Source organism: Rhinoderma darwinii, chromosome 1, assembly GCF_050947455.1.
Source record: "Rhinoderma darwinii isolate aRhiDar2 chromosome 1, aRhiDar2.hap1, whole genome shotgun sequence".
Lineage (NCBI taxonomy): Eukaryota > Metazoa > Chordata > Amphibia > Anura > Rhinodermatidae > Rhinoderma > Rhinoderma darwinii.
Window position 1 is genome coordinate 301,750,639 of NC_134687.1, and position 72,089 is coordinate 301,822,727.

Consider the following 72,089-nt stretch of genomic DNA (forward strand, 5'->3'; position numbering starts at 1 on the left):
CCCTAAAGGGACTTTTGGGAGGTTTCCACTGTTTTAGCACCTCAGGGGCTTTGCAAATGCAACATGACACCCGAAAACCATTCCAGCTAAATTTGAGCTCCAAAAGCCAAATATTGTTCCTTCCCTTCTGAGTCTTGCTGTGGGTCCAAACAGCAGTTTATTACCACATATGGCGTATTGCTGTAATCAGGACAAATTGCTTTACAAATTTTGGGGTGATTTTTCTCCTTTATTCATTGTAAAAATTAAACATTTCTATGTTTTTTCAGAAAAAAGTAGATTTTCATTTTCACGGCCTAATTCAACTAAATTCAGCAAAAAAACTGTGGGGTAAAAATGCTAACTATACCCCTAGAAAAATTCCTTGAGGGGTGTAGTCTACAAAATGGGGTCACTTTTGGGGGGTTTCCACCGTTTTGCTCCCTCCAGGGCGTTGCAAACGCGACATGGCACTGAAAACCAATCCAGCAAAATCTGCGCTTCAAAATCCAAATGGCGCTCCTTCCCTTCTGAGCTCTGCTGTGGGTCCAAACAGCAGTTTAGTACCACATATGGGGTATTGCTGTAATCGGGAGAAGTAGCTTTACAAGTTTTGGGGTGCTTTTTATTCTTTATTCCTAGCAAATATCTTTTTTTTAAATATTTTTTCAGAAATAAAGTAGATTTTCACTTTCACTGGCAAACTCCAATAAATATAGCAGAAGACCTGTGGGGTGAAGATGCTAACTATACCTCTAGATAAATTCCTTGAGGGGTCCAGTTTCCAAAACCGTGTCACTTTTGGGGGATTTCCACTGTTTTGGCACTACAAGACCTCTTCAAACCCGACATAGTGCCTAAAATATGTTCTAAAAAAAGGAGGCCACAAAATCCACTAGGTGCTCCTTTACTTCTGAGGCCGGTATTTCAGTCCATTATCACACTAGGGCCACATGTGGGATATTTCTAAAAACTGCAGAATCTGGGCAATAAATATTGTGTTGCGTTTCTCTTGTAAAACCTTCTGTGTTACAGAAAAAAATGTATTACAAATGAATTGCAGCAAAAAAAAAAAAATGTGTCAATTTCCCCTCTACATTGCTTTAATTCCTCTGAAACGCCTAAAGGGTTAAGAAACTTTCTGAATGCTGTTTTGAATACTTTGAGGGGTGCAGTTTTTAATATGGGGTGATTTATGGGGTCTATCTAGTAAATAAGGCCCTCAAAGCCGCTTTAGAACTGAACTGGTCCCTGTAAAAATCGCCTTTTGAAATTTTCTTGAAAATGTGAGAAATTGCTGGTAAAGTACTAAGCCTTGTAACGTCCTAGAAGAATAAAATAATGTTCAAAAAACGATGCAGAGGACTTCCGGTTCCGGCGCTGGTATGTGAAGACGTGTGTGACATCGCTCCCGCTCCTCCAGACCTTACTAAGTTATCTCCGCTTGCAAATATCTCCCCGGTCTACCCTGGGGTGGAGAGGACCTGACTCCTAAACGACTGGTGCTACCTATATGGAGCATTACTTGCTGAGGAGCAGCAAAAAACCGTACTTTGAAGATATAGGAGAGGGCGCTATGGAGGAACAGCCACCCAAGGTGTCGCCGTTGGAAGATCGACGGGACAGTGCTGACACGCCGTCTCTGCCTCTTCCCGAACCACATCTTACCCTGCAGGACACTTTGGATTATAAATTGCTGGCCAAAGCCGTGGCTGACCTTATTGTTCCAGATCTGTCCAGTACTCTGGTGACGACAGTACAATCCACCCTGAATCGCTTACAAGAGAGTATTACCCAACATGAGGGCCGCTTAAATGAAGCCGAGCAGAGGATCTCTAATACTGAGGTTGAGTTGGTTGCGGTGGTATCCCAGACAAGTGATCTGCATCAGACGGTTCGACAGCTATATGAGCGCATTGAGGATCTTGAGAATAGGTCCCGCCGGAATAATTTGAGGTTGGTCGGTTTGCCGGAGTCCATACCGGTGAAAGCCCTCAAAAAGCTGTGCAAATGTGATCTGCTTCAGGCCTTGGGCTTATCAGGGCTCAAATGGGTGGAGCGTGCCCACAGGGTGGGCCCACCTAAACCGCCTGCATCTGACGCCCGCGCTGGCAATAATAACCGACCCCGACAAGTAATAATGAGATACTTGGATTTTGTGGACAAAGAAGACATCCTTCATGCTTATCGTACTCGGAAGGAGCCACTTACTTTTCAAGGTGCACGTATATTCCTCTTTGGGGACTACTCCGCAGATGTTACCAGACAACGTCGAGCTTTTAGTGCCACGTGTTCATTGCTGTTTCGGAAGAACATCCGCTTTCAGCTCCTGTATCCCGCCATTCTTCGGATTAAACATACAGATGGAACTTTTCAGACTTTCCGGGACCCGGCGGCAGCGGAACGCTTCTTTGCTTCGGAGTCTTCACCTACAGCATCGGTGGTTTCTGACGATGGGCCACCCACCTCCTCTCCTAAACGCCGGTCGCAAATATTGGCCCACTCGCCGCATAGCACTACTTTTTTTACGGAATCAAGGGGGTCACCGTCTAGTCCGAAGCCGCAGCGCCCTCTGCATCGAGGATGTCAGGATGGACAACGGCTGTCTGATTGAGGACTGTACCTGAGCCAGACGGGTTCGTGTAGCGTTACCCGCGTTCACCTGGGTATACTTCCATATTGCCAGCATTGGCCTTACCAGTGGGGAAGGGGAGGGCATGAGCACGTTCTCTTACAATGCTGTGTTCTGCGGACAATCTTGCTGGTTGTTACTCCTGATCTTAGCTATACAATATGGAGGGGAGTTGATGTGTAACGTTGAGTACCAGATTTATGGGAGTCCTATATATAGATTGTTATGTACAAATGTTATATGTTGCTATGCACTGTTTCACTTTTTTTGCTGTGCCTCTTAATGCATTACTCCTCAATGGAATTTCCTACTGCACTTTCTGTTGGCAGTTCATCTCCCGGGCGATCCTATTTAGCTGCCATCGTTCTGGCCCTTTGACTGAGATTAGGGCCCTTGTATTAGTGATCTATTCAGTTGCCCAAATTTATAGTACACCTGTGACATGAAAATCGTCACCTGGAATGTTAAGGGGCTTAGGTCCCCAGCGAAACGCATGATGGTCTTGCGCCATTTGAAAAGGCTTCAGGTCGATATATCGCTTTGCTGCAGGAGACCCATCTTCTCAAAGAAGATTTTTCACGCATGCTTAAACTTTGGGTTGGGGAGGTTTATGGCTCTCCTGCAGTGGAGCGTAAAGCAGGGGTTCTGGTACTGATTCGTAAGGCCTTTCCTCATACGATCACAAATATAGTTACAGATTATGAAGGTCGGATGATACACCTCCAGTTACATAGTCCACAGGGCACAATAAGTCTGTATAATGTGTATGTCCCGAATAGTTCGCAAAAAATCTTTCTATGATAAGTTCCACGCCACTTTGTTACTTGACTCATTTCCGGATATAGTGGTGGGAGGAGATTTTAATGGGGTAGTGTCGCCACAGGAAGATAGATCGTCCAGACGGGCTCCCGATCCTATGGCTCCTGCCGCTAGCTCTCACTTGGCAGATCTTTTGTCGGTTGCATCGCTGATTGATGGTTGGAGACATGTTCATCCTGGTGACAGAGAGTATACTCATTTCTCTCACCCCCACTCCTCTTGGTCACGTATAGACTATATACTACTTAGCCGTGCTTTACTTCCAAAGGTCGAGGAGGTCTCTATTGCAGACTTAGTTATTTCGGATCACGCACCCGTCTTAATAGACATGTTTGATACATACCCTAAAGGAGACGCCTATCTGTGGTGCTTTCCATCCTTTTTGACCAAGGATGAAAGTTTTCTGACACTTCTGGGGGGTTGGTGGCTTGAATACGGGGCAACAAATGGGGAACATGTGTCCGACCCTCAGCTATTTTGGAACACGGCAAAGGTGGTTTTGAGGGGGCGCATTATGGCTCATGTCAGCAAACTCAAAACAGTGGTGCGGTTACAATACGAGAAGACAAGTGCCGCTCTGCGTTAGGCCTATACCGACTTCCTCGTGACTCAGACTCCACTCTCTAAAACACGATGGATATCAGCTAGGGGAGATTTCGATACATAGGCTGAGTGTCGGGAAGATTTTATTAGGACCCAACAGGAGGTAGTTTATAGACGATTTGGTGACAAACCTGGTAAATTGTTAGCAAATTTGGCTAGGGGAAAGAGACCCTTCCTGTAACGACGGGGGGTAGGGAAACAGACAAGTGAGCCCTAATCTACCCGCCACTCAGTCCCTGCCTACTTGCAACGACCCGCCCTAGGCGTCGGGGTACAACTGGACGACGGTCCCTACGCTCAATAAGTGCATGACAGACAAACAGACAAGGGTACACAGAAGCTAAGGGAAATCGGGCAGTTGCCCACGGCAACACTGTGAGCAACAAGAGTGGTGAACGAGCCAAGTCAAGCCAGGAGTGTACGAGGTACCAAACGCAGAGCAGGAGAGTAGTGAACAAGCCGAGTCAAACCAGGAGTGTACGAGGTACCAAACGCAGAGCAGGAGAGTAGTCAGTAAGCCAGGGTCAGTATGAAGCAGGGACAAATAGTTCAAGAAGCTGCAGCAGGGCCAGGAAACCAAACGAGAAGAATCACAAGCAAGGAGGAACAGGAAAGGCAGGTATAAATAGACAGAGGGCGGGAGCTAGCTCAGTCTGGCCAGGCTGTGATAGGCTCTCCCACTCCTAAGCCTGCCATCCTGAGTGGTGGAAGATGGAGTCAGTCTCACAGACATAGAAGCAGGTGCAGACTGATTACCTATGGGCGTTGACACAGAAGCTGTGCCTGGCAGATCCTTTACAGTACCCCCCCCCTTTTATGAGGGGCCACCGGACCCTTTCTAGGTGGACCTGGTTTATTGGGGAAACGAAGGTGGAACCTCCTGACCAATACCCCAGCATGAACATCCCGGGCGGGTACCCAAGTCCTCTCCTCAGGCCCGTATCCTCTCCAATGGACCAGGTACTGGAGGGAGCCTTGGACCATCTTGCTGTCCACAATCTTGACCACCTCGAATTCTACCCCTTCAGGGGTGAGAACGGGGACAGGAGGTTTCCTCGAGGGAGCCAAGGACGGGGAGCAGCGTTTAAGGAGGGAGGCATGAAACACGTCGTGTACTTGAAAAGGTGGGGGCAACTCCAGTTGGAAGGAGACAGGATTGAGGACTTCAATGACCTTGTACGGCCCTATAAACCGGGGAGCAAACTTCTTGGACGGGACTTTAAGGCGCAAGTTCTTTGACGATAGCCACACCAGATCCCCGACCATAAACAAGGGGTTAGCAGAACGTCTTCTATCTGCCTGAGTCTTTTGTATGCTCTGGGACGCCTCTAGGTTCTTCTGAACCTGGGCCCAGACTGTGCACAGTTCCCGATGAACGACCTTTACCTCGGGATTGTTGGAACTACCAGGTGAAACGGAGGAGAACCGTGGATTAAACCCAAAATTACAGAAAAAGGGGGAGACCCCTGACGAGTTACTGACCCGGTTATTAAGGGAAAATTCGGCGAGGGGAATGAAGAAGACCCAATCATATTGACAGTCAGAGATAAAACACCTTAAATATTGTTCTAGAGACTGATTAGTCCTCTCAGTTTGGCCATTAGTTTCAGGATGGAAGGCAGAGGAGAAGCACAGATCAATCTCCAACTTTTTACAGAAGGCTCTCCAAAACAATGAAACAAATTGTACCCCTCTGTCAGAAACAATATTGACAGGGACCCCATGAAGACGCAGGATGTGTTTGACAAACAAGGTAGCTAACGTCTTAGCATTGGGTAGTTTTTTGAGGGGCACAAAGTGGCACATCTTACTGAAGCGGTCTACTACAACTCACACCACCGACTTGCCTTGAGATGGAGGCAAATCGGTGATAAAATCCATGGAGATATTTGTCCAAGGTCTCTGGGGAATGGGCAAAGAACGTAGTAAGCCCGCTGGTCGGGACCTGGGAGTCTTGGACCTAGCACAAACTTCACAAGCGGCGACGTAGGCCTTAACGTCTTTAGGCAACCGAGGCCACCAATAGTTTCTGGCAATGAGGTGCTTGGTACCCAGGATGCCTGGATGACCAGATAGTGCGGAGTCATGATTTTCCCTAAGTACCCTTAGCCGGAATTGCAGGGGAACAAACAGCTTGTTCTCAGGAAGGTTCCCGGGTGCTGAACCTTGATCAGCCGCAATTTCAGAGACTAAATCAGAATCAATAGAGGAAATGATTATACCTGGAGGCAAAATACAAGCAGGATCTTCCTCCGAAGGAGGGCTGGCCATGAAGCTACGCGACAGTGCATCAGCCTTAATATTTTTAGACCCAGCCCTATAGGTAACCAAAAAGTTGAATCTGGTAAAAAATAACGCCCATCGAGCTTGTCTCGGGTTTAACCTCAGGGCAGATTCTAGGAAAACCAGATTCTTGTGGTCAATAAGGACCGTTACCTGGTGCCTAGCCCCCTCCAGGAAGTGGCGCCACTCTTCAAATGCCCATTTAATGGCTAAGAGTTTGCGGTTGCCAATATCATAGTCACTCTCAGTGGGCGAAAACTTCCTGGAGAAGTAGGCACAGGGACGGAGATGGGTGAGGGACCTGGTACCCTGGGACAAGACAGCCCCCACTCCCACCTCGGACGCGTCAACCTCCACGATAAATGGCTCCATTTGTTTGGGCTGAAGCAGCACCGGGGCCGAGATAAAGCACTTTTTAAGGATCTCAAAAGCCTGGACAGCCTCAGGAGGCCAGTGGAGGAGATCAGCACCTTTGCGAGTGAGATCCGTAAAAGGCTTAGCGATGACCGAGAAGTTAGCGATAAATCTCCTGTAATAATTAGCGAACCCCAGGAAGCACTGTAACGCCTTCAGGGAGGCAGGTTGGACCCATTCCGCCACAGCCTGGACCTTGGCGGGGTCCATGCAGAATTCATGAGGAGTGAGGATTTGACCCAAAAATGGTATCTCCTGCACCCCAAACACACATTTTTCGGTCTTCGCAAACAGTTTGTTTTCCCGAAGGACTTGGAGCACCTTCCTGACATGCTCAATGTGGGAGGACCAGTCCTTAGAAAACACAAGTATGTCATCAAGGTAAACTACAAGAAATAACCCCAGGTAATCTCTTAAAATCTAATTTATGAAATTCTGGAAGACCGCGGGAGCATTACACAACCCAAAGGGCATGACGAGGTATTCGAATGACCTTCGGGCATGTTAAACGCAGTCTTCCACTCATCCCCCTCTTTGATGCGGATAAGGTTATACGCCCACCGTAGATCAAACTTAGAGAACCATTGGGCCCCCTGAACCTGATTGAAGAGATCAGGAATCAAAGGAAGGGGATACTGGTTCCTTACAGTGACCTTATTCAAGTTACGGTAGTCAATGCATGGCATAAGACCACCATCCTTCTTCCCTATGAAGAAGAAGCCAGCACCTACCGGAGAAGTAGAGGGGCGAATGTAAACCTTGGCCAGGCATTCCTGGATATACTCTCTCATGGCTTCACGTTCGGGACAAGAGAGATTAAATATCCTACCCTTAGGGAGTTTAGCTCCTGGTACCAAATCGATAGTGCAATCGTATTCTCTATGAGGAGGTAACACTTCGGAGGCCTCCTTAGAGAAAACATCAGCGAAGTCCTGAACAAACTCAGGTAGCGTGTTCACCTCCTCGGGGGGAGAAATAGAATTAACAGAAAAACATGACGTCAAGCATTCATTACCCCATTTGGTAAGATCCCCAGTATTCCAGTCAAACGTGGGATTATGCAACTGCAACCAGGGAAGGCCTAAAACCAAATCTGACGATAATCCCTGCATCAACAGTACAGAGCACTGCTCCAAATGCATGGAGCCAACAAGGAGTTCAAAAACAGGGGTATGCTGTGTAAAATAACCATTAGCAAGAGGGGTGGAGTCGATACCCACTACCGGGACAGGTTTAGGCAAATCAATCAAAGGCATAGCTAGAGACATAGCAAATTCCACAGACATGATATTAGCAGAAGACCCTGAATCCACTAAGGCACTGCCGGTAGCAGACCTACCACCAAAAGAGACCTGAAAGTGAAGCAAGATTTTATTACGTTTCATATTTACGGGAAATACCCGTGCGCCCAAGTGACCTCCCCGATGATCACTGAGGCGCGGAAGTTTTCCGGCTGCTTATTCCTACGCCTAGGACAGTTGTTCACTTGGTGCTTGTCATCCCCACAATAGAAGCAGAGACCATTCTTCCTGCGGAACTCTCTACGTTGTTGGGGGGACACGGAGGCCCCGAGTGTCATAGGTACCTCCGAGTCTTCCGTGGAAGAACGGATCAACGGAACCTCGGGAGGCATCATGGGGGAGTCAGAGGAGAAAACACAAAAACGTTCAAGTTGTCGTTCCCTGAGACGTCGGTCAAGTCGTACCGCTAAAGCCATAACCTGGTCTAGGGAGTCAGAAGAGGGATAGCTATCTAGCAGGTCTTTCAGGGCGTTCGACAGACCCAACCTAAACTGGCACCTTAAGGCAGGGTCATTCCACCGAGAAGCTACGCACCACTTCCTAAAGTCAGAACAATACTCCTCAACAGGTCTCTTACCCTGACGTAAGGCCACCAGCTGACTCTCGGCAAAGGCAGTCTTGTCAGTCTCGTCATAAATGAGTCCGAGAGCAGAAAAGAAAAGATCAACGGAGGAAAATTCAGGGGCGTCAGGAGCCAAGGAGAAGGCCCATTCTTGGGGCCCTTCCTGGAGCCGGGACATAATTATACCCACCAGCTGGCTCTCAGAACCTGAGGAGTGGGGCTTTAAGCGAAAATAGAGCCTACAACTCTCCCGAAAGGAGAGAAAAGTCTTCTGGTCCCCTGAGAACCGGTCAGGCAACTTGAGGTGGGGTTCAAGAGGTGAGGTGAGGGGCACTACCATGGTAGCATCAGGCTGGTTGACCCTCTGAGCCAGGGCCTGGACCTGTAGGGAGAGACCCTGCATTTGCTGAGCCAGGGTCTCAAGGGGGTCCATAGTAGTGTCAGGGACCAGGGTAGACTAGGTATATGGGCTTGATTATGTAACGACGGGGGGTAGGGAAACAGACAAGTGAGCCCTAATCTACCCGCCACTCAGTCCCTGCCTACTTGCAACGACCCGCCCTAGGCGACGGGGTACAACTGGGCGACGGTCCCTACGCTCAATAAGTGCACGACAGACAAACATGGGGCAGTTGCCCACGGCAACACCGTGAGCAACAAGAGTGGTGAACGAGCCGAGTCAAACCAGGAGTGTACGAGGTACCAAACGCAGAGCAGGAGAGTAGTGAACAAGCCGAGTCAAACCAGGAGTGTACGAGGTACCAAACGCAGAGCAGGAGAGTAGTCAGTAAGCCAGGGTCAGTATGAAGCAGGGACAAATAGTTCAAGAAGCTGCAGCAGGGCCAGGAAACCAAACGAGAAGAATCACAAGCAAGGAGGAACAGGAAAGGCAGGTATAAATAAACAGAGGGCGGGAGCTAGCTCAGTCTGGCCAGGCTGTGATAGGCTCTCCCACTCCTAAGCCTGCCATCCTGAGTGGTGGAAGATGGAGTCAGTCTCACAGACATAGAAGCAGGTGCAGACTGATTACCTATGGGCGTTGACACAGAAGCTGTGCCTGGCAGATCCTTTACACTTCCACTGTATACAACGCCGGAGATCCCCTGGAGGACACATTACGGAGGACCCAAAGTCTGTCAATACCTTACTGGGAGACTATTATGCTTCTTTGTATAGGGATGATCCAGGGGAGATGCCTGGGGGCTCTGCCTTTTTGCAGACTGTCTCTTTACCTCAAGTTTCTGAGGAACAACTTACCGCCCTGAATGCGCCGATAACTGCGGAGGAGGTGCGAACTGTGATTATGGCCCTGCCCTCGGGCAAATCCCCTGGCCCAAATGGATACCCTGGCTAATTTTATAAAATCCTTGGGACGCAAGTGGCCCCCGTTTTAACTAGCCTGTTCAACAATGTGCTGTCAGGGCGGGATCGGGCGTTTCGAATCAATTTAGCCTACATCAAGCTGATACCTAAAGAGGGTTGAGATTTGGACTGTCCTTCTTATCGGCCGATTTCGCTGATAGATCAGGACCTCAAGATTCTGGCCAAGCTCATGGCCAATCGTTTGGCTATGATCTTGCCCTTGCCGATCGGCCCGTCGCAGGTGGGTTTTGTGAAAGGCCGTTCAGCTGTGACTAATCTCCGCAGAGTCGTTTTAGCAATGGATAGGGTTGGGGATGGCCTAGAGGGAGAGACGCCTGCCCTGATCACCCTGGATGCAGAAAAAGCGTTTGACAACTTGAGATGGGGTGGTTGGGGCAGGTGTTGGATGCTATGGGTTTTCAAGGGGCTTTTAGGAGGTTTCTAGGAGCTCTTTACAGGCAACCTACGGCTAGTGTACATACGCCTGGATTTATCTCCCCGTCCTTTCCTTTGCTAAAGGGGACGAGACAGGGATGTCCGTTGTCCCCTTTATTATTTAACCTGGCTTTAGAGCCTTTGGCCCGGTCTCTGGATACAGACCGGATCTTTAAGGGTATTTCGGTTGGGGGTGCGACGCTGAGACTGGCCCTTTTTGCGGATGATATCCTCTTATTCATGGCTAATCCGGGCTCAGAGCTGCCTAAGGTGTTGGCGGCCATTTCGAATTTTGGTGTCTTTGCGGGATTTAAATTGAATGTATCAAAGTGTGAGGCCCTGCTTCCGGGAACCAAGGATCCACGCGGGGTGGGGGGGGGGTGTACCGCCAATTTGTATAATATTCCTGTAGCTAAACGATCTATCAAGTACCTGGGTATTCGCATTGGGCGCACTACTGAATCCCTTTACCGTTTAAATTATCTCCCCTTATTTACAAAAATTCTGCACGACTTGAGGAGGTGGCATGGTCTACCACTCTCTTTATTGGGGAGAAACCACCTTCTCAAGTTGATGTGCTTTTCTAAATTATTGTACCCGCTACAAACCCTACCACTTCTTTTGAAACATATAGAGGTCTCAAGGTTGCATACGGCTTTTGCTCATTTCCTCTGGAAAGGGAAGAGGCCTCACATACGTCTAGACAAGCTTATGGCCACCAAGGAGCGGGGTGGTATTTACTTGCCTAATGTACGGGGATACAATCTAGCTTGTTTAGCGCGACATGTAAGAGATTGGGTTGCACACACTAGTTATCATTCTGATCATGCTCTTGAATCACATTTTTGTGCCCCATGGGACCTCTGCACGCTTCTACACTCGTCCCTCTCAGCCATACCTAGATAAATAAAGCAATCTGTGCTCTGTAGGGATACCTTCATGACTTGGAGGGCGATGAGACGGAGCTATGGTTTGTCTTTTCGAATCTCCAAATATCTTCCCCTATGGAACCATCCGGAATTTGCTCAAGGTAGAGATAGAAGTCTTTTTGCAGAGTGGAGGGAGAAGGGCATTCTTAGAGTGGAACATTTGCTCCATGACACGGATCCGAGATGGCTTACTGGTCAAGAGTTGATCGATAAATTTGGGCTACGACCTTTTCAATGTATTCAATATGCTCAGGTTCAACATTTCTTTGGGAATGCGATTGTAGCGCCCATGGCCCCGGGACGTCGGGTTCACTCACCTCCCGACGCCCGCAGCCATGGATCTGTGAGCGCTGGCCTCCGTCTCCCTCCTAGGAGATGCCAGCGCTCACTTCCGCTCTGTCCGGCCGGGTCCCGTAGGGTGCGCGCGCACGCTCGCGCCCGCTCTTAAAGGGCCAGCGCGCGGACATGAAAACAATGTTCATTAACCCACATGATTTCCTGCCCTATAAGAATGCCCCAGCCCTTCTGATCCTTGCCTGAGCGTTGTTAGTCTTTCCCTGTCTGTCTCGCAAATGGTCCCTTAGTGTCTCCCGTTCCAGCTGTTACCCGTGCCCTGTTACCGTTCCTGTATTCCGCATTGTTCCTGTGCCTACCCGTATTCAAGTGTCATCTGCCACGTCAAGTGCCATCTGCCACGTCAAGTGCCACCTGCCACGTCAAGTGTCATCTGCCACGTCAAGTGCCATCTGCCACGTCAAGTGCCATATGCCACGTCAAGTGCCATCTGCCACGTCAAGTGCCATCTGCTCATCGGATACTGCCCGCCACGTCTGGCGCCACTTTCCGCACCTGCCTCCATCCGTGCTGAAGCCACAGTCACCGTCCGGACTATTTCAGGTACCTAAGCATTACTGTCTGCTATCTTGCTTTCACATAGACTGTGACCTGGTCAGCTGCCTCCTCGCTACGGCGGAGCGGCCTAGTGGGTCCACAAACCCAGTGCCCGTGACAGCGCTTAGGGCTATTGGTAGAGAAGTGGTTACAAATGACATGGATAAAGCTCTTTTTCAACATACTGGAATGATGTCTGTCTCCAATATATATTGTAAAATCAGGGATAGCTTGATTGTTACTCCACCGGACCACTTCTTTACAAAATGGGAAGAACAACTAGGCGATAATGACCTTAGGGATAAAATCCTGATGGGATGGGGTTTAGTTCGGAAACATGTGATGAGAGAGGTGTGGAGGAACACTCAATTTCGTATAATGCACAGAGCGATCTTTGGTTTTAATCTACCACGAAGTCCTGCTATGCCTGATCGCCTGTTTGCCTGTCCCAAATGTCATGTTCCTAAAACGGACCTATTCCACGGTTTGTGGCAATGTTCCGCAGTTCAGCCCTTGTGGTCTCGGATGATGGATACCTTGTGGGGATTGACCTTGCCAATGTCTCCTGTCCTTTTCCTTTTCCACTATTGGGAGGAGGAGACAGATGGTGGCAGAGCAGAGGGGAGACACCTGCCTCAATTGTTTCACCTGATCTGTTTGGTAGTTAAGCGATTACTGTTACAACACTGGTTGGTATCGACAATACCAAATATGCAAAATGTAATGAACCAACTGAAACAATGTTTACACATAGAACGATTAGATGCTGAGCGCATGAAAACCAAACGCACTAAAAAAAAAAATTATGAAATGGAGAGCATTTCTGGTGAGGCATTTATCTGACTCGGAACTTCGACAGGCGGTGTCCCCCTTCACGCTAACTGCATGGTACTTGTTGGAAACTTTAAAGGGTACGATGGGTCGTCTGCAGCTCCATGACAGCTAAACATTTTACCATGATAATTTAGGATTTTTCCTTTTCCCGGGAGGGGGGAGGGGCTTGTGTCCCCATTCTTCCTTGTCTTTTGATTTTACTATCTCCTGTTTTATGATACTAAACAATGTGCAATTTCTTTGATTGGTGTAATACTTATTATTGTATTATTGTTTATTATGTTTGAGCATGTGTGCTCATCTTTGTTGTATGGTTTTGTATAAGTTGAAATCAAGAAAAATTTTGGAACAAAAAAAACGATGCAAATATAAAGTAAACATATGGAATACGTGAAATAGTAACTATTTTGTGTGGTATTACTATCTATTTTACAAGCAGATACATTTAACCCGTTAGTGACCGGCCCATAGTCTTTTTACGTCGGTCACTAACGGGCCTTATTCCGATGCCATAGACTTTTTACGTCGCGGCATCGGAATAAGTAAACAGAGCGGGGAGCTGTCAAATCTCCCTGCTCTCAGCTGCCAGAGGCAGCTGAGGGCTGGGAGCGTCCCTGCTCTGCCGGGTGAGATCGATATAAGTATCGATCTCACCCGTTTAACCCCTCAGATGCGGTGCTCGATAGCGAGCACCGCATCTGAGTGGTTTTGGAGAGAGGGAGGGAGCTCCCTCTCATCCCACCGACACCCGGCGATACGATCGCCGAGTGTCTGTGTCTCCCATGGCAGCCGGGGGCCTAATAAAGGGCCTGTAATGAGTGCCTGCTAGATCATGCCGCAGGCATGACCTAGCATATGCCTGTCCGTATTAAACGGACAGGCGGTAATACACTGCAATACAAAAGTATTGCAGTGTATTATAATAGCGATCGGAGGATCGCATGGTGAAGTCCCCTAATGGGACTAAAAAAGTTTTAAAAAAAGTTTAATAAAGTTAATAAAAAATAAATTACACATATTTGGTATCACCGCGTCCGTAACGACCCCGACTATAAAGCTATTACATTAATTAACCCGCACGGTGAACGCCGTAAAAAATTATATAAAAAACCACGGAAAAATTGCTGTTTTCTGTGAATCCTGACTTTAAAAAAATGTGATTAAAAAGTGATCAAAAAGTCGCATCTACTCCAAAATGGTACCAATAAAAACTACGAGTCGTCCCGCAAAAAAAAAGCCCTCATACAACTGCATCGGCGAAAAAATAAAAACGTTACGGCTCTTCAAATATGGAGAAACAAAAACAAATAATTTTGAAAAAAAAGCGTTTTTACTGTATAAAAGTAGTAAAACATACAAAAACTATACAAATTTGGTATCGTTGCAATCGTAACAACCCGCTGAATAAACGTATTGTGTTATTTATACCACATGGTAAACAGCGTAGATTTAGGACGCAAAAAAGTGTGGCAAAATTTCCGATTTTTTTCTATCCCCCCCCAAAAAAAGTTTATAAAAGTTAATCAATAAATAATATGTACCTAAAAATGGTGCTATTAAAAAAATACAACTTGTCCCGCAAAAAACAAGACCTTATAGAGCTATGTCGACGCAAAAATAAAAAAGTTATAGCTTTTGGAATGCGACGATGAAAAAACGTAAGAAATAGCCTGGCCATTAAGGTCTAAAATAGGCTGGTTATTAAGGGGTTAAAATTAGAAAAATCATAATTTTTGCCAATTTTCTCTACAGTTTGGTGTTTTTCACAAATAAGCAATGAATTTATTGACCAAATTTTTCCACTAATATAAAGTACAATATGTCACGAGAAAACAATCTCAGAATCGCTTGGATAGGCAAAAGCATTCCGGAGTTATTACCACATAAAGTAACACATGTCAGATTTGAAAAAATGGGGCTGGTCCTGAAGGACAAAATGAGCTCGGTCTTGAAAGGGTTAAGGTGAGTTTGAACAGTTTTTTTTTTTTATTGTAATAAAAAAGTGTGTGGCTGTATCTACAAGGGGGACTTTATCTACGAGAGAGGCAGCAGGCTGGACGGTGCGGCCTTGTGCAGCCTATAATATTAATTTGTATCTACATCCAGAGGATGCAGATGCAAGTGAATATGGCTGTCACGAGCACCAGGGCCTCCTCCGGTGCTAGCGACGCCACCGGGCATGAGGGGGCCTGTGCCGCCTGGCCCGTAAGTATTAGGGCCAGGTTGGCGGGGGGCCCGTAGAGGTGTTGCTACCGCTGCAGCAGCCGTGACGGCAGGCAGTGCGGGCCCCGTAGTAGCAGTTGACAGGTAGCATTGTCTCTTGAAATTTCACCGGTAGTCATATATACAGCAGATTTTAATGCAGCGGCACTCTAGCCGACAGATGGTGACACATCTTTACCAATAATTTTGTTCTGGACAGTCAATGGCAGGTTTTTCTGTTGATCCAGCATCACTGTAGGCTGTAAGTTCTTGATGGTGCCAGAACAAAACCACAGCTTGTACATCATCTGGCAAAGCCTTTGTTTTAAATGGATTCTAAAGTTTGGGGTCTTGGAACTTCTCCGGATTTTTTTATAGGGCTGAAATAACGCATCACCCACCCAGCCCGATCACACGTCTCATGTCCTCCTCATGTCCACGTAGTCCAGAATCTGGCTGGGCACACCCCCAGGCCCCCCACCCAACCTATCTACTGCCCATCTTACCTAAACATTCGCACAAACCCATGCATACACGTATACACCATATAATCATACCGACACATAACTATAACCAAATACCATACTATATACATAAACCCGAAAACCTAAGTTTGGCTGCTTGTAAGCCCTTTTTCTGTCTCCAAAAAGCTCAAAACAAAAACCTACTTGTGCTTACTCAGCCCATCACCACAGGAGAGAGAGAGGAAAGCCCCCCTAGAGCACCAGCCCAGAGGCCAAAGCCACCCCCAACCACCACCCCGGTCCCTATCGCTAAACCTATCTTGCTTGCCCTATCTCTATTCATTATTACTTTATAAACTAATCTGTTCCTCCTGCTGTCTCTCATTCTGTCCCTATCGCTATTTCCCGGTGGCGTAGACCCCTACCTCCAGTCTAATACCCAGGGGCACCCCCTCCCCTCCCCCTGAAGGTTGGTTCCACCTAGGGCACCCTAAAATTAAAGCCCCTCCAAAGTCGAGAGGCCTTGGATGCACCCAGTTTCTCAACCTCAAGAGACCGGACCTTCACCAGGTCACCCATGATATTCCTACACACCTCGTCCTCCAGGAGGATTTTACACTGAGTCGATACTAAGCACCGTGCGTTCCACGTGAAATACCTGATCACTAAACTAACTAAAAAAGAAGTGCAATGATCCCTTCTACCCAGGTCTCCGAATGCCCCATAGGCCCAACCAGCGTAGGAGAGGTTGGTCAGACCGGGCCAACCGATGGAGGCACCCACCCGTTTGTAAACCTCTGCATTGAAGGGACACTGAAGCAAGAAATGGTCCATGCTTTCCAGCGTGTCATCGCACTCCTCCCGAGGACAACCTCTTTCATCGGAGTTTCTGAACTTCAGATTGCCCCTTACATACAGCCTTCCATGGAAGCAGCGCCAAGCCAGATCCCAAAACTTCTGGGGAATCCTCACAGAGTTTAAAAGTTTTAATCCCACCCCGAGGTCGCTACTTGGGCAGTCCCTGAGCGCCAGGGGCTTCTGGAAGCAGGTCAACAAGACCTTTCTGTCAAGAAATTTTCTCGACATGGTCTTGATCTCCCTCGCCTCCAGACCCCACCGACGAACAATCTTCAGAACCGGGGCGGCATAAGCCGGGAGGTTCCCATGGGGTGCACGCAGGTCTTTCGCTTGGCCTCCTGTCTCCCATTCCTGGAAGAAAGGCCGAAACCATCCCCTGCAGGAGGATATCCACAGAGGAGCCCTTTCTCTTTCAAAGAGGTTTGCCAAATTAATTTTAATGAAGGTGTTTACTAGAAACACCACTGGGTTAACCATACCTAACCCACCTAGTTTCCTCGGTAGGTAAGTAACCTCCCTCTTGATTAGGTTAAGCCTGTTTCCCCATAACAGTTGGAAGAACAGGCTATAGACCCGAGTCCAGAGAGGTTCTGGCAACATGCACACGCTTCCAAGGTAGAGCAACATGGGTATCAGGTAAGCCTTGGCCAGGTGAACCCTTTCCCTAAGGGACAAAGACCATCCCTTCCATTGGCCAACCTTCTGGGCAGCTATTGATAGCCTACCTTCCCAGTTTTTCTTGGGGTAATCACCCGGGCCAAATTCAATGCCTAAGATTTTAGCAGACCCTTTGGGCTCTGGGAGGGTGTCCGGGAGATCAAAACTAGGATCCCCTCCCCCCAGCCAGAGACTTTCACACTTGTCCCGGTTGATCCTGGACCCAGATGCCCGTGAGTAGCGCTCAACTTCTGACATCACCCACTCTGCCTCCCCTCTCGAGGAGACAAAGATAGTGACGTCATCCGCGTACGCAACCACCCTCTGAGTGGCTTCCGGCTCCTCCAAGTCCATCCCCACCCCCGCCAATGGCCGACGATCGAGCCGCCTAAGAAAGGGGTCGATCGCGAAAACATACAGCAAGGGGCTTAAGGGACAACCCTGGCGGACACCAGACCCAACCTCAAAGGGGGTTCCAGTCCAACCGTTCACCAGTGCAAAAGACTCAGCCCCAGCGTATAGGGTCTGGAGCCAATTAACGAACTCACCCGGTAGGCCATACCTCAGAAGGACTGACCATAGGTACTTGTGATTCACCCGGTCAAAAGCTTTGGCCTGATCCAAGGACAGCATGTACCCCTCCCATCGGCCAGAATGTCCCTGCTCCACTGCCTCTGTGACACTGAGGACAGCACTAAAGGTGCTGCGGCCTGGAACAGAGCAATGCTGGGCCGACGAAAGGAGCCGGGGTGCAAACTTCACCAGCCGATTAAACAGTACTTTTGCGAGAACCTTTCTGTCCGTATTGAGGAGCGCTATGGGACGCCAGTTCTCAATACGGGTCGAATCCTTACCCTTTGACAGAATGATCAAGGCCGACTTGCCCATTGACTTTGGCAGAGTGCCCGAGGAGAGACACTCATTAAAAACCGCAGTCAAGAGGGGAACTAAGGTTCCCTTAAAAGCCTTATAAAACTCAGATGTTAAGCCATCTGGGCCTGGCGACTTTTTGATGGCCAACCCATCAATCACCAGCATCACTTCCTCTTCCTTGATCGACTCTGTCAAAACACCAAGCGAGGGGTCTGCTCCTGGCTCAGGGATGGTTTCAGCCAGGAAAGCCGACATTTCGTCTCGGTTTAGATCCTGCTCACCCAAAAGCTGCGAATAAAAGGATCTGATGACCTCCAGGATCCCTGATTTGGATCTCATCAGGGAGCCTGTACTATCTACCAGTCCTGTCACCACCTTATGACTCACTGACATCTTGCAGTTCCTGTAAGGGTCGGGTGAGCGGTACCTCCCGAAATCCCGTTCAAAAACCAAAGACGTGTGCCTATCATATTGGCATCTTTTGAGCAGAGCTTTCACCCCGGAGATTTCCTCACGGCTACCTCCGGTTGAGACTAGATGTTCGAGTTTCCTCCTCATGTCTTGATACAGGCGATACCTGCTCATGGACCTGAGGCACGAGATCTGGCGGAAAAACTCAGCCACCCGTTCTTTGAACACCTCCCACCACTCAGACTTAGTACCACCTAGATCTAATGAAGGTACCTGGCTCTGAAGAAAATCCTCGAAGGCCTGTCTTATCTCTGCTTCTTCCAGGAGAGTAGAATTCAGCCTCCATATACCTCTTCCTATCTGGAGGGACTCTGCAACATTCAAAGAAAACATAATCATACAGTGATCGGAGAACTCCACCTCAACGACGGACACTGCCGAAGAGATGGCGTCCTCCTTTAAAAAAAACCTGTCTATTCCGGACCTACGACTACCACTATGATAGGTGAACCCCGAGTGGCCTGGGGTATACCGAATGTGGATGTCCTCCAGGCGAGCATCACTAGCTATTCTATTCAACTCGACACTATCATAGGCTAGTACCTTTCTGGAACCTCCTCTGTCTTGGGGCCTAACGACAGTGTTAAAGTCCCCTCCAAAAATGACTTGTCGGCCTGTAAAAAGGAAGGGCTTAATCCTCATGAAGAGACTTTTCCGGTCCCACTTTGTCTGGGGACCGTAGATGTTAATGAGTCTTAGTTCTTGTCCCCTCATGAGAACATCTAAGATCAAGCACCGCCCCATTTCTAACTCGATCATCCGCCGGCATGTGACCGGTGCGGTAAAAAGTACCGCCACCCCGCTATATGGCTCAGCCGCAAGAGACCAGTAGGAGGGCCCACGTCGCCACTCCCTCCTAGCTTTCACAACCTCTGCCAAAAGTGACAGTCTGGTCTCCTGCAAAAACAAAATGTCAGCTTCAACCCGGCCGAGAAAATCAAAGGCTGCAAATCTAGCCATATTCGACTTAATGCTGGCAACGTTAATCGATGCCAGCGTCAACGGAGTGGGTGCCGCCATCATAAATGATTGAGTTAGACGGTTTTCTTCTTCCCACCCCTTGCTTTCTCCTCTGAGGAGGACCCCTCACCCTCTTTACCTCTTTTTTTTGTTGTTGAGGAGTCCATAACCTCCACCACCCCCCTCCCATTCTCATCTGCTGGGTCCGGGCCGACCCCCTCCCCCGGGGACAGTGGCCCCTGCAGAAGAGGAGGCTCAACGACTCCTAGACTCCCTACCGTGCTCTCCCCCCCGGCCTGGGGGTCTGGAATATCCATGAGAACACGGTATCGGTTGGGGGAGCACACCAGGGGGGTGCAGGTTTTGCCTTCCTTGGCCGGGGCAGGGCCAGATGTTTTTAGCCCTGTTTTGATGTTACCCGGTGACCCCTGTTTTGTTTTAGGCTGTGACCTCCCTTCCTCTTCCACACTTTCATAGTGGGAGGACTGGGAGTCCTCAGCCCTCTGCTCTCTCTCTATCCTCCTTATCTCCTCGTCCAGTACGGCCTCCCCAAGAGCATCAGTATCCTGTGGGGCATCCAGGTCCGAGCCAGAGGAGTCCCCAGTTTCCTGGGTCTTCCTCAGCTCTCGTTCCCTTCTGCGTTTTTCCGCCCTTCTCTGACGAGAAGGGGGTCCCCTCCTGGCGTTCGTCCTTTGCTCTTGGGCTCTATCGTCTCTGTCCACCCCCTCGCCCACGGAGACCTCCCTCCTTACATTCTCCGTAGGGTTGGAACAGACATTGACGACTGAGCGCGGACACCGACTGAAAGGGTGACCTAGGTCACCACACAGGTTACACCTAATCTGCTCACACGATGCGACCAGATGGCCTACCCCCCCACAATGAGCGCACTTCTGCACAGTGCAGCTTGCGCTCAAGTGTGAGGGGTCGCCACACCGGTGACACAGCTTCGGCTGCCCCTGGTAGAAGACAAGGATTCGATCTCTTCCCAAGAAAGCAGATGATGGTATGTGGGACACCGTCTGCCCCAGACGCTTAAGTTTTACCATAAACGTCCAGGCTCCCGACCAGATGCCAAACTCATCGCAGTTCTTCCGTGGCATCTCTGCTACCTCACCGTATCTTCCCAGCCAGGTCATGATGTCCACACAGGAAAGCGACTCGTTACGGGTAAGAACGGTCACTTTCCTGAGACCATTCTAGTGAGAGATTGCTTGCGCAGCAAACCCTCGCCAGCCGGGCTCGCTTTTCACCAGCTCATAGTTCCCCCAGAAGACCTCAAGGCCCCCCGGCTGAACAAAGCTAATGTCAAACTCAGCCGTACCATGAGGATGTATCAAGGCGTAGATGTCACTCGCCTTGAAGCCCATCTCCAGCAGCAGCTCCACCACCCTCTTACGAGGAGGGCACGCATCATTGCCACGCCACTGGAGACGGACCACATTCCTCCTGGCCACGGCCGGCCCAGTTGTTGGGAGCGACCACTGATCTCCCCGTCTCTCTCGGAAGGCATCCAGACCATACCTATTTATCCAAAAGGATAGGTCCTTCTGCACTCCCCCTACTGTTATTGTTTGCTTCCCCTCCCTTAAGGCTTCTAGGAGGCGCTGTTGCAAACTGCCGTCCCCGGGCCCAGAAGATGAGGATGGGTGGGCCGGCGGTCCCCCCACCACAACGCCCGCATACGACCTGCCGGGCACTCTGGCAAAAGGAGCAACCGGCCCGCCACTGGTTGACACTCCCCCCACAAAATTACAACCCACATTAACATCCATAACATTAATATCCACAACATTACCACCACCAACAATATTACCAACACTACTAACATTACCATTAATATTTACATTTCCACTTACATTCCTCTCCACAACTTTCATACCGGCCAGGCTGGTTACGGAGTTCTTCCTCTTGTCCATAGGCTTTTTATATGTTGTTTTTGTCGTTTTTGGGGTCTCCACATCATCAGGTGCCGCTACTTCTGGGGCGCCGCCGAATATCTCAGGCGGCAATCCCTCAGCACCCTCCGCTTCACCGAGCTCCATATCTGTTGCGCCACCAATACCATGCTCGGGAGGAGGGGTGCCGTCACCCCCCGTGCCCGCTAAACCCCTCCCACCGCCTTGCGGCGATGCAGATGGAGGGGCCGCAGGCACCGCTAGAGCCGCTCCCGGCACCAAACCACCCCCCCTCCCGTCGGGGGATGGCCAGCAGTGCCGAAGCCTCTCCTACCGCCACCACTCGCTGCCGCAACACTTTCTGGTGTGTCCGCTGGCAGAGTCACATGACCAGCAGACTTCTGGTTTTCCGGCGCCACATGCGGTTTCCGGTTCCCCCCGTCCCCCGGCCTCCGGCTTGCGCTAGAGACCGGCTTCTGAGGTTCCCCATCCGCCGGACACGGGGACACGCCCCCTAGCGCCACGTGGCCATCGACACCACCTCCTTTACAGGAGATGGCGTCTGGCGCCATCTTGGCCACATTGCTCAAAACCAGCACCATATCTTTCTGCCCACATACCCGCCACGACCCCACTGCAGAGGCCGGAGCTGGGGGATTTGCGGGGTTTGCGTACCGAACCGAGCTCTCACCCAGTCCGGAACGCAAGGAAGACAGGTAGGAATATTTGTAAGATACTCCACCTGTCTTCCCCTTTGCCTTTTTCCGCCTCATCTTCCATAGTTTTTTCTTTTTTGTTTTCTCCTCCTCCGGTGGCAATTCAGCTCCAAAACAAAAGTTCTGGAGGGACACTGGGGACTCCTGCAGCTGTATTTGCGTGAGCAACCCCGGGGGGTGCTCACTGCCCGACTCAAAGTTTTGCACACCTTGGCTGCAGGAAAGTTCCCCACTTGCCCCTTCGTTACTGCCTTCACAGGGGTCCTCCGAGCCCGTCTCCGTCTCTTCCCGGGTTGGCGTCCTCTCCACCTCCACACTTTCCTCCATTTCTATGGCCTCCACTTCTGCGGCCTCCACTTTTGCGGCCTCCACTTTTGCGGCCTCCACTGCCTCCTTTTAGCAGCCTCTCCTTTTTTTCTTCCTTCCCCTTTGCAGGGGGTTTTGTTACCTTGCGTGGGGGACGCCATCAGGGAAAACCTCTCGTCATTTTCCAGCTTCTCCCCGAAGGCTCCCCCACCTGCCACGATCTCCATCTTCCTCTCCTCCACCATCTTAATTTCCTCCAAAATTGTCTTTACTTGTAGATTATACCGGGACCTCTTGGCGCCTGATATTTTCGCGGCTCGTCCCCTGGCGACCGCCAGATCTTCCCGCAGCCACCATAAGGACTTATCGAGGTCCCGGTATTCTTCCAGCCGGGCAGCTAGGCGGGAGCTGAAGGTCTCCACAGACTCTCCCGACCGCAGTAGCCCCCACTCCTCGACCGTACTCTGGTCCCTGGGTCGGGTGACTTGCTGGGCATTCTGGTCCTCCACCTGGATGATCCTCCATGTCTCTCCTCCTGGCTCCTTCCAGAGCCCCAGCATCAGGGGGGGCCGCACAGATCTTTCCCCTGATGCTGGCTGCACGTTCCCAGCAAGTTGGGAAGACCCTCTACCCCCCGCCTGCATGCTCCAGGGGGTAGAGGTCTGAGGCTCCATGTATGAATGGAGCCTCCTTCAGGGAAGTTTCCTTAGCCCAGGCAGGTGATAGAAACCTGGGCTGGTGAAAGAAAGGAAACTCCCTGGATTCCGGGTTTGGTCCGCACAACACACACACAGCAGCTCTCTCACACACAACCTCCCTCCTTGCTAGTCACTGCTGGTACTCTTTTAATAGAAAAATATAAAACATTACAAAATAAACGGTATTTACAAAACAAACACAACAAAACAAAACACAACTTATGTACATTTCTGTACAATTTACCCAGCCTGGCCCTTCTTACATAAATCCCCATGCATACATAACTATAATCCCATACTCATTCATACACACACCTAAACCCCCCCAACCCCAAGAAAACATAACTATAACACTATATACAACATACTCTTAAAAACCACGTGCCAACCAATGGCCCCCTAAAAAAAAACACCACATATATAAAACAAAATAAATAATAATCACAATAAAAATAAACAAAATAATAATAATAATAAACTCTAAAAATAAAAGTTACCATCCCATGGTGCACTTACTTCAGTGCACCATGTAAATGAAAAAAAAATGTTTTTCAATTTTTTTATTTTTTATTTTTATTTTTTTTATTATTTTTTTTTTTTTTATATATATATTTTTTTTATTTTTTTTTCCTTTTTATTAACTTATCCACATTCATACCTAACCCTGTACATACTACCTTATCCATCACCACCCATCACCTCCCCCAACCAGCATCACGCCTCATGTCCTTCCATGTCCGCATAGTTCAGATGCTGGCCCCCACCACCCAACACATCACCCAACCAGCCCGATCCCACGTCTCATGTCCTCCTCACGTCCACGTAGTCCAGAATCAGGCTGGGCACACCCCCAGGCCCCCCACCCCACCTATCTACTGCCCATCTTACCTAAACATTCACACAAACCCATGCATAGACCTATACACCATATCGACACATAACTATAACAAAATATCATACTGTATACATAAACCCGAAAACCTAAGTTTGGCTGCTTGTAAGCCCTTTTTCTGTCTCCAAAAAGCTCAAAACAAAAACCTACTTGTGCTTACTCAGCCCATCACCAGAGGAGAGAGAGAGGAAAGCCCCCCTAGAGCACCAGCCCAGAGGTCAAAGCCAACCCCCAACCACCACCCCGGTCCCTATCGCTAAACCTATGCTGCTTGCCCTATCTCTATCCCTTATTACTTTATAAACTAATCTGTCCCTCTTGCTGTCTCTCATTCTGTCCTTATCGCTATTTCCCGGTGTCATGGCCAGGTGCAGACCCCCACCTCCAGTCTAATACCCAGGGGCACTCCCTCCCCTCCCCCTGAAGGTTGGTTCCACCTAGGGCACCCTAAAATTGAAGCCCCTCCAAAGTCGAGAGGCCTTGGATGCACCCAGTTTCTCAACCTCCAGAGACCGGACCTTCACCAGGTCACCCATGATATTCCTACACACCTCGTCCTCCAGGAGGATTTTACACTGAGTCGATACTAAGCACCGTGCGTTCCACGTGAAATACCTGATCACTAAACTAACTAAAAAAGAAGTGCAATGATCCCTTCCACCCAGGTCTCCGAATGCCCCATAGGCCCAACCAGTGTAGGAGAGGTTGGTCAGACCGGGCCAACCGATGGAGGCACCCACCCGTTTGTAAACCTCTGCATTGAAGGGACACTGAAGCAAGAAATGGTCCATGCTTTCCAGCGTGTCATCGCACTCCTCCCGAGGACAACCTCTTTCATCGGAGTTTCTGAACTTCAGATTGCCCCTTACATACAGCCTCCCATGGAAGCAGCGCCAAGCCAGATCCCAAAACTTCTGGGGAATCCTCACAGAGTTTAAAAGTTTTAATCCCACCCGAGGTCGCTACTTGGGCAGTCCCTGAGCGCCAGGGGCTTCTGGAAGCAGGTCAACAAGACCTTTCTGTCAAGAAATTTTCTCGACATGGTCTTGATCTCCCTCGCCTCCAGACCCCACCGACGAACAACCTTCAGAACCGGGGCGGCATAAGCCGGGAGGTGCCCATGGGGTACACGTAGGTCTTTCGCTTGGCCTCCTGTCTCCCATTCCTGGAAGAAAGGCCGAAACCATCCCCTGCAGGAGGATATCCACAGAGGAGCCCTTTCTCTTTCAAAGAGGTTCGCCAAATTAATTTTAATGAAGGTGTTTACTAGAAACACCACTGGGTTAACCATACCTAACCCACCTAGTTTCCTCGGTAGGTAAGTAACCTCCCTCTTGATTAGGTTAAGCCTGTTTCCCCATAACAGTTGGAAGTACAGGCTATAGACCCGAGTCCAGAGAGGTTCTGGCAACATGCACACGCTGCCAAGGTAGAGCAACATGGGCATCAGGTAAGCCTTGGCCAGGTGAACCCTTTCCCTAAGGGACAAAGACCATCCCTTCCATTGGCCAACCTTCTGGGCAGCTATTGATAGCCTACCTTCCCAGTTTTTCTTGGGGTAATCACCCGGGCCAAATTCAATGCCTAAGATTTTAGCAGACCCTTTGGGCTCTGGGAGGGTGTCCGGGAGATCAAAACTAGGATCCCCTCCCCCCAGCCAGAGACTTTCACACTTGTCCCGGTTGATCCTGGACCCAGATGCCCGTGAGTAGCGCTCAACTTCTGACATCACCCACTCTGCCTCCCCTCTCGAGGAGACAAAGATAGTGACATCATCCGCGTACGCAACCACCCTCTGAGTGGCTTCCGGCTCCTCCAAGTCCATCCCCACCCCCGCCAATGGCCCACGATCGAGCCGCCTAAGAAAGGGGTCGATCGCGAAAACATACAGCAAGGGGCTTAAGGGACAACCCTGGCGGACACCAGCCCCTACCTCAAAGGGGGTTCCAGTCCAACCGTTCACCAGTGCAAAAGACTCAGCCCCAGCGTATAGGGTCTGGAGCCAATTAACGAACTCACCCGGTAGGCCATACCTCAGAAGGACTGACCATAGGTACTTGTGATTCACCCGGTCAAAAGCTTTGGCCTGATCCAAGGACAGCATGTACCCCTCCCATCGGCCAGAATGTCCCTGCTCCACTGCCTCTCTGACACTGAGGACAGCACTAAAGGTGCTGCGGCCTGGAACAGAGCAATGCTGGGCCGACGAAAGGAGCCGGGGTGCAAACTTCACCAGCCGATTAAACAGTACTTTTGCGAGAACCTTTCTGTCCGTATTGAGGAGCGCTATGGGACGCCAGTTCTCAATACGGGTTGAATCCTTACCCTTTGACAGAATGATCAAGGCCGACTTGCCCATTGACTTTGGCAGAGCGCCCGAGGAGAGGCACTCATTAAAAACCGCAGTCAAGAGGGGAACTAAGGTTCCCTTAAAAGCCTTATAAAACTCAGATGTTAAGCCATCTGGGCCTGGTGACTTTTTGATGGCCAACCCATCAATCGCCAGCATCACTTCCTCTTCCTTGATCGACTCTGTCAAAACACCAAGCGAGGGGTCTGCTCCTGGCTCAGGGATGGTTTCAGCCAGGAAAGCCGACATTTCGTGCTCACCCAAAAGCTGCGAATAAAAGGATCTGATGACCTCCAGGATCCCTGATTTGGATCTCATCAGGGAGCCTGTACTATCTACCAGTCCTGTCACCACCTTACGACTCACTGACATCTTGCAGTTCTTGCAAGGGTCGTGCGAGCGGTACCTCCCGAAATCCCGTTCAAGAACCAAAGACGTGTGCCTATCATCTGGCATCTTGGCATCTTTTGAGCAGAGCTTTCACCACGGAGATTTCCTCACGGCTACCTCCGGTTGAGACTAGATGTTCGAGTTTCCTCCTCATGTCTTGATACAGGCGATACCTGCTCATAGACCTGAGGCACGAGATCTGACGGAAAAACTCAGCCACCCGTTCTTTGAACACCTCCCACCACTCAGACTTAGTACCACCTAGATCCAATAAAGGTACCTGGCTCTGAAGAAAATCCTCGAAGGCCTGTCTTATCTCTGCTTCTTCCAGGAGAGTAGAATTCAGCCTCCATATACCTCTTCCCATCTGGAGGGACTCTGCAACATTCAAAGAAAACATAATCATACAGTGATCGGAGAACTCCACCTCAACGACGGACACTGCCGAAGAGATGGCGTCCTCCTTTAAAAAAAACCTGTCTATCCTGGACCTACGACTACCACTATGATAGGTGAACCCCGAGTGGCCTGGGGTATACCGAATGTGGATGTCCTCCAGGCGAGCATCACTAGCTATTCTATTCAACTCGACACTATCATAGGCCAGTAACTTTCTGGAACCTCCTCTGTCTTGGGGCCTAACGACAGTGTTAAAGTCCCCTCCAAAAATGACTTGTCGGCCTGTAAAAAAGAAGGGCTTAATCCTCATGAAGATACTTTTCCGGTCCCACTTTGTCTGGGGACCGTAGATGTTAATGAGTCTTAGTTCTTGTCCCCTCATGAGAACATCTAAGATCAAGCACCTCCCCATTTCTAGCTCGATCATCCGCCGGCATGTGACCGGTGCGGTAAAAAGTACCGCCACCCCGCTATATGGCTCAGCCGCAAGAGACCAGTAGGAGGGCCCACGTCGCCACTCCCTCCTAGCTTTCACGACCTCTGGCAAAAGTGACAGTCTGGTCTCCTGCAAAAACAAAATGTCAGCTTCAACCCGGCCGAGAAAATCAAAGGCTGCAAATCTAGCCATATTCGACTTAATGCTGGCAACGTTAATCGATGCCAGCGTCAACGGAGTGGGTGCCACCATCATAAATGATTGAGTTAGATGGTTTTCTTCTTCCCACCCCTTGCTTTCTCCTCTGAGGAGGACCCCTCACCCTCTTTACCTCTTTTTTTTGTTGTTGAGGAGTCCATAACCTCCACCACCCCTCTCCCATTCTCATCTCCTGGGTCCGGGCCGACCCCCTCCCCCGGGGACAGTGGCCCCCGCAGAAGAGGAGGCTCAACGACTCCTAGACTCCCTACCGTGCTCTCCCCCCCGGCCTGGGGGTCTGGAATATCCATGAGAACACGGTATCGGTTGGGGGAGCACACCAGGGGGGTGCAGGTTTTGCCTTCCTTGGCCGGGGCAGGGCCAGATGTTTTTAGCCCTGTTTTGATGTGACCCGGTGTCCCCTGTTTTGTTTTAGGCTGTGACCTCCCTTCCTCTTCCACACTTTCATAGTGGGAGGACTGGGAGTCCTCAGCCCTCTGCTCTCTCTCTATCCTCCTTATCTCCTCGTCCAGTACGGCCTCCCCAAGAGCATCACTATCCTGGGGGGCATCCAGGTCCGAGCCAGAGGAGTCCCCAGTTTCCTGGGTCCTCCTCAGCTCTCGTTCCCTTCTGCGTTTTTCCGCCCTTCTCTGACGAGAAGGGGGTCCCCTCCTGGCGTTCGTCCTTTGCTCTTGGGCTCTATCGTCTCTGTCCACCCCCTCGCCCACGGAGACCTCCCTCCTTACATTCTCCGTAGGGTTGGAACAGACATTGACGACTGAGCGCGGACACCGACTGAAAGGGTGACCTAGGTCACCACACAGGTTACACCTAATCTGCTCACACGATGCGGCCAGATGGCCTACCCCCCCACAATGAGCGCACTTCTGCACAGTGCAGCTTGCGCTCAAGTGTGAGGGGTCACCACACCGGTGACACAGCTTCGGCTGCCCCTGGTAGAAGACAAGGATTCGATCTCTTCCCAAGAAAGCAGATGATGGTATGTGGGACACCGTCTGCCCCAGACGCTTAAGTTTTACCATAAACGTCCAGGCTCCCGACAAGATGCCAAACTCATCGCAGTTCTTCCGTGGCATCTCTGCTACCTCACCGTATCTTCCCAACCAGGTCATGATGTCCACACAGGAAAGCGACTCATTACGGGTAAGAACGGTCACTTTCCTGAGACCATTCTGGCGAGAGATTGCTTGCGCAGCAAACCCTCACCAGCCGGGCTCGCTCTTCACCAGCTCATAGTTCCCCCAGAAGACCTCAAGGCCCCCCGGCTGAACAAAGCTGATGTCAAACTCAGCCGTACCATGAGGATGTATCAAGGCGTAGATGTCACTCGCCTTGAAGCCCATCTCCAGCAGCAGCTCCACCACCCTCTTACGAGGAGGGCACGCATCATTGCCACGCCACTGGAGACGGACCACATTCCTCCTGGCCACGGCCGGCTCAGTTGTTGGGAGCGACCACTGATCTCCCCGTCTCTCTCGGAAGGCATCCAGACCATACCTATTTATCCAAAAGGATAGGTCCTTCTGCACTCCCCCTACTGTTATTGTTTGCTTCCCCTCCCTTAAGGCTTCTAGGAGGCGCTGTTGCAAACTGCCGTCCCCGGGCCCAGAAGATGAGGATGGGTGGGCCGGCGGTCCCCCCACCACAACGCCCGCATACGACCTGCCGGGCACTCTGGCAGAAGGAGCAACCGGCCCGCCACTGGTTGACACTCCCCCCACAATGTTACAACCCACATTAACATCCATAACATTAATATCCACAACATTACCACCACCAACAATATTACCAACACTACTAACATTACCATTAATATTTACATTTCCACTTACATTCCTCTCCACAACTTTCATACCGGCCAGGCTGGTTACGGAGTTCTTCCTCTTGTCCACAGGCTTTTTATATGTTGTTTTTGTCGTTTTTGGGGTCTCCACATCATCAGGTGCCGCTACTTCTGGGGCGCCGCCGGATATCTCAGGCGGCAATCCCTCAGCACCCTCCGCTTCACCGACCTCCATATCTGTTGCGCCACCAATACCATGTTCGGGATGAGGGGTGCCGTCACCCCCCGTGCCCGCTAAACCCCTCCCACTGCCTTGCGGCGATGCAGATGGAGGGGCCGCAGGCACAGCTAGAGCCGCTCCCGGCATCAAACCACCCCCCCCTCCCGTCGGGGGGTGGCCAGCAGTGCCGGAGCCTCTCCTACCGCCACAACTCACTGCCGCAACACTTTTTGGTGCGTCCGCCGGCCGAGTCACATGACCAGCGGACTTCCGGTTTTCCGGCGCCACATCCGGTTTCCGGTTCCCCCCGTCCCCCGGTCTCCGGCTTGCGCCAGAGGCCGGCTTCTGAGGTTCCCCATCCGCCGGACACGGGGACACGCCCCCTAGCGCCACGTGGCCATCGACACCACCTCCTTTACAGGAGATGGCGTCTGGTGCCATCTTGGCCACATTGCTCAAAACCAGCACCATATCTTTCTGCCCACATACCCGCCACGACCCCACTGCAGAGGCCGGAGCTGGGGGATTTGCGGGGTTTGCGTCCCGAACCGAGCTCTCACCCGGTCCGGAACGCAAGGAAGACAGGTAGGAATATTTATAGGATACCCCACCTGTCTTCGCCTTTGTTTTCTTCCGCCTTAACTTCCATAACTTCTTCTTCTGCACTTTGTCCTCCTCTGGTGGCAACTCCGCTCCAAAAGTAAAGTTCTGGAGGGACACTGGGGACTCCTGCAGCCGTATTTGCGTGAGCAACCCCGGGGGGTGCCCACTGCCCGATTCAATGTCTTGCACACCTTGGCTGCAGGAAAGTTCCCCACTTGCCCCTCCGTTACTGCCTTCCCAGGGGGTCCTCCGAGCCCGTCTCCATCTCCTCCCGGGTTGGCGTCCTCTCCACACTTTCGTCCATTTCAGCAGCCTCCATTTTTGCGGCCTCCAATTTTGCGGCCTCCAATTTAGCGGCCTCCAATTTAGCGGCCTCCAATTTTGCGGCCTCCAATTTTGCGGCCTCCTTCTCTGCAGCTTCCACTGCACCTTTAGCAGCCAATGCTTTTACTCCCCTTTTGCAGGGGGTTTCATTACTTTGCGTGGGGGACGCCATCAGGGAAAACCTTTCATCATTCTCCAATTTCTCCCCGAAGGCTCCCCCACCGACCACAATCTCCATCTTCCTCTCCTCCACCATATTAATTTCTTCAAGTCGTTCCTTTACCTGTAGATTATACCGAGACCTCTTGGTGCCTGATGTTTTCGCGGCTCGTCCCCTTGCGACCGCCAGATCGTCCCGCAGCCGCTGCAGGGACTTACCGAGGTCCCGGTATTCTTCCAGCCGGGCAGCTAGGTGGGAGCTGAAGGTTTCCACCGACTCTCCCGACCGCAGTAGCCCCCATTCCTCTACCGTGCTCTGGTCCTCAGGTCGGGTGTCTTGCCTTGCTGGGCCTTCTGGCCCTCCACCTGGATGATCCTCCATGTCTCTCCTCCTGGCTCCTTCCAGAGCCCCAGCATCAGGGGGGGCCGCACAGATCTTTCCACGGGATGACCTTCTCACCCCTGATGCTGGCTGCACGTTCCCAGCAGGTTGGGAAGACCCTCTACCCCCCGCCTGCATGCTCCAGGGGGTAGAGGTCTGAGGCTCCATGTATGAATGGAGCCTCCTTCAGGGAAGCTTCCTTAGCCCAAGCAGGTGATAGAAACCTGGGCTGGTGAAAAAAAGGAAACTCCCTGGATTCCGGGTGTGGTCCACTCAACACAGACACAGCACACACTCAGCAGCTCTCAAACACACAACCTCCCTCCTTGCTAGTCACTGCTGGTGTGCGTTTCTCTGATAAAAACCTGTGTTACAGAAAAAAATGTATTACAAATTAATTTCGGCAAAAAGAATGAAATTTGTAAATTTCCCCTCTACTTTCCCTCAATTCCTGTGAAACGCCTAAAGGGTCAAGAAACTTTCTGAATGCTGTTTTGAATATTTTGAGGGGTGCCGTTTTTAAAATGGGATGATCTATTTGGGGTTTCTAATATATAAGGCCCTCAAAGCCGCTTCAGAACTGAACTTGTACCTGTAAAAATAGCATTTTTAAATTTTCTTGAAAATGTGAGAAATTGCTGCTAAAGATCTAAATCTTGTAACGTCCTGGAAAATAAAGTAACGTTCAAAAAACGATGCAAACATAAAGTAGACATATGGGGGATGTTAACTAATGACTATTTTGTGTGGTATTATTATCTGTTTTACAAGCAGATCCATTTAAATTTAGAAAAATGAACATTTTTGCAAATTTTCTTGAAATTTTGGTGTTTTTCAGTAATAAATATTGAATTTATCGACCAAATTTTTTCCACTAACATAAAGTACAATATGTCACGAGAAAACAATCCTAAAATCGCTTGGATAGGTAAAATCTTTCCCAAGTTATTACCACATAAAGTGACACATGTCAGATTTGAAAAAATCGTCTGTGCCACAAGGCCAAAACAGGCTACGTCCTGAAGGGGTTAACCAACTGAGTGAAATAATTGTCTTGAATTGTGTAAAAAAAACTTACTGCTTTTAGCACATCCAGCAGCCTCTATGTCCCAATTAATGTCAGGATAGTTAAAATCCCCCATTACACCGCGTTCCAAATTCTTATGCAAATGTTATTTTTCGCTGATTTTCCTAAATAGTCGATGCAAATGACAGTCAGTATAATCGTCAAGCCATCACCCGTTGGAGTATAATGCGAACAGATTTTTTTTTAGAAGTAAAAAACTCAAAATGCACTGTTTCAAATTATTTTGCACAACAGAGATCAAAACATTTTAACCCCTTCGCGCTCAGCGACGTAATATTCCGTCGCACTAACCAATACATTCGCGCTCAGCGACTGAATATTACGTCGCAGGGAAAATGCATCGCCATTTTCCACCGGCGCGTGCACGAGCTGTGACAGCTGCTGTTTCCGACAGCAGGCTATCACAGCTCAATACGCCAGGACCTGTCGCGATGGTCCCGCCTCCACAATCGCCACTATTGGTCAGTTAGTGAGTAACTGTCCAATAGTGGCGATCGGTCTCTTCACTTCCTCTCCCTGACATCACATCCTGCCGCACCCGCCCTGAACGCCTCTGTTGGAGATAGCGAGGCGTTCAGAGCGGTTGTGAGAAGAGGAAGAGAAGATAAAGAGTGAAAAAATGTGAAAAAAAAAGTTAAAAAACAACTTTTTTCTGCTTCCCACCTCCCCAATCCACTACCCAGTCCTGTACCCTTCCTCTCTGTGTTCCCCCCACGTTTTTGGTTAGTGATCTCCTATCACTGACCACTTCTTAGTCTTCAGGACCAATTTCTTGGTCCCTGGGGATTATTATATTTTTTTTTTTCTTTATAAAACATATAAAACAAAAAAATATATAAAAAAAAAAAAAATAATAATTAATTTAGACAATTTAACTGGTTAGTTTAGTATTATGGTTAGTTAGTGTCAGGGAACTGTGAAAAAGCGTAGTTAGGTATAGCGTCAGGGAATTTAGCATCAGGAATCCGTCACCATAGTTAGATTTAGCGTTAGGGGTCCATCACCGTAGTTAGGTTTAGCGTCAGGGAAGCTCGGAATAATCTAGATAGGTTTAGTGTCAGGCACCCGTCACCGTAGTTAGGTTTAGTGTTAGGGAAGCTCGGAATAATCTAGTTAGGTTTAGTGTCAGGGAATAGTTGCCGTAGTTAGATTTAGTCTCAGGGAAGTTCAAATAAAATCTAGTTAGGTTTAGTGTTAGGAACCCTCGCCCTAGTTAGGTTTAGTCTCAGGGAAGCCCACTCGTTCTATAAAAACATCAATATTTTTGGCTGGTTTAGGTAGCAGCCTATTGCTACCTAATGTTAGTGAAGCAATCAAACATGTCCCAACGGACATTTAGTGCCGAAGAGGCATATTCATTTCTTGCCTCCGACACAGAGTCGTCAGATGGTGAGACTCTGTTTTACTTATCCACCTCCTCATTAAGTGATGAAGAAGAGGAACCCCCTAGGAGACGCCCCAGGACCACCACTGCAGTTGAAGCCCCCGAGCTAAATGACCCCGCCGCAGTTCAAGCCCCCGAGCGAAGTGACCCCATTTGGACCCCCACACCAGACATTTATGAGCCCCAAATCCCAGAGTACACGGGCAGCTCAGGGATAAAATTTAATATGGCAGGGCTCAGTGAAATGGACTTTTTCAAGTTCTTCTTCACTGATGACTTTATAGATCTTATGGTCTCCCAGACGAATTTATATGCCCAACAGTATATTACTAAGAACCCCACATCATTTTATGCCCAATCCCACAGGTGGACCCCTGTAGATGCAGCAGAGTTGGGCAAGTTCTGGGGACTTCACTTGAACATTGGGCTTATGAAAAAGCCATCCATTCGGACCTACTAGAGCACGGATACCTTATACCACACCCCGATGTACCGTATGGTCATGAGCAGGATGCGTTATGAGGCAATACTTCGCTTCTTACATTATACGGATAATGAGCAGTGCCCACCGCGAGATGACCCCAGTTTTGACCGTTTGTACAAACTGAGAAATTATTAGACCATTTCAGTGCCCAGTTTGCCCAAGCATACACCCCCGAGAAGTGTATTTCTATTGATGAGTCCCTGGTACATTTTAAAGGGAGTCTTCAATTCCGCCAGTAAAAACAACCTAGAAGCACTAAAGCACAGGGGACGAAACACCCCAATATATATAGTATAGCACAAATAACAGCCACGTATTGTAAAAAAAAATATTTTATATCTTTATTTATAAACAACAATACATGGTATCACATAGACTATAATAAAAAGATGGTCACATGGAGAGCAGCAGCAAACAGGTATATATGTAAATATACCAAGAGGTAAACAGACATAACCCATCTCAACTAACGCCCCATGCCTAATAACCCCCAAGTGTAGAACAAATGGATAATCTAATAGATATAGAGGAAGTAAAGATGGCAAATAACGCTACAAGTACTGCATAGTGTGTATAAGGCAATAATCTGTATAATATGTGAGAAAGCCTATATAAATCAACTAACACAATAGCAGCGATCACTGATAATAAAAGTAGTGCGGCATACCTAAAGACATGGTGGAGAGCGGGACGTAGTGAGATGTGGCACAGAAACAGACCGCCTCGACGCGCGTTTCGCCTAGGACCGGCTTCGTCAGGAGGCTGACGATATTAAAATAATAGAATAAAGGGGAGCTTTTATAGAATGGCTGGCAACAATAATGATACACACCTGTGAGTCATGGGCAGATCGACGCTCTGTTCGCATGTTGCGAGAACCCACATCATCGGAAGCGCCAAAGTGTCTGCATGGTGATGACGTACCCCGTCATATGACGATAGACGCGCATCACCATGGAGATGCAGATAACAGTGATGACACTCTGGAATGAGGGAATCACAGCGCATGCGTAAGAGAGCGTACGTGCACATAATGCACAGTGTGGATCAAAAGAGAATGTTAAAAGAGCGAAGGGGTGTATAAAGACAATCTCGAAATACAGATTATGATACAAAATGAAGACAAAATCTCTAGCTGTATCGATTATAAGGACATATACAAATATAGCACATCAAAAAGACCTAACTACATATAATTGTGAATCTGATCAAATAAAAACAAACAAAATACATACAATTAAATTATAATTAATAAAGAATATATATATCAAATATATGAAAAATATATATTTTTTCTTCTCTATATATGAAAAAAAAATAATTATTATTATATATATATAAATTAGACGTATATACGCCCTGTCAGACAAAAGTGACGAAGTGATAAGAAAAGATGAAGTGAAATATGAAAAAATATAAAAATAAATAAATATATATCAGTGCATGTATATCAAAACATACAAGGGAATATAAAGCAAAGGGAAAGGGGCAGTTGCCCACGGCAACACCGTGAGCAACAGAGTGGTGAACGAGCCAAGTCAAACCAGGAGAGCACGAGGTACCAAACGCAGAGCAGAAGAGTAGTCAGAAAGCCAGGGTCAGAATGGAGCAGGATCAAATTGTTAGGAGCTGTAGCTGGGCCAGGAAACCACACGGAGAGAATCACAAGCAAGGAGGAAAAGGAAAGGCAGGTATAAATAGACAGAGGGCGGGAGCTAGCTGAGTCTGGCCAGGCTGCGATAGGCTCTCCCACTCCTAAGCCTGCCAGCCTGAGTGGTGGAAGCTGGAGTCAGTCTCAGAGAGATAGACTCAGGTGAAGACTGATTACCTAAGGAAGTTACCCCTGAAGCTGTGCCTGGCAGATCCTTTACAGTACCCCCACTTTTATGAGGGGCCACCGGACCCTTTCTAAGCGGACCTGGTTTACTGGGGAAACGAAGGTGGAACTTCCTGACCAATACCCCAGCGTGAACATCCCAGGCGGGTACCCAAGTCCTCTCCTCAGGCCCGTATCCTCTCCAATGGACCAGGTACTGGAGGGAGCCTTGGACCATCTTGCTGTCCACAATCTTGGCCACCTCGAATTCCACCCCCTCAGGGGTGAGAACGGGAACAGGAGGTTTCCTCGAGGGAGCCAAGGACGGGGAGCAGCGTTTAAGGAGGGAGGCATGAAACACGTCGTGTATACGAAAAGATGGGGGTAACTCCAGCCGGAAGGAGACAGGATTGAGGACTTCAATGACCTTATACGGCCCAATAAACCGGGGAGCAAACTTCTTGGACGGGACCTTAAGACGCAAGTTCCTAGATGATAACCACACCAGATCCCCGACCATAAACAAGGGGTTAGCAGAACGTTTTCTATCAGCCTGAGTTTTTTGTACGCTCTGGGACGCCTCTAGGTTCTTCTGAACCTGGGCCCAGACTGTGCACAGTTCCCGATGAACGACCTCTACCTCGGGATTGTTGGAACTACCAGGTGAAACGGAGGAGAACCGTGGATTAAACCCAAAATTACAGAAAAAGGGGGAGACCCCTGACGAGTTACTGACCCGGTTATTAAGGGAAAATTCAGCGAGGGGAATGAATGAGACCCAATCATATTGACAGTCATAGATAAAACACCTTAAATATTGTTCTAGAGATTGATTAGTCCTCTCAGTTTGGCCATTGGTTTCAGGATGGAAAGCAGAGGAGAAGGACAGATCAATCTCCAACTTCTTACAGAAGGCTCTCCAAAACAAAGAAACAAATTGTACCCCTCTGTCCGAAACAATATTGACAGGGACCCCATGGAGACGCAGGATGTGTTTGACAAACAAGGTAGCTAACGTCTTGGCGTTGGGTAGTTTCTTGAGGGGCACAAAGTGGCACATCTTACTGAAGCGGTCTACTACCACCCATACCACCGACTTGCCTTGGGATGGAGGCAAATCGGTGATAAAATCCAGGAGATATGTGTCCAAGGTCTCTGGGGAATGGGCAACGAACGTAGTAAGCCCGCTGGTCGGGACCTGGGAGTCTTGGACCTAGCACAAACCTCACAAGCGGCGACGTAGGCCTTAACGTCTTTAGGCAAGCCAGGCCACCAATAGTTTCTGGCAATGAGGTGTTTGGTACCCAGGATGCCTGGATGACCAGATAGGGCGGAGTCATGATTTTCCTTAAGTACCCTTAGCCGGTATTGCAGGGGAACAAACAGCTTGTCCTCAGGAAGGTTCCCGGGGGCTGAACCTTGATCAGCTGCAATTTCAGAGACTAAATCAGAATCAATAGAAGAAATGATTATACCGGGAGGCAAAATACAAGCAGGATCTTCCTCCGAAGGAGGGCTGGCCATGAAGCTACGCGACAGTGCATCGGCCTTAATATTTTTAGACCCAGCCCTATAGGTAACCAAAAAGTTGAATCTGGTAAAAAATAGCGCCCATCGAGCTTGTCTCGGGTTTAGCCTCCGGGCAGATTCTAGGAAAACCAGATTCTTGTGGTCGGTAAGGACCGTTACCTGGTGCCTAGCCCCCTCCAGGAAGTGGCGCCACTCTTCAAATGCCAATTTAATGGCTAAGAGTTCGCGGTTGCCAATATCATAGTTACTCTCAGTGGGCAAAAACTTCCTGGAGAAGTAGTGTAAAGGATCTGCCAGGCACTACGTCTGTGGATACTCCCAGGATTAATCAGTCGACACCTGAGGCCAGACCTCTTAGACTGACACCGGCTCCCACCAATCAGGGTGGCAGGCTCAGGAGTGGGAGAGCCTATCGCGGCCTGGTCAGTCGGAGTTAGCTCCGCCCCCTGTCCATTTATACCTGCCGTTTTCTCTTCCTCATTGCTTGTTATTCTTCTTGGATTCCTGGCCCCACTGCTGCCTTGCTCCAGCCTGCTTCTGCCGTGCTTCTGCCTTGCTTCAGTTCCCGCTTATCCTGCTTCGCTCTGCCCCTGGCTTGCTTCCTGCTCCGTGCTCTGCGTTTGTATACTCCACTACATCCTGATCCTGACTGGCTCGTTCACCACTCCGTTTCCTCACGGTGTTCCGTGGGCTACTGCCCCTTCCCTTGCTTGTTCGCTGATTGTATCCCCTTGCACTTAGACAGCGTAGGGACCGCCGCCAAGTTGTACCCCGTCGCCTAGGGCGGGTCGTTGCAAGTAGGCAGGGACAGGGCGGTGGGTAGATTAGGGCTCACTTGTTCCCTTCACCTCCTTCCTGCCATAACAAGTAGGCACAGGGGCGGAGATGGGTGAGGGACCTGGTACCCTGGGACAAGACAGCCCTCACTCCCACCTCGGATGCGTCAACTTCCACGATAAATGGCTCCATTTGGTTGGGCTGAACCAGCACCGGGGCCGAGATAAAGCACTTCTTAAGGACCTCAAAAGCCTGGACAGCCTCTGGAGACCAGTGGAGGAGATCAGCACCTTTGCGAGTGAGGTCCGTAAGAGGCTTAGCGATGACCGAGAAGTTAGCAATGAATCTCCTGTAATAATTAGCGAACCCCAAAAAACACTGTAACGCCTTCAGGGAGGCAGGTTGGACCCATTCTGCCACAGCCTGAACCTTGGCGGGGTCCATGCGGAATTCATGAGGAGTGAGGATTTGACCCAAAAATGGTATCTCCTGTACCCCAAACACACATTTTTCGGTTTTTGCAAACAGTTTGTTTTCCCGAAGGACCTGGAGCACCTTCCTGACATGCTCAATGTGGGAGGGCCAGTCCTTGGAAAACACCAGTATGTCATCAAGGTACACTACAAGAAATATCCTCAGGTAATCTCTCAAAATCTCATTTATGAAATTCTGGAAGACCGCCGGCACATTACACAACCCAAAGGGCATGACGAGGTATTCGAAATGACCTTCGGGCGTGTTAAACGCAGTCTTCCACTCATCCCCCTCTTTGATGCGGATAAGGTTATACGCCCCCCGTAGATCAAACTTAGAGAACCATTGGGCCCCCTGAACCTGATTAAAGAGATCAGGAATCAAAGGAAGGGGATACTGGTTCCTTACAGTGACCTTATTCAGGTTACGGTAGTCAATGCATGGCCTAAGACCACCATCCTTTTTCCCTACGAAGAAGAAGCCAGCACCTACCGGAGAAGTAGAGGGGCAAATGTAACCCTTGGCCAGGCATTCCTGGATATACTCTCTCATGGCTTCACGTTCGGGACAAGAAAGATTAAATATCCTACCCTTAGGAAGCATAGCTCCTGGTACCAATTCGATAGCGCAATCGTATTCTCTATGAGGAGGTAACACTTCTGAGGCCTCCTTAGAGAAAACATCAGCGAAGTCCCGAACAAACTCAGGTAGCGTGTTCACCTCCTCAGGGGGAGAAATAGAATTAACAGAAAAACATGATGTCAAACATTCATTACCCCATTTGGTAAGCTCCCCAGTATTCCAGTCAAACGTGGGATTATGCAACTGCAACCAGGGAAGGCCTAAAACCAAATCGGACTATAATCCCTGCATCAACAGTACAGAGCACTGCTCCAAATGCATGGAGCCAACAAGGAGTTCAAAAACAGGGGTATGCTGTGTAAAATAACCATTAGCAAGAGGAGTGGAGTCGATACCCACTACCGGGACAGGTTTAGGCAAATCAATCAAAGGCATAGCAAGAGACATAGCAAATTCCACAGACATGATATTAGCAGAGGACCCTGAATCCACGAAGGCGCTGCCGGTAGCAGACCTACCACCAAAAGAGACCTGAAATGGAAGCAAGATCTTATTACTTTTCATATTTACGGGAAATACCTGTGCGCCCAAGTGACCTCCCCGATGATCACTTAGGCGCGGAAGTTCTCCGGCTGCATTCTTACGCTTAGGACAGTTGTTCACTTGATGCTTGTCATCCCCACAGTAGAAGCAGAGACCATTCTTCCTGCGGAAATCTCTACGTTGTTGGGGGTACACGAAGGCCCCAAGTTGCATAGGTACCTCTGAGTCTTCCGGGGAAGAACAAAGCAACGGAACCTCGGGAGGCATCATGGGGGAGTCGGAGGAGAAAACACATTAACGTTCGCGTTGTCGTTCCCTGAGACGTCGGTCGAGTCGTACCTCTAAAGCCATAACCTGGTCTAGGGAGTCAGAAGAGGGATAGCTAACTAGCAGGTCTTTCAGGGCATTCGACAGACCCAACCTAAACTGGCACCTTAAGGCAGGGTCATTCCACCGAGAAGCTATGCACCACTTCCTAAAGTCAGAACAATACTCCTCAACAGATCTCTTACCCTGACGTAAGGTCACCAGCTGACTCTCGGCAAAGGCAGTCTTGTCAGTCTCGTCATAAATGAGTCCGAGAGCAGAAAAGAAAAGATCAACGGAGGAAAGTTCAGGGGCGTCAGGTGCCAAGGAGAAGGCCCATTCTTGGGGCCCGTCCTGGAGCCGGGACATAATTATACCCACTCGCTGGCTCTCAGAACCTGAGGAGTGGGGCTTTAAGCGAAAGTAAAGCCTGCAACTCTCCCGAAAGGAGAGAAAAGCCCTCCGGTCCCCTGAGAACCGGTCGGGCAACTTGAGGTGGGGTTCAGGAGTTGAGGTGAGGGGAACCACCAAGGTAGCCTCAGGCTGGTTGACCTTCTGAGCCAGGGCCTGGACCTGTAGGGAGAGACCCTGCATTTGCTGAGCCAGGGTCTCAAGGGGGTCCATAGTAGTGTCAGGGACCAGGGTAGACTAGGTATATGGGCTTGTGATTATGTAATGATAGGGGAAGGGAAACGGACAAGTGAGCCCTAATCTACCCGCCACTCTGTCCCTGCCTACTTGCAACGACCCGCCCTAGGCGACGGGGTACAACTGGGCGGCGGTCCCTACGCTCAGTAAGTGCACGAGACAAAACATACAAGAGAATATAAAGCAAAGGGAAAGGGGCAGTTGCCCACGGCAACACCGTGAGCAACAGAGTGGTGAACAAGCCAAGTCAAACCAGGAGAGCATGAGGTACCAAACGCAGAGCAGAAGAGTAGTCAGAAAGCCAGGGTCAGAGTGGAGCAGGATCAAATTGTTAGGAGCTGTAGCTGGGCCAGGAAACCACACTGAAAGAATCACAAGCAAGGAGGAAAAGGAAAGGCAGGTATAAATAGACAGAGGGCGGGAGCTAGCTGAGTCTGGCCAGGCTGCGATAGGCTCTCCCACTCCTAAGCCTGCCAGCCTGAGTGGTGGAAGCTGGAGTCAGTCTCAGAGAGATAGACTCAGGTGAAGACTGATTACCTAAGGAAGTTACCCCTGAAGCTGTGCCTGGCAGATCCTTTACAGCCTCGCTTCCAGACGTACTGTGGCATGCGTCACTGCTAGAAAAAATCTGAGAGGCCTCCCTAAGACTCTGCTTGGGCAAACACTCAGAAGGAATGAGAGCAGGGCACATTCTAGCAGCAACATATTGTGTGTCAAGGACAAGCACAGGAGAGATGTCCTTGTATTGACAACAATACATGGCCACACCAGTACCCATGTACCTGTACGAGGTACCAGTACAGAGACCCCCCAAACCAGACTGCATCCTGGACTACAATAGGTACATGGGAGGGGTGGATTTGTCAGATCAAGTCCTGAAGCCCTACAGCGCCATGCGGAAATCGAGGGTGTGGTATAAGAAGCTGGCCGTGCACATCATACAGATGGCATTGTACAATGCGTACGTGCTACATCGATGTGCAGGCCAGAGGGGAACTTTCCTGGAATTTCAAGAGGTGGTTATCAAGAACCTAATCTTTAGGGATCAAGAAGAGGGAGCACCCAGTACTTCTGGAAGCGAGGCCACACGCATCGTACCAGGGCAACACTTTCCAGGAGAAGTTCCCCAAACTGCCAAGAAGGGAAAAAGTCAAAAGAGGTGCAGAGTCTGCTCAAAGAGAGGGATAAGAAGGGAAACAATATACCAATGCGACACGTGTCCCGAAAAACCAAGGCTCTGTATGAAAGATTGTTTTTGAATTTATCATACATCAATTAATTTTTAATTTACCCTGATGCACTCAGCACAGCATATCCCCCTCATCTTTCCCTTCTGAGCCCTGCCGTGTGCCCAGGCAGCTGATAACAGCCACATGTAGGGTATTGCCGCCGTACCCGTGAGAACCCACATTACAGTTTATGGGGTGTATATCTCCGGTGGCGCATGCTGGGCACACTATATCGGACACTGACATGCCATATATATATAGAAAATTGCAAATCTCACTCTGCACCGTCTGCTGCACATTATCTTTTACAGAGTACCTGTGGGGTCAAAATGCTCACTACACCTCTAGATGAATGTCTTAAGGGGTGTAGTTTTTTTAATGGGGTCACTTCTCTGGGGTTTCAACTGTACTGGTACCTCAGGGGCTTCTGCATACATGACTTAGCACCAGAAAAGCTCCAGTAGGCCAAATGGTGGTCCTTTCCTTCTGAGCCCTGCCGTGTGCCGAGGCAGCTGATAACAGCCACATGTAGGGTATTGCCGCACCCATGAGAACCCACATTGCAGTTTATGGGGTGTATATCTCCGGTGGCGCATGCTGGGCACACTATATCGGACACTGACATGCCATATATATATATAGAAAATTGCAAATCTCACTCTGCACCATCTGCTGCGCATTATCTTTTACACAGTACCTGTGGGGTCAAAATGCTCACTACACCTCTAGATGAATGTCTTAAGGGGTGTAGGTTTTAAAATGGGGTCACTTCTCGAGGGTTTCAACTGTACTGGTACCTCAGGGGCTTCTGCATACATGACTTAGAACCAGAAAAGCTCCAGTAGGCCAAATGGGGGTCCTTTCCTTCTGAGCCCTGCCATGGGTCCAAACGGCAGTTTATCACCACTAATGGGGTATTGTCGCACTAAGGACAAATTGGGCAACAAAATGGGGTATTTTGATTCCTGTGAAAATAAGAAATTTTGATCAAAAATGACATCTTATTGGAAAAAATTTCATTTTTTTAATTTCACAGCCCAATTCAAATAGGTGCTGTGAAAAAACTGTGTGGTCAAAATGATAACAACGACCATAAATTAATTCCTTGAGGGGTGTAGTTTCTAAAATGGGGTCACTTCTGGTGGGTTTCCATTGCTTTGATACCTCAACACCTCTTCAAACCTGGCATGCTACCTAAAATATATTCTAATAAAAAAGAGACCTCAAAATGCACTAGGTGCTTCTTTGCTTCTAGGGCTTGTGTTTTAGTCCACGAGAACACCAGAGCCACATGTGGGACATTTCTAAAAACTGCAGAATCTGGGCAATACATATATAGTAGTATTTCTCTGGTAAAACCGTCTGTGTTACAGAAAATCATTTAATAAAATTGAAATTCAGCAAGAAAAATGAAATTTGCAAATTTCACCTCCACCTTGCTTTAATTCCTTTGAAACGCCTGAAGGGTTAAAAAAAACTTTCTAAATGCTGTTTTGAATACGTTGAGGGGTCTAGTTTTAAAAATGGGGTGTTTTATGGGGGTTTCTAACACATAGGCCCCTCAAAGTGTAACGTCCATGGCCGCGGGCCGTCGGGTTTACTCACCCCCCGACGCCCGCAGCCATGGATCCGTGAGCGCTGATCCCTGTCTCCTTCCCAGGAGACGCCAGCACTCACTTCCGCTCCATCCTGCTGTGTCCCGTAATTTGTGCGCGCGCTGGCCCTTTAAGGCCGTGCGCGAGCGAGCGCACAAATTATTCATCATCATCATCAACCGCCCTGATTTCCTGGTCTATAAGAAGGCCCCAGGCCTTCTGATCCTTGCCTGAGCTTTGTTAGTCTATCCCAGTCTGTCTCGCAAATGGTCCCTTAGTGTTTCCCGTTCCAGCTGTTACCCGTGCCCTGTTACCCGTTCCTGTATTCCTTGTTCTAGTTCCTGTGCCTACCTGCGTTGGAGTAGAGTCTTCTGCCACGTCCAGTGTCGTCTGCCACGTCCAGTGTCGTTTGCCACGTCCAGTGTCGTTTGCAACGTCCAGTGTCTTCTGCTTCATCGGATACTGCCCCCCACGTCTGGCGCGACCTGCCGCACCAGCCTCCATCCGTGCTGAAGCCACAGCCACCGTCCGAACTATTTCAGGTACCCAAGCGTTACTGTCTGCCATTGACTTTCGTATAGACTGTGACCTGGTCAGCTGCCTCCCCGCTATGGCGGAGCAGCCTAGTGGGTCCACGTACCCTGTGTCCTTGACACAAAGCCACTTCAGAACTGAACAGGTACCTTCAAAAAAAGGCTTTTGAAATTTTTTTAAAAATATGAGAAATTGCGGTTTATGTTCTAAGCCTTGTAACGTCCAAGAAAAGTAAAGGAATGTTCAAAAAATGATGCCAATCTAAAGTAGACATATGGGAAATGTGAACTAGTAACTATTTTGGGTGGTATGCCCGTCTGTTTTACAAGCAGATGCATTTAAATTCTGAAAAATGATATTCTTTCAAACTTTTCTCTAAATTTTGCAATTTTTCACTAATAAACACTGAATATATCGACCAAATTTTACCACGAACATGAAGCCCAATGTGTCACGAGAAAACAATCTCAGAATCGCTTGGATAGGTTTAAGCATTCCGAAGTTATTACCACATAAAGTGAAATATGTCAGATTTGAAAAATGGGCTCTGACTAGGCTGTGTCCTTAAGGGGTTAAAGGTTGTAAAGAGAACTAAAAAGGTAATTTGTTGAATTTGCAGCATCAGGAGGTCATATTTACAGAAATCAAAAGCTCTTTCAATTACAAAAAACTTAACAGGCCAAGTTACATGTTAACATAGGACCCCTTCTTTGATATCACCTTCACAATTCTTGCATCCATTGAATTTGTGAGTATTTGGACAGTTTCTGCTTGAATATCTTTGCAGGATGTCAGAATAGCCTCCCAGAGCTTCTGTTTTGATGTGAACTACCTCCCACCCTCATAGATATTTTGCTTGCGGATGCTCCAAAGGTTCTCAATAGGGTTGAGGTCAGGGGAACATGGGGGCCACACCATGAGTTTCTCTCCTTTTATGCCCATAGCAGCCAATGACACAGAGGTATTCTTTGAAGCATGAGATGGTGCATTGTCATGTATGAAGATAATTTTGCTACGGAAGGCACGGTTCTTCTTTTTGTACCACGGAAGAAAGTGGTCAGTCATAAACTCTACGTACTTTGCAGAGGTCATTTTCGCACCGTCAGGGACCCTAAAGGGGCATACCAGCTCTCTCCCCATGATTCCAGCCCAAAACATGACTCCGCCACCTCCTTGCTGATGTTGCAGCCTTGTTGGGACATGGTGGCCATTCACCAACCATCCACTACTCCATCCATCTGGACCATCCAGGGTTGCACGGCACTCATCAGTAAACAACATGGTTTGAAAATAAGTCTTCATGTATTTCTGACCCCACTGCAACCGTTTCTGCTTGTGAGCATTGCTTAGGGGTGGCCGAATAATAGCTTTATGCACACTTGCAAACCTCTGGAGGATCCTACACCTTGAGGTTCTCGGGACTCCAGAGGCACCAGCGGCTTCAAAGACCTGTTTGCTGCTTTGCAATGGCATTTTAGCAGCTGCTCTCCTAATCCTATTAATTTGTCTGGCAGAAACCTTCCTCATTATGCCTTTATCTGAACGAACCCGTCTGTGCTCTGAATCAGCCACAAATCTTTTCACAGTACGATGATCACGCTTAAGTTTTCTTGAAATATCCAATATTTTCATACCTTGTCCTAGGTATTGCACTATTTCACGCTTTTCGGCAGCAGAGAGATCCTTTTTCTTTCCCATATTGCTTGAAACCTGTGGCCTACTTAATAATGTGGAACGTCCTTCTTAAGTAGTTTTCCTTTGATTGGGCACACCTGGCAAACTAATTATCACAGGTGTCTGAGATTGATTACAATGATCCAAAGAGCCCTAAGACACAATACCATCCATGAGTTTAATTTAAAAACAAATAATTAAATGTTTATGACACTTAAATCCAATGTGCATAATAATTTGGAACACGGTGTATAAGGACCCTATTATTATTTGATGCCTTTTGTATTTGTTGCAGCATTTCATCCTCAGCCTGTTCCGCTATGTTCAGTGGCTTATAACAAACTCCAATTAGTAGTTTACCGTAATTAAACGTTCCATTAATATTTACCCATAAAGACTCCACACTGTCACAGTCTCCCCCAATGTCTTTATTTAGGACTGGTCTTAGGCTGGATTTTACAAACAGACAAACCCCTCCACCTTTTTAATTTTTTCTATCCCTTATAAATTAAATACTGTGTAGCCCTCCACATTTGTTACACAGACATGACTTTCATCCAGCCAGGTTTCTGTTATGCCCACTACATCTTAATCTATGTCAGTGATTAGAAGCTCCAACTCGTCCATTTTACTTGCAAGACTCCTTGCATTTGCCAGCATACATTTGATCTTAACCCCTTCAGGACCCAACCTGTTTTGGCCTTCAGGACACAGCCGATTTTTTCAAATCTGACATGTGTTATTTTATGTGGTAATAACTTTGGAATGCTTTTACCTATCCAAGCGATTCTGAGATTGTTTTCTCATGACATGTTGTACTTTATGTTAGTGAAAAAATGTTGTCGATAATTTTAGTATTTATTTCTGAAAAACACCACAGTTTAGAAAAAATTTGCAAAAATTTGCATTTTTCTAAATTTAAACGTATCTGCTTGTAAAACAGATAGTAATACCACAAAAAATAGTTACTAGTTAATATTTCCCATATGTCTACTTTATGTTTGCATCGTTTTTTGAACGTCCTTTTATTTTTCTAGGACGTTACAAGGCTTAGAACTTTAGCAGCAATTTCTCATATTTGAAAGAAAATTTCAAAAGGCAATTTTTTCAGGGACCAGTTCAGTTCTGAGGTGGCTTTGAGGGCCTTATATTTTAGAAAATCCCCAGAAGTCACCCCATTTTGAAAACTGCACCCCTCAAGGTATTCGAATCAGCATTCACAAAGTGTTTTAACCCTTTAGGCGTTTCACAGGAATTAAAGCAAAGTAGAGGTAAAATTTGCAAATTTTATTTTTTTTGCCGAAATTCATTTCTATTGCAACTATTCATTTTTTTTTGTAACACAGAAGGTTTTACCAGAGAAATGCAACTCAATATTTATTGCCCAGATTCTGCAATTTTTAGAAATATCCCACATGTGGTCCTAGTGTGATAATGTACTGAAGCACCGGCCTCAGAAGCAAAGGAGTACCCAGTGGATTTTGGGCCTCCTTTTTTTTAAAATATATTTTAGACACCTTGTCAGGTTTGAAGAGGTCTTGTGGTGCCAAAACAGTGGAAACACCCCAAAAGTTACCCCATTTTGGAAACTACACCCCTTAAGGAATTTATCTAGGTGTATAGTTAGCATTTTGACCGCACAGGTTTTTCGCTAAATTTATTAGAATTAGTCTGTAAAAATGAAAATCTACTTTTTTCTGAAAAAACATAGAAATTTTTAATATTTACAAGAAATAATAAAGAAAATGCACCTCAACATATGTAAAGCAATGTCTCCCGATTACGGCAATATCCCATATGTGGTAATAAACTGCTGATTGGACCCACAGCAAGGCTCAGAAGGGAAGGAGCACCATTTGGATTTTGGAGCACGGATTTTGCTGGATTGGTTTTCGGTTCCATGTCGCGTTTGCAACGCCCTGGAGAGACCAAAACAGGGAAAACCCCCCCAAAAGTTACCCCATTTTGGAAACTACACCTCTCAAGGAATTTATCTAGGGGTATAGTTAGCATTTTGACCACACAGGTTTTTCGCGAAATATATTGGAATTAGTCTGTAAAATTGAAAATCTTTTTTTCTGAAAAAGCATAGAAATTTTTAATTTTTACAAGGAATAAAGGAAAAAAAGAACCACAACATTTGTAAAGCATTTTCAACTGATTACGGCAATACCCCATATGTGGTAATAAACTGCTGATTGGGCCCATGGCAGCGCTCAGAAGGGAAGTAGCGCCATTTGGATTTTGGAGCACGGATTTTGCTGGATTGGTTTTCGGTGCCATGTCGCGTTTGCAACGCCCTGGAGAGACCAAAACAGGGAAAACCCCCCCAAAAGTTACCCCATTTTGGAAACTACACCTCTCAAGGAATTTATCTAGGGGTATAGTTAGCATTTTGACCACACAGGTTTTTTGCAGAATTTAGTGGAATTAGGCAGTGAAAATGAAAATCAACTTTTTTTCTGAAAAAGCATAGAAATTTTTACAAGGAATAAAGGAAAAAAAGAACCACAACATTTGTAAAACATTTTATCCTGATTACGGCAATACCCCATATGTGGTAATAAACTGCTGATTGGACCCATGGCAGCGCTCAGAAGGGAAGTAGCGCCATTTGGATTTTGGAGCACGGATTTTGCTGGATTGTTTTTCGGTGCCATGCCGCCTTTGCAACGCCCTGGAGGGACCAAAACAGTGGAAGCCCCCCAAGTTACCCCATTTTGGAAACACCCCTCAAGGAATTTTTCTAGGGGTATAGTGAGCATTTAGACTCCACGGGTCTTTTGCAGAATTTATTAGAATTAGGCGGAGAAAATTTATATCACAATTTTTTTCCACTAAAATTTTGAATTTTCTCATTTTCACAAGGGATAAAGGAGAAATAAACAACCAATTTTTATAAAGCAATTTCTCCCGGGTACAGAAATACCCCACATGTGGTCATACATTTTTTTCATTAGAAATGAATTAACCATTTCAGGACTGATCCATTTTTTTGCTTTCTTATTTTCGTTTTTCACTACCCGCCTTCCAAGAGCCATTTCTTCTTTTTTTCTTTTTCCGTCAGTAGAGTGATGTGAGGGCTTATTTCTTGCGGGAGGAATTGTAGTTTCTATTGATACCATTTAAAGTGCCATAAAAAGTAATGGGAAACTGAAAAAAAATAGGAAAATATAGGAATATAGGAAAAAAATCTGATTCCATTTTTTGGGGTTTTCGTTTTTACAGCTTTCGCCATGCTGTAAAAACGAAAACGACAGCCACCTGGTGGTTTAAATTATTTACGTTTTTTTTGGTGTTCACCGTGCGAGTTAAATAATGGTACATTGTAATAGTTCAGCCTTTTACGGACATAGCGATATTCATTCTGTTTATTTTTTTTCATTACTTTTGAAGAAAAATGGGAAAAGGTTTTTTTTTTTTAACTTTAAACTTTTTTCTTTCTCACTACTAATAACTTTAATTCTTCTACACATTTTATTAGTCCCCTTGGGGGACTTGTACCAGCGATCATTGATCGCGGGTACAATATGCTGCGATACTAATGTATTGCAGTATATTGTTATTTTTACAGACTCCTGTAACAGCGCGATCGCTGTTCCTGTCCGTTAGGGCAGATACAGACGGACGTTGCGTTTTTGCGCGCGCAAACAACGCAGCGTTTTGCGCGCGCAAAAACCATTTGACAGCTGCGTGTGTCATCCGTGTATGATGCGCGGCTGCGTGATTTTCGCGCAGCCGCCATCATAGAGATGAGGCTAGTCGACGCCCGTCACTGTCCAAGGTGCTGAAAGAGCTAACTGATCAGCAGTAACTCTTTCAGCACCCTCGACAGTGAATGCCGAACACAATATACAGCAACCTGTTAAAAAAAAAGAAAAAGTTCGTACTTACCGAGAACTTCCCGGCCGTTGCCTTGGTGACGCGTCCTTGGTGACGCGTCCTTAGTGACGCGCCTCTCTTAACATTGGGCCCCACCTCCCTGGATGACGTGGTAGTCCATGTGACCGCTGCAGCCTGTGCTTGGCCTGTGATTGGCTGGAGCTGTCACTTGGACTGAATTGTCATCCCGGGAGGTCAGACTGGAGGAAGAAGCCGGGAGTTCTCGGTAAGTCAGAACTTCGTTTTTTTTCACAGGTTCATGTTTATTGGGATCGGTAGTCACTGTCCATGGTGCTGAAACAGTTTAACTCTTTCAGCACCCTGGACAGTGACTATCTCCGAACGTCGCGTACCAGTGCTTTTCTGGTTACATTCATCCTTTTGACAGCTGGTGCGCTGTTTCAGTCGGTTCGCACGGAAGTGCTTCCGTGCGACCTGCATGGTTTTCACGCACCCATTGACTTCAATGGATGCGTGATGCGCAAAATACGCGGAGATATTGAACCTGTCGCGCTTTTTGCGCAGCTGACAAACGCTGCGCAAAAAGCACGGACTGTCTGTACTGCCCCATAGACTTGTATTGGTCTGTGCGTGGCGCGTGAAAACCACGCGGCCCACACGGACCGAATACACGCTCGTGTGAATCCCCCCTTAGTCCTGGGTGTCAGCTGTAATACACAGCCGACACCCACAGCGTATGGAGCGGACTCAGCACGTGAGCCCACTCCATACATCAACCCCCGCACCATGACGTGCTATTAAGTCATAGTGTGCAAAGGGGTTAATGCACAGCGGATGGTGTGAAAAATTGCAATTTTCCACTGATATGCCATTTTAGTGCATAATATGTCTTGCCCAGTTTGTGCCCCTGAAGACAAATACCTCATAAAGCAATAAGCGGGTTCTCCCGGGTATGGCGGTGCCATATATGTGGGCACAAACTGCTGTTTGGGCACGCTGCAGGAAACAGAAGGGAGGGACGCCATTTTGCTTTTGGAGCGCAGATTTTGCTTGGTAGTTTTTCTGTTTTGGGTTTCGGTGGTATTTCAGTTTATAATGTGGGGGCATATGTAATCTGTGCGGAGAACATCAGGGCATAATAAGAGGGTATAAAAATGCGGTAAATAAATAATAATTCATAGATGTGTGGCCGGTGTCGCACTGATAAATGGTGTCGGATTTAATCCGCTTTTAGAAAACACTGCACATTTTGCATCGCCATATTCCTGGGAGCCAGAACTTCTTTCTTTTTTCAGCACTGGAGCTACGTGAGGGCTTATTTGTTGCGGGACAATCTGTACTTTTCATTGGTACCATTTTGGGATACATGCGATTTTTTTGATCACTTTTTATTACTTTTTTTGCAAGGCCGGGTGACCAAAAACAAGCAATTCTGACAATCTTTTTTAGTTTATTTGTTTGCTGCGTTTACCGTGCACTGTAAATGACCATTATATTTTATTCTGCGGGTCGGTACCATATGTATATAGGTTTTTTTTATGTTTTGCAGCGTTTGCGCAATAAAATCACTTTTTTATAAAATAATTTATTTTCTGTGTCACCATATTCTGAGAGCCGTAACTTTTTTATTTTTCTGTCAAAAAAGCTGTGTAAGAGCTTGTTTTTTGCGGGACGGGTTGTAGTTTTTATCGATATTATTTTCGGGTAAATGCAACTTTTTGATCACTTTTATTCTCTATTTTGGGAGGGGTGGTGACCAAAAAATAGCGATTCTGGTGTAGTTTTTTATTGATTTTTTTTGGGGTGTTCATCGTGCGGGAAAAATAACATTATAGTTTTATAGTTGGGGTCGTTATGAATGCAGTGATACCAGATATGTGTACTTTTTTTTAACGTGTTCATTTTTTTCCTATAATGAAAGACTTATTATAGGAAAAAAAATGCAGTGTTTGCTTATATAACTTATAACTTTTATTTTTACACTTTTTTTAAAACATTTTTATTATCTTTTTTTACTTTTTTCACTTGTCCCACTAGGGGACACTTAGACTTACAGCTTTGATTGCTGTTAGAGTACATTACACTACACACGTAGTGTAATGTACTCTAACTGTCATTGTGACGTGACAGTCACACTGACAGGAAGCCTCGGAGGACCGGCAGGAGGCTGCTCCTCCGAGCGTTCCGTACATGGCAACCCGGAGGTCATTGTCTGACCTCCGATTGCCACGAAAAGCATTGGTAGCCCCCACGATCACTTCGTGGGGGCTGCCGATGTGCTTCAAACCACTTAAATGCAGCGACGGCAATCCGTCGACGCATTTATGGGGTTACTTGCCGAAATCAGCGGCGATGGTCCGCTGACCGGCAAGGCTGGAGTGTCAGCTGTCGGGGACAGCTGACCTCCCGGTTCCCGGACACTGTTAGGACAGTGTGCGCCGGGAACTACTCCGCAATAGTACGTCTGGATGCGGGAAGCAAGCCCTGTGCAGGACGTACTATTGCGGAGCAGCGCGTGAAGAGGTTAAGAATAAAAGATTATTTATATCCAATCAATGACCCAAACAAATGTAGCCGATATTGCTACACGGTGCCGTCCTAGCTGAAAAGACTATAGAAACAATAAAAAATAAAAAACTGTCCAGGACATATCCAGCACTTGTAAGTCTAAAGAAAATATATATATTTCAAATTTATTTATTTTAGAAAAAAGTTGAAAAAACATTTCCCAAGCTATTGCCTAGAACAAGAACTAAAAATACAATTTAAAAAATCACCTGGCCAGGTATACAAAGAAGGTTAAATAGAATATATCTCATACAAGCCCGTCTCATGGAAAACATATGTTTCCTGATCGTCCGTCGGCAGCACACAAATGAGATGTTATCTCCCTATATATAATTAGAAGAGAACAGGTTAACAAGCAATAACCAATTAACTAGTAATGCAAGGACCTCCTATATAAGGCCCAGGAGAAACCCCACCTCCTTGTATTTTTATTTCTCTTCATGTTTAGAAGATTGCAGGTGGGACTCCTTTGGAGTCCTTATTTAATTATTTTCTTCCTTCCTTCTTTATCTATCATGCCGGGCTGTATACCAGAAGAGTTTCAGGTCCCTCGGCCCGAAGAGCCATTATGCCCCCTTGTGTTTTTAATTTGTTTGTTTTAATGTAAAGTCTATGGCTGTGCTGCATCTGCTGCACCTGTGTGTGTCCAACTGGCATATTGGACACACAAATATACCAGTGTCCTGCTTAGGCAGCCGTACATGGTTTTCCCTTCTCTATGCACTTCCTGGGAATCGTGCATAGAAGGTACCGGTGTTTGACCATCTGACTCCGGGCAAAGATGGCGCGTGCACGATCTCGCTTGCCGTAAGATTACGCCATCTAAGGTAAATCCCTTGCATCTTTCCGTGTGCGGGATGTAGTCGCAGTCTGGGCTTGGATGTGCGCATACATGGGATTTCGGAGGATATTTAAACTTTGGCGCTAAGTGTTTGATTACACCATTGCCTAAGCAGCAGAATCCTCGGTTCCTGCAATGTTAGTAGTGTCCCTATGGGAGTCTGATGGTCATCTGTGGAAAAAGTTTTATGTATTTACTGTGTGTACTATACATTATAAACAGCGGCTGTTGCTCTTTTGTTACCAAAACTCTTAGGCCTCATTTACACGAGCGTATTATACGCGCGTGCGACGCGCGTGCTTTTCACGCGTGTCGTACGCACCTATAATAGTCTATGGGGCTGTTTAGACGATGCGTGAATTTTGCGCAGCGTGAGTGCGTTGCGTAAAACTCACGACATGTTCTATATTCTTGCGTTTTTCACGCAACACGCACCCATTGACTTCAATGGGTGCGTGAAAACAACGCATGCCACACTGACGGTCCTGCGTTGCATGCGCGAAAATCACGCAAGAGCTGTCAAACTCCTGAATGTAAACAGAAAAGCACCACGTGCTTTTCTGGTTACAAACATCCAAACGGAGTGTCAAATTAGAGATGAGCGCACCGAACTTCACCGGGTTCGGCCGAACTCGTTTTAACCGAACCCGGCAAAAAATGTTCGGGTACGCGACGTCAGGAGACAGTCACTGCCCACGGTGCTGAAAGACTTAAACTGTTTCAGCACCATGGACAGTGACTTTCGATCACAATATACATATACGTGTAAAAAAAAAACAGAAGTTCGGACTTACCGATAAGTCCCGGCTCCTTCCTCCAGTCCGACCTCCCGGGATGACAATTCAGTCCAAGTGACAGCTGCAGCCAATCACAGGCCAAGCACAGGCTGCAGCCAATCACAGGCTGCAGCAGTCTCATGGACTGCCGCGTCATCCTGGGAGGTGGGGCCGGATGACAAAAGAGGGACGCGTCACCAAGGCAACGGCCGGGAGACCGGACTGGAGGAAGCAGGCAGTTCATGGTAAGTTTGAACGTCTTTTTTTATTCACAGGTTGGTGTATATTGTGATCGGCATTCACTGTCGAGGGTGCTGAAAGAGTTACTGCCGATCAGTTAGCTCTTTCAGCACCTTGGACAGTGACGGGCGTCGACTACCTCATCTCTATGATGGCGGCTGCGCGAAAATCACGCAGCCGCGCATCATACACGGATGACACACGGAGCTGTCAATTGCCTTTTGCGCACGCAAAACGCAGCGTTTTTTGGCGTGCGCAAAACGCACACGCTCGTGTAAATGAGGCCTTAGGCTGGGTTCACACGACCTATTTTCAGACGTAAACGAGGCGTATTATGCCTCGATTTACGCCTGAAAATAAGGCTACAATACGTCGGCAAACATCTGTCCATTCATTTGAATGGGTTTGCCGACGTACTGTGCAGACGACCTGTTATTTACGTGTCGTCGTTTGACAGCTGTCAAACGACGACGCGTAAATTGCCTGCCTCGGCAAAGAAGTGCCGGGCACTTCTTTGCAACGTAATTTGAGCCGTTCTTCATTGAACTCAATGAAGACCAGCTCAAGATTTACAAGGGACACAGACGCCTCGCATAATACGAGGAGGAGCATTTACGTGTGAAACGAGGCAGCTGTTTTCTCTTGAAAACAGTCTGCCTTTTCACACATAAATGCCTGCTATCGTGTGCACATACCCTTAGGTTATGTGCACACGGTAGCAGGCTTTTACGTCTGAAATGACAGACTGTTTTCAGGAGAAAACAGCTGCCTCGTTTCAGACGTAATTGCTCCTCCTCGCATTTTGCGAGGCTCCTCTAACAGCCGTAAATTTTGAGCTGTGCTTCATTGAGTTCAATGAAGAACGGCTCAAATTACGTCTGAAAGAAGTGTCCTGCACTTCTTTTGACGAGGCTGTATTTTTACGCGTCGTCGTTTGAGGCTGGGTTCACACGACCTATTTTCAGGTGTAAACGAGGCGTATTATGCCTCGATTTACACCTGAAAATAAGGCTCCAATACGTCGGCAAACATCTGCCCATTCATTTGAATGGGTTTGCCGACGTACTGTGCCGACGACCTGTAATTTACGAGTCGTCGTTTGACAGCTGTCAAAAGACGACGCGTAAAATTACAGCCTCGTCAAAAGAAGTGCAGGACACTTCTTGGGACGTTTTTGGAGCCGTTTTCTCATAGACTGTATTGAAAACAGCTCCAAAAACGGCCGAAAAAACGGCGCGAAAACGCCGCGAAAACGGCGAGAAAAACGCCGCGAAAAACGTGAGTTGCTCAAAAAACATCTGAAAATCAGGTGCTGTTTTCCCTTGAAAGACGTTTTTGGCTCAGCGTGTGAACATACCCTGACAGCTGTCAAACAACGACGCGTAAATGACAGGTTGTCTACACAGTACGTCGGCAAACCCATTCAAATGAATGGGCAGATGTTTGCCGACGTATTGTAGCCCTATTTTCAGACGTAAAACTACGCATAATACGCCTCGTTTACGTCTGAAAATAGGTCGTGTGAACCCAGCCTTAGGCTGGGTTCACACGACCTATTTTCAGACGTAAACGAGGCGTATTATGCCTCGTTTTACGTCTGAAAATAAGGCTACAATACGTCGGCAAACATCTGCCCATTCATTTGAATGGGTTTGCCGACGTACTGTGCAGACGACCTGTCATTTACGTGTCGTCGTTTGACAGCTGTCAAACGACGACGCGCAAAAATACAGCCTCGTCTAAAGAAGTGCAGGACACTTCTTTGGACGTTTTTGGAGCTGTTTTCTCATAGACTCCAATGAAAACAGCTCCAAAAACGGACGTAAAAAACGCGGGGTGAATGCTTGGGAAAACCGGGCACTGAAACGGTCTAATAGGGGTCTCCGTTTATACAAACGGTCAAAACTGGGGTCATCTCGGTGTGGGCACGGCTCATTATCAGTATAATGTAAGAAGCGAAGTATTGCCTAATTTATTTATTTTTTTAGGTTACAGTTCAGTTCTGAAGTTGCTTTGAGGGGCCCATATGTTAGAAACCCCTATCAAACACCCCAGTTTAGAAACTAGACCCCTCAAAGTATTTACAACAGCATTTAGAAAGTTTATGAACCCTTTAGGTGTTTCACAGAAATTTAGAGCAAAGTAGAGGTGAAATGTACATTTTTTTTTTGTCAGAAAATCCTCTTTATACCATTTTTTTTATAACACAAAAGGATTTATCAGAGAAACGCAACTTAATACGTATTGCCCAGATTGTGCAGTTTTGAGAAATATCCCACATGTGGCCCTAGCGCGGTAATGGACTGAAGCACCGGCCTCCGAAGCAAAGGACGTAAAACTACGCATAATACGCCTCGTTTACGTCTGAAAATAGGTCGTGTGAACCCAGCCTTAGTCTAGACTTGCTGAGTTTGGTTTTCTGGGCTCTATTTCCACTTCTATGTTGCATGTTGATTGCAGGTGTTGCCTCATTATCCTAATGGCTCTCTCTCTGTTTTCTGCTAGATGTCCTCCTCCAGACATGTCAGCGGAAAGAGAAAATCTAGACATAGAATGTGTGAGAAATGCACCCAGCTCCTGTCTGAAGATGCAGCATTAAATATATGTTCTATATGTTGTGACACAGAGGAACAGGATCCTCAGAGGGCTGAAGCCCAATCCTTCTTGTCTTGGTTTAAAGAGCAATTTTCCTCCACATTTGAAGGGGTTAAATCTTCTCATAAAAAGAGTAAGCATAACCCAGCCAGAGCAACTTCCCCATCATCCTCTAGTGTATCCCCATCATCTGAAGGGGAATATATTTCTATTGATGAAGACTTTGATGATCCTGAGGATCTTTTTCTTCTCAAGAAAGAGAATTTTGCCCCATCTCATTAAAGCGGTAAAAGACACTATGGAATGTAAAAAAGACCCAAAGTATAAGTGTAATAAAGACCAGCTCTTTTACTTTCCTATCACTAAAGATAAAGGTCTTCCTGGCCACGCTGTCCTCACTGAGTGTTTGCAGAGAGAGTGGGCTAAGCCTGGAAAGAGATTTGAGCAAAGTGCAATGTTTAAATCCACCTATAAAATGTATTCTCATTATGTGGATCAGTGGGACTCTGTACCAAAAATGGATGCCAAGCGCTCTAAAGAATCCATATTCCCATCAGCAGCTTCTACCCGGCTCCAGACCCTATGGACAGGAAGGCTGATGGGTTATTTAAAATAAAATAAAAAAAATCCTATTTATCTGCAGCTGCTTCATGTAAAGTGGTTTTCTCTGCAGTTCCGTGGCTAGAGCCGTACGTGTGTGGTTAAGCCAGTTAAACCAAGATTTAGAGGATGGGGTGCTTAGAGATGACACTTTGGAGTCATTACCTCTCATTAAAAATGTGTCTGAATTTCTTTGTGATGCTCTACTTGATATTATGAAAAATTCATTTCAAGCAATGACTGCTGCTAATTCAGCCAGAAGAGCCCTATGGCTAAAATTCTGGAATGGGGATATTCCTGCCAAGACAAATTGTTGTAATTTGCCTTTTCAGTCAGGTAATCTGTTTGGTCCACAGTCGAAAGCTCTTGTGAATGGGAATGGTCACTCCTTTCCTCAAACGAAAATACCTAATCCCAGTTTTAGGTCCTTTTCGTTTTCAAAAGAAAGAAGTCCCCAAAATTCAGAAACAATTCCAGAATAAGCAGTGGCGGTCCAGACCTCTCCAAGACAACCCGGGTAACTTCAAAAATAAGCAGAACCCCAAACCCAATGATTTGACGCCAGAGCTGTAAAAGCGCAGATGGGAGGAAGACTACATCTTTTTTTTTTCAATTTGGTCAAAGACCTCCTCAGTCCTCAGATGAGTGGGTGTCCTCCACAATTCAAAGGGGGTACTCCCTAGAATTCAAATGCTTCCCCCCTCCCCCATACAAATTTTTCATCAATCAAGCAACTCCAGTATTGATTGATCTGGTTCAAGAATTTATAAAGAAAAGAGCCTTGGAATTAATCCCATCCAAACAAAAAGGGAAAGGACTATATTCCAGAATTTTTTTCTTGTCCCAAAACCAGAAAAAATGTAAATAAAAATGGCGCCTAATTATAGATACACATTACATATCTAAACAAATTCTTGGGGGGGAAAAAAATAAAAAATTCTAGATGGAAACTATTCGATCTGTCCTTGCCATTCTTCAAAAAGACAGTTTATGGCATCCATAGATCTAACAGATGCATATCTACATGTTCCCATCTTACAAAGCCACTGGAAATATCTCAGGATAGCTATCCAGAACAAGTCACAAACTCTTCACTATCAATTCAAGTGTCGCCCGTTCGGCTTCACCTCAACACCTCGGGTGTTCACCAAAATTGTGGTAGTTCTCACTGCAGCGATTCTTCTCCAAGGGGTAACAGTGTTTCCATATCTAGGCGACTAGCTGATTGTCTCCCCCTCCAAAGAAGATCTAATTCTCCATCTTCAAGTGACTGAGAGCTCTGAAAGATCATGGGCTCCTGATAAATCAGGAGAAATCTCAACTCACTCCGGTCCAGGAGATAAAGTTCTTAGGGTTCCTGATCAACTCCCAATTTATGTCCCTAAGATTAGCTGTAGAAAGGAGAAGGAGAATTGTGACAGAAGTGACTCACTTAATCTCAGACCGCAGAGTCTCTATCCAGTCATCCATGAGGGTACTGGGGCTGTTAAGATCATCCATAGACGCAGTTCCCTGGGCCAGAGCCCAAATAAGATGTTTACAATAGAACATACTGGCCCTATGGAACAAGAACCTGACAAGTCTAGACCAAGTCATCTATCTCTCCACACCATGAGAGCTCTACAATGGTGGCTAAATCCCCTCAGACTTTCCTCAGGCAGAACTCTGACTCCTCATCCTCAGGTGACTCTCACAACGGATGCATCCTCTTTGGGCTGGGGTGCTCATGTAGAAAATCGTTGGATCCAACAGTTATGGTCACCTCAGGAGAAGTCTCTTTCATCCAACCTAAGAGAATTGAAAGCGGTCAAGCTAGCACTTCATAATTTTCACTCTGTCCTTCATAAACGCTATGTCCTGGTCCAGACAGACAACCTGGCATCAGTCTACTATATAAACAAACATGGCGGCACGAGGAGTCATCAACTTTCCAAGAGTGCAGAGCTATAATGACATAGTCCGAATCCAATCTTCTGAATATTCTGCAGTTCATATCCGGGGTTCTCTCAAAGCAGTCTGGCTAAGTCGGAACACTCTACATTCAGGAGAATGGAGCCTGAATCCAGAGATATTCAGACCGATCACCATGAGGATGGGAGTACCAGATCTAGACGTGATGGCATCATGGGACAACACGAAAACAAAAATTTATTTTTGTTCTCTGTCCCCAATAGGTCACACAGGAGCCATAGACAGTCGATCAGTTGGTCCAACAAGTTGATCTATGTCTTCCTGCCTCTTCCTCTAATTCAGAAACTCCTCGGGAAAATATTAGACGAGAAAGCAGAAGCCATCGTAGTGATACCCTTCTGGCGACGCCGGGCTTGGTTTTCTCTCGCATTATATTTTTTGAGAGGCAGATTCTGGAAACTGCCAGCCCATCAAGACCTCCTCATCCAGAAAGGTTACTTTCACCAACAGGTCTGCAACTTACATCTGACGGTTTGGAGACTGCTTTAGGGACTCCCGCTGAATCAGGCCTGTCAGAAGTGGTCATTAAAACACTACTTGCGGCTACTGGCGCCTAGCCACCATTTCTGTGTACAATAGTCTGGAATATCTATAAAAACTGGTGTGTCTCAAACACAGTCTCTATGGACGATCTCGCATCCGTTCTTCAATTTCTCCAAGAAGGTTTCGACAAAGGCCTTAAATACAACACACTGAAGGTGCACTTCACAGCCATAAATGCTCAATTAGAATCAAAATTTTCTAATCTGGCTCTGATCCATAGATTCTTCAAAGCTATAATAAATCTAAAACCTGAGGTTCATAATCCTGTTCCTTCATGGGATTTGTCCTTGGGCCTCCAAGCATTAACAGGTCCTCCGTTTGAACCTATTCTCCAAGCTAGCCTGAAACACATATCCTTCAAAACTCTATTCTTAGTGGCAATCACTTCGGTAAAGAGAGTAGCAGAACTGCAGGCCCTGTCATGCAAAGAGCCATATCTTCTCATATTACATGACTGCATCATCCTTCAAACTCTTCCAAATTTCAGACCTAAAATTCCTTCTGCGTCACACGTTGAACAGGAAATCATCCTAGCTGTCTTTTTTTTTCCTGAACCAGAATTGGATCATCAAACCTCTCTACATACTCTGGATGTAAAAAGAGCAGTGCTCTCATACCTTCAGACAACTCAACCATTCAGAATCCTTATTCTTATGATTTCATGGCAAAGCCAAAGACCAGTGAAGCTACCCTGGCTAGATGGATAAAAGACACCATCAGTCTATGTTATTCTCTGTCCGGGCAGACTGCTCCGATCCATGTAAAAGCTCACTCCACTCGTTCTATTGCAACCTCATGGGCAGAATTTGGTCGTATGCCCTTAGAACAGATCTGCAAAGCACCAACTTGGGCATCACCTTCAACTTTCATCCGTCACTATAGGTTGGACGTTTCTGCTTCCGCGGGTTCAGCCTTTGGCAAAAATAAAGCGACTGGATCTCCCACCCCATAAACATTGCTTTACAAATCTCATTTGTGTGCTGCCGACGGACGATCAGGAAAGCAGAAATTTGCTTACCGAAATTTTAATTTCCTGGAGTCCGGAGGCAGCACAGCTTCCCACCCTGATCAATTATTTTAACTGCTACATACCATACAAGGAGGTGGGGTTTCTCCTGGGCCTTATATAAGAGGTCCTTGCATTACTGGTTAATTTTTTATTGCTTGTTAACCTGTTCTCTTCTAATTATATCTAGGGAGATAACATCTCATTTGTGTGCTGCCTCCGGACTCCAGGAAATGAAAATTTCGGTAAGCAAATTTCAGCTATATATAAACCTAAATAGGTATATCCAAGGACCTTAAATATGAAATGAAAAATATATATTAACTGGGTGAAAGAGAACAAAATCTCCGCAATGGACTTAGGTAAGAAATTGTCCTATAGCAAACAATATATGAGTCCACTGTGCAAGCAGAATCAATCGATACGACCTTTCTGTATCAATGTGTATATCTCGCCAGTAAAGATTTGATTCAACTGTAGTAATAGATTCAGCCCATATAGAATAAATAAGCACAGACAAAGATTAATTTAAAGACCGGTATATGCAGTACACACATGGATGGTCATGTAAGGGTTCCATTATACTCATCCACAGATGGTTTTATTTCATGTCCGGAACCGGTGTCATATCGCTCCAGTAATCAGTAGCAGGTAAATAGCATGATCATCTGTGGATGGTTTTATTCCATGTCCGGATCTAGTACCGTATCGCTCCAGAAATCAGTAGCAGGTAAATAGCAGCATGCATCTGTCCGTGTATTCAAAGTGCTCCCAGTTCGAGTAGAAAGTCTGCTTGAAATAGACTGTTGTATCCTCAGTTGCAAAACACCCAGGTTTCAAGGTGTAAGTTATATAAAAACCACATTTGTAAAGGTCAGTGAAGCGAATACCACAGCAGGGTTCGTGGCGTGGTGCAGCAATGTCATGCCCATGGCCGCGGGCCGTGAGGCTCACTCACCCCCTGAAGCCCGCAGCCATGGATCTGCGAGCGCTGGCCCCAGTCTCCTCCTCAGGAGATGCTAGCGCTCACTTCCGCTCACCTAGCCCATAGCACCCTGGCCAGCCCCTTCCTTCCACGCCTGAGCTTTGTTGTCTTACCCTAGTTTGTCTATTCAAATAGTCTCCTAGTGTTTCCCAGTTCTCAGTGTTCCCTTTTCCTGTATCCTGTAACCTGTATCCCGTGCTATCCTGGTCAAGTGCCGTGCTAAGCTCAAGTCGTGCTGTGCTGTATACCACACCTGTCCTGCTACACCACGCCTGACGTCTACCTGCTGCCTAGTCCCAGCCGAGCCTGCCTTGCTACTGTCTGAGCTGCCACAGGTACCCTATACAAACTATAGACTGTAACCTGCGCCCTGTTGGCCAGTTGTCATAACGCCAAGGCGGTATGGCCCAGCGGGTCCAAGAACCCAACCTGACAGTACGCTCAGGCCATGGACCCTGCTGGTCGATCCAAGACCAATATGATGTCAGAAGAGATGCAGACGGATATGCTGGACCTCCGGTCTCCACAGGACCAACTCCTCCAGGCCTTGAACATTCTCGCACGTCGATAGGAGGCACAAGCTTCCGTTCCTCCTACTACACCTCCTGGCAGTGTTGATCATCATTTTTCTTTGCCACTTCCTGACCGCTATGATGGAGACGCAGGTACCTGTCGTGGATTTTTAAACCAGTGCCAGCTCCATTTCAACCTGTATGCAAGGACATTTTCGTCTAATGGCGCAAACCCTTTCATCATCTCTCTCCTCACTGGCAAGGCTCTTGCATGGGCGAATCCTATCTGGGAGAGACAAGGACCAGAGACCCGTGACTTCCAGGGCTTCCTCCGGACTTTTCACATGGTGTTTGAGGAGCCTGGACGAGTCTCATCTGCAACGGCTTGCTTGCTAAACCTACGCCAAGGAGACACCTCCGTGAGCGAGTACGCCATCCACTTTCGCACCCTGGCGGGAGAACTGTTGTGGAACAATGAGGCCCTGGTGGCTACATTCTGGCAGGGTCTGTCTCCTGAAATTAAGAACGAACTTGCCGCTCAAGATCTTCCGTCTAACCTGGATGACCTCATCTTTCTGTCCGCCCGAATTGATATGAGGATCCGAGAACGGCTCCAAGAGGCTCGTCGGGAGGGAGGCCTTCCTAGTCCGGTCCCACCCTTGCAGCAACCTCTTCTGTCCTCAGGTGCAGATCCTCCTAAGGAGTCTGTGAGTATGGACCAGTGTAAGCTATCCACCCAGGAGAAACAACGCAGACGCACTTCGGGACTCTGTCTATATTGCGGCCTCGGAGTCCATCTTGTGCGCCTGTGTCCCCAAAAGTCACAAAGTCTAGGGTTGCTAGGAGAGACAACCTTGGATAAAAAAGGACTTCTGTCTAAATTGTCCATACCAGTGGCCATAGTGTCCGGCAAGAAAACGCATCAGGTCTCTGCATATCTGGACTCTGGATCCGCTGCTATTTTCATTTGTAGAGACCTGGTGGATCTTCTTCAATTACCCACTACCCCTCTGGAGAGGCCATTGATGGTTGCATCGGTAAATGGACTACCTCTGCCAGATCCAGTTATTGCTGTGACCAAGTCGCTGAGGCTCCAAGTGGGAGCTCTGCACTCCGAGCTGTTATCGTTCTTTGTCTTGTCCAAAGCCGTTAACCCTGTGCTACTGGACCTGCCTTGGCTCCGACTACATGCCCCAGTCCTGGACTGGAACTCTGGAGACGTTCTCCAGTGGGGTCCCGAGTGTCACAACCGTTGCCTGGGACAGATTAGTTCAGCTCAGCCTCCTCTACCTCCGTCATTGGCAGGATTGCCTGGTCATTATGCTGCATTTTCGGACATCTTCAAAAAAAGGGAGGCGGAGACACTGCCCCCACACCGGTCGTATGACTGTCCTATCGAGCTGATTCCTGGTGCATCCCTTCCCCGTGTTAGGATATATCCGCAGCTGGTACCTCGGAAGTATCAGGCCCCGGGAGGGGAATTCGTGGGTGCTGGCCGTAGACAATGCAGAACGGTGTATTCCTAGTAGACTCGCTGGTGTGATTATTGTAGGAGAACTCCGCCCACGGAAGCAGCTGCACCCAGTCATCATGCTGCTTGGAGATGAAATGGCATAAGTATTGTAGTTCTCCAAAATCTGGTTGATCCCCTCAACCTGACCATTAGACTGAGGATGGTAGGCTGAGGAAAAGTCCAACTTCACGGCAAGAAGTCCGCCGAGGGCTCTCTAGAACCTCGAGGTAACTGAACCCCCCGATCAGACACAATATGCTGCGGAAAACCATGCAGGCGGAAGATGTGTTGGATAAACAACTTGGCCAACTGAGGAGCAGAAGGAAGACCGGTCAGAGGAACGAAGTGGGCCATCTTCGAAAACCGGTCCACCACCCAGACAGCACTGCATCCAGCAGAGAGAGGCAGGTCCGTGAGTGAAGTCCATAGCTATATGCTGCCAGGGAGCATTGGGCACAGGCAATGGCTGTAGCAGACCAGCAGGTCTGGAGTGAGCGGCCTTGTTGGCTGCACATTCAGAACAGGAAGAAACAATGTCCATAATGTCCTTGGGCAATGTGGGCCACCAGAAATTACGAGCAATCAGATCCCGGGTCTTATGGACCACCGCGTGACCTGCCAGTCTAGAGGAGTGTCCCCAGCAGAGGATTGTTCCACGATCAGCCAGGTGCACAAAAGTCCTCCCTGGAGGAATGTCCCCAACTTGCAGGGGATTGACAGAGATAATGCAAGGCGGATGAATAATATTCTGTGGAGTCTCCAAGGTGTCTTCCGTCTCTAAAGACCTGGACAAGGCATCGGCCCTCACATTCTTGTCGGCCGGGCGATAATAGAGCTCAAACTGGAACCTTGTAAAGAACAGTGACCACCTGGCCTGACGAGGATTCAGCCGTTGGGCCATCTGAAGGTAGGTCAGATTCTTGTGGTCTTTAAAAATCAGAATCGGATGGGCTGCACCCTCTAATAGATGTCTCCATTCTTCCAGGGCCAATTTGATGGCCAGTAACTCCCGATCCCCAATCGACTAGTTGCGTTCTGCGGAAGAGAAGAGCTTAAAGAAGTATCCACATACCCTTGACTTGCCCTTGGGACCTCTCTGGAACAGGAGTGCGCCAGCACCGACATTAGGACGCGTCCACCTCCAATGAGAACTGCAGAGAGACATCCGGATGATGGAGGATAGAGGCTGACGTGAAGGCACTTTTCAGGCTATTGAATGCGGACTCTGCCTCGGGAGTCCACACCTTGGCGTTCATACCCTTCTTAGTAAGGTTAGAGATGGGAGAAGTAAGTGAGGAGAAGTTCGGAATAAACTACCTGTAATAATTAGCGAATCCCAAAAAGCGCTGTATGGCCCTCAAGCCTTGAGGGCGTGGCCACTCCAGGACAGACTTTACCTTTTCAGGATCCATCTCGAGACCTCGATTCGAGACGATGTAACCCAGGAAGGGTAGAGTATCTCTGTCAAACACGCACTTCTCCAACTTGGCGTACAGACGATTCTCCCTTAACCGTAGCAGAACTTGATGGACATGTCTCTGGTACGTTATAGGATCTGGAGAAAAAATCAAGATGTCATCAAGGTAGACTACAACACAAACATAGAGGAGGTCACGGAAAATGTCATTCACAAACTTCTGGAACATTACACAGGCCGAAGGGCATTACTAGATACTCATAGTGTCCATCACAGGTGTTAAATGCAGTCTTCCATTCATCACCCTGGCGAATCCGTACTAGGTTGTAAGCCCCACGCAGGTCTAGTTTAGAAAAAAAATTTGCACCACGTATACGATCAAACAGTTCAGAGATCAGTGGCAATGGATATTTATTCTTCACCGTGATCTGGTTGATACCACGGTAGTCGATGCAAGGACGAAGAGAGCCATCTCTCTTTTTGACAAAGAAGAACCTGGCTCCTGCCGGGGAGGAAGACTTTCGTATGAAGCCCCTCTCCAAGTTCTCATTCACATAGGCGGACATGGACAGAGTCTCTGGCAAGGAGAGAGGATATACCCTACCATGGGGAAGGGATGCACCAGGAATCAGTTCAATAGGGCAGTCATACGCCCAATTTGAGGCAATGTCTCCGCCTCCCTCTTGCTGAAGACGTCCGAAAATGCAGCATAATGACTCGGCAATCCTGCCAATGACCGAGGCAGCGAAGGCAGAGCCAAACGAATCCGCACCAGGCAACGACCTTGACACTCAGGACCCCACTGGAGAACCTCTCCAGAATTCCAATCCAGGACTGGGGCATGCAGTCAGAGCCAAGGCAGGCCCAGCAACACAGGGTCAACAGCTTTGGACAGGACAAAGAAAGACAAAAGTTCGAAGTGAAGGGCTCCCACTTGAAGCCTACGCTTGTTCACAGCGATAACAGGGTCTGGCAAGGGTTAGCCCATTCACTGAGGAAACTGTCAACGGCCTCTCCAGAGGGGTGGTAGGCAATTGCAGAAGGTCCACCAGATCTCTGCGGATGAAATTAGCAGCGGATCCAGAGTCCAGATATGCAGAGACCTGATGCGTTCTCTCACTGGACACTATGGTCACACGTATGGACAATTTAGACGGAAGTCCATCTTTACCCAAGGTTGTCACTCCTAGCAACCCTAGGTTTTGGGATTTTTGGGGGCACAGGCGCACAAGATGGCCACCGAGGCCGCAATAAAGACAGAGTCCAGATGTGCGTCTGTGTTGTCTCTCTTGGGTAGATAACTTATACTGGTCCCTTATCACAGACTCTTTAGGAGGATCGACATCTGAGGACAGCAGGGGTTGCTGCAAAGTAGGAGCCAAAGTAGGAAGGGCTCCCTGCCGTCGAACCTCTTGGAGGCATTCACAGATCCGTATATCAATCCGGGCAGAGAGAAGGATGAGGTCATCCGGGGTAGACGGCAGATCCCTGGGCGGCAAGTTCGTCCTTAATTCTGGAAGATAGTCCATGCCAGAATGCAGCCGCCAGAGCCTCATTGTTCCATAACAGCTCTCCCGCCAGTGTGTGGAAGAGGATGGCGTACTCACTCATGGAGAATTCTCCTTGGCGCAGGTTAATCAAAGAGGCCGCTGCAGATGAGACCCTTCCAGGCTCCTCAAATACCATGCGAAAAGTCTGGAGGAAGGCAGGGAAGTCACGAGTCTCTGGTCCCTGTCTCTCCCATATAGGGTTCGCCCATGCAAGAGCCTTGCCAGTGAGGAGAGAGATGATAAAAGCGACCCTGGCGCCATCAGACAAAAATATCCTAGCATACAGGCAGAAGTGGATCTGGCATTGATTAAGAAAACCACGACAGGTACTTGCTTCTCCATCATAGCGGTCAGGAAGTGGCAAAGAAACACATGGGTCAATACCACCAAGAGGTGTAGTCTGAGGATAAATATTGCCAGGAGGTGTAGTAGCAGGAACAATATTGCCAGGAGGTGTAGTAGGAGGAACAGCAGTTTGTGCCTCCTGCTGACATGCAAGAATGTTCAACGCCTGGAATAGTTGGTCCTGTCGAGACCGGAGGTCAAGCATATCCGCCCAAATCTCTTGAGACGTCGTCATAGTCTTGAATCGACCAGCAGGGTCCATGGTCTGAGCGAACTGTCACGAAGCGGTAAGGCCCTAGCGGTAAGGCAGCTGGCCAACAGGGTGCAGGGCAATGTCAATAGTTCGTATAGGGTACCTGTGGTAGCTCGGACAGTAGCAAAGCAGGCTCGGCTTGGACAAGGCAGCAGAAAGACGTCAGGCGAGGTGAAGCAGGTCAGACGTGGAAACAACACGACATGACTTTGGCACAACACAGTGCTCGACCAGGATGGTATGGAAATGAAAGGAACAGGAACTGGGACAGGTACAGGAACAGGAAACACATTAGGAGGCCATCACATAGACAAACTAGGGAACACAACAACCAGGGGCGTAACTAGGAAAGACTGGGCCCCATAGCAAACTTTTGACTGGGGCCCCCCCTCTGCTGGGTATCACACAACCCCCCCCCCCCTTGTAGATAGTGCCTCCCTATAGATTCCACCACATAGCGCCCCCTATAGATAGCACCATACACAGCCCCCTGCAGATAACGCCATACAACCCCCCTGTAGATAACGCCATACAGACCCCCTCTGTAGATAACGCCATACAGCCCACCTGTAGATAACGCCATACAGTCCCCCCTGTAGAGAACGCCATACAGCCCCCCCTGTAGATAACGCCATACAGAACCCCTCTGTAGATAACGCCATATAGCCCCCCCCCCCCAAAAAAAACGTCCTATAGTTTGTCCTACAAAAGACATGCATCCCCTATCCACAGGATAGGGGATACATGTGTGATCGCTGGCAGTGATAAGGAGAACGGGGGACCGAAAGTCCCCCGAAGTTCTCCATGACTAACCTCGGACTTCCGGCGTCTGCGCAGTTCAATAAAAATGAAAGGAGCGCTAGTCACGCATGCGCACAAGCGCAACCGGCGCTCCATTCATTTCTACGGAGCTGCCGACACAGACCCCGGAAGTCCAAGGTTTGTCATGGAGAACTTAGGGGGGACTTTCGGTCCCCCGTTCTCCTCATCGCTGCCAGCGATCACACATGTATCCCCTATCCTGTGGATAGGGGATACATGTCTTTATGTAGGAACAACCCCTTCAGTGGCGTCGCGCTGTAGCAGCCATAGCGGCTGCTAGCGGAGCCTGCGGCCATGGGAGGGGGCCGTGCCGGCGGGTGGCACGGGCCCCCTCATGCTGCAGGCCCTGTAGAAGTCGCTACGGCTGCTATAGCGGTAGTTACGCCACTTCGTATAGGTTTGTACGGCGTAAAACTACAGCTCCCAGCATGGCCGGAACAATGGTAAGGATATGCTGGGAGATGCGGTTTCACAAAAAAAATCCTATCACCATCATCTCGCTGCAGATCATACAGTGACTACATTACTGATTAGAGGCAGAATAAACATTTACATTAAGTGACTCACCGGTGACGTCTCAGATTCTAGTTCTTTTCTTCTCCCTCCGGTTCAGACATCTATGATGGATTTCTCCCGGCCATGACCCATTTCTGCAGTTTTCCGTTTAGATGTCTTCAGCTTCTCACTATTAAAACATTTCTGCACCTATAAACAAAGTTAAAATTCTCAACACATCTAAATATAACTGTCACAAACACACAACATGCCCCCTGTAGATAGTGACCTACATAGAAGCCCCTGTAGATAGTGCCCACATATGGACTCCAGAGCTGCAAGGCAATAGTGCTAACCACTGAGCCACCGTGCTGCCCTACATATAGCTTCCCCTATAGTTAGTGCTCCACGTATAGCCCACCTCTGTATATAGTGTCTCACATATAGCTCCCCCTGTATATAGTGTCCCACATATAGCCCACCCCTGTAGACTGTGCACTACATATAGCCACCCTGTTGCTAGTGCCCCACAGGTAACCCACCCCTGTATATAGTGTAACACATATAGACCCCCCTGTATATAGTGGCCCACATATAGACCCCCCTGTATATAGTGGCCCACATATGGACCCCCCTGTATATAGTGGCCAACATATAGAGCCCCCTGTATATAATGGCCCACGTATAGAGCCCCCTGTATATAATGGCCCACACCCCCACATCTAGACCCCCCCTGTAGCTACTGCCCCACACATAGACCCCCTATATATAATAGCCCACATAAAGATGACCCCCCCCCCACCCACTATAGATAATGCCATTCACATTTTTATGAGGGAAAAAAAACAAAAACTTGACATACTCACATTCTCCGGTTCCCACGCTGTTCACTGGCGATGCAGACATGCTCTCTTCTGAGCATGTCTGCAGGAGCTGAACGAGCGTCCTCCAATGACGCTGATTGGCGGGGCAGAATGACTTGCCCCGCCAATCAGCACCTTCCAAGCATGGAAGCGGCGCGATGATGTCATCGCGCCGCTAGCCAATCAGTGTCATTGTAAGGCACTGGATGGTCAGGCACGGAACATGCCCGGCCATTCAGTGCTAATACATGTATTTGGCTGCCGCTAGCACTGGGGCCCCCTCCGGTGCTAGCGACACCTACAGGCATGAGAGGGCCTGTGTAAGGCTCGGCGTCGCGGGCCCCACAGTAGCGACGCTACCGCTGTAGTAGCCAGGGGCGTAGCTAGAGGCTCATGGGCCCCGATGCAAAAATTCTTACTGGGCCCCCCCCCCCCGCAAACTTCTCATGGCCGACGGTCCGCTTTCAGCTGCATCGCTGGGTCTCCTAAGTGACCCAACAATGCAGCACTAGCAGCCGGGGCGTCACTAAGGCTGGGTTCACACACACTATTTACGGACGTAATTCGGGCGTTTTAGCATTGAATTACGTCCGAAAATGCGGCTCAAAAGCGTCGGCAAACATCTGCCCATTCATTTGAATGGGTCTTACGATGTTCTGTGCCGACGGTCATTTTTTTTTACGCGCCGCTGTCAAAAGGCGGCGCGTAAAAAAGTGCCTGTCACTTCTTCAGACGTAAATGGAGCCGTTTTCCATGGAAAACCAGCTTCAATTACTTCCGTAATGGACGCAGCGAAAGACGCCTGCACATGCCATTACGGCTGAAATTACGGTGCTGTTTTCTCCTGAAAACAGCTCCGTAATCTCAGCCGTAACAGACGCTGCCGTGTGAACATACCCTCAGGGCTTAAAATGTCCGGGAAATAGCCCCAATACATATGTGTCCGCCCCCAAAAAAAGTGTGTATAGGAGACAGCATAGCATATCTATAGCACTACGACCCTATAAACTATGGATAGGATTAGATACAGTGGCTGAGCAGACAGTATCACACATGATAGGATTAGATACAGTGGCTCAGAAGGCAGTATCACACATGATAGGATTAGATACACAGCTCAGCAGACAGTATCACACATGATAGGATTAGATAAAGTGGCCCAGCAGACAGTATCACACATGATAGGATTAGATACAGTGGCTCAGCAGACAGTACCACACATGATAGGATTAGATATAGTGGCTCAGCAGACAGTACCACACATAATAGGATTAGATACAGTGGCTCAGCAGACAGTATCACACATGATAGGATTAGATACAGTGGCTCAGCAGACAGTACCACACATGATAGGATTAGATACAGTGGCTCAGCAGACAGTATCACACATGATCGGATTAGATATAGGGCCCAGCAGACAGTATCATACATGATTGGATTAGATACACAGCTCAGCAGACTGTATCACACATGATAGGATTAGATACAGGGCCCAGCTCGCTGACATTGCGTCTCCAGCGCTGGACCCAGGATAGGTAAGAATAATAATTTTGCTTCTTTATGTGTTACTGATTATTTTTGTGTGTGTGTGTTTTTTTTACAGGTTCGGTTGTTGGACTTCGGATACGAGGACTTCAATGATGGCGTTTTTTTTATTCTCAATAAAATGGTTAATGAGGGTTGTTTTTTTATTTCAATAAAATATTTTTTCTATGTCCTTGTATCTTTTTAAACTTTATTATCCCCGCCTTAGTAATGGCCGCTGGCTGATTGACAACCTCCATTACTAAGGCGGGGCTTAATGTTAGCCGGTGCAGAGGCCAACACTAACACCCATTATTACCCCGGTACCCACCGCCACCAGGAGTACTGGGAAGAGCCGGGTACAAACCAGTACCCGACCATCTGTAGTGACGGGCAGGCACCGGGGTGGCCGCAGGCTGGTAGTATTAGGCTGGGGAAGGCCAAAAACAGTGGCCCCTACCACCCTGGTAATGCTGCCTGCTGCTGCTGTGTTGTATCTGGCTGGTTATGAAAATTGGGGGGGACCTGACATCGTTCTTTCCAATTATTTTTTCTTTTTTTAAATGACGTGGGGTCCCCCCCATTTTCATAACCAGCCAGATACAATAAAGCAGCAGCAGGCAGCATTACCAGGATGGGAAGGGCCACTGTTTTTGGCCTTTCCCCTCCTGATAATACCAGCCTGCGGCCACCCCAGTGGCCGACCATCACTACAGATGGTCAGGTACTAGATCGTACCCGGCTCTTCCCAGCACCCCTGGTGGCGGTGGGTACCGGGGTAATAAAGGGGGTTTAGTGTTCGCCTCTGCATCCGCTAACACTAAGCCCCGCCTTAGCAATGGACGCTGTTAATCAGCCGG

The 72,089-nt window shown here is 47.9% G+C and overlaps 1 long non-coding RNA gene across 1 annotated transcript; it reads left to right on the forward strand.

The window, feature by feature from the left end:
* Positions 1–44,103: 44,103 nt before the first annotated feature.
* On the forward strand, positions 44,104–57,618 carry LOC142741764 (uncharacterized). Its single transcript, XR_012881247.1, has 2 exons — positions 44,104–44,301; positions 56,741–57,618. It is a non-coding gene; the product is annotated as an uncharacterized LOC142741764 (long non-coding RNA).
* Positions 57,619–72,089: the final 14,471 nt, after the last annotated feature.